Here is a 72089-nt window from a genome sequence, read left to right as displayed (position 1 = left end):
CAAGGACTATCCTGACAAGCAGTTTCCAGAGATGGAAATTAAATGTGAGCATGGAACTGGTTCATTAGGGTAACTGCACTAGGTGAAGGAACAGTGCACCTGTAAACCAGCAGGAAGAGCTGGGTTTAGACATGATGGGATGCTAGAATATCTATGAGAGTTGCTCTGATGGAGGGAGAGGGAGAAACCAAAACTGTAGAAAATGTCTAAAGGAAGGAGATGGCATCCAAGAGCAGTAAGGATTAGAAAGTGGGCAAAGACTGAATGCACACCCCTTGGCATGTACCATAACAAATTCAAGTTCTTGTAAAAGGTCTAAAGTTAAAAAAAATGTGGATGATGTGTATATATGATAGTATAATAATACTATGTGATGAGTACAGAATAGCATCATCCAAAGACAATGAGCAGCTTTGCCATATTATGTGCTCAAATATTACCAAACGCCAGAACTACAGTTACCACGCAGCCTTTTTTTTGGGTATGCATTATGACACTAATTATATGATCATGTGCTAATTTTCCACAATCCTCTTGTTTAAATAGAGCAGCTCTGGTGATAAACTAAGCTCTATAGCACAAATAGCTATTCTCCATTTCCCTTCTGCTTCATTTGTCACTGGAAATAGAAAACAGCATGTGGAACAGGAAGAGAAAGGAGTATCTGGCAATTAAGACACCTGAAGAATACCCTGGTAAACCCTATGCTTTTCCTCCTGCCCCACATATTCCCCGTAATTCCAGTTTCAGTTGGCTGTCATCTGTTTTGCTGACACACTGTGCATTCATTCCCGGTTTGGTGCAGCCAGTGGCACTTGGGCATTCAACTTATTGAAGTGCTATATATTAAGTACTCTAAATCTCAGACCTTTTGCACATTAAATTAGGTGCTTGCAATTAATGGGTAGTTTTAGCATTTTTACACCTCATTTTTTCTCCATAAAACCGTGTTAGTTCATTCACACATGGGAATCCTGCCCAGCAAGCGTCCCTGAAAAGCAACCTCCCTAACATCCTCTCTTACAAACTCCTATGCTCCATAACACTCAGGCGTGCTACGGATGCATACCTGTAAGGAAGGCCTCAGGCCACACACCGAACACATAAACAGGCAAAACATTTTTAAAACACTTAATAAGTCTCTGTAGCAAAAGGAGTAAGTGGCTGTATGACAGATGAGCACTTCCGTAACCCTGATGGATAGGTTCTGTAGCCAGGAAAGCGTGGCAGAGGGTTCAGTGCTGGATTGTACAAACCCTGTAGGGATGCTGGGCACACAGCTGCGCCGTGCCGTATCGGAACTGGAACACTACACCGCTGGCAGTGTTACCTGTACCTTCCAGGTTATAAACTTATATTTTGATGGACAGATTTATTTCTGCGTAACACTGTCCATTCTAGACAATGAGACAATTGGAGGGGAGGAGGGGAATACGGTGATATTCAAATTGCATACCACAATGAAAACACAAAACTGATAAAATTAATATAAGGTATTGATTATGATGCTCCTCAATTCTGTATACTTGACTTTGCAATCATAGTAGGGTTAATCCAACACAGTTGTGTGCGGATAGAGTATGGACAGACATAAAAATTCTCATACATGAGTGTCAATAGAAAATGTATGTTCAATGTACTTGTTTTTAAGAATGTTTTTCAATAATAAATTAATTTCATTAGTCAGTATCCTTACATCTTTATATTGCATTATGAGAAAAATACTTTTAGTTTGAATAACTGTTAGAATTGTTAATGATAATTTACTAAATATTGACCATTCTCAAAGCTGAAAATGATTCAGAAGCAACCGACTGTTTTATTTGTCAGCGAGACATATTAGGGCAAAAAAGCCTCCTTAAAACAGGCCATTAATCCTCATTAAGTTGAAGAACTGTCAGCAAGTATCACACAAAATACAGGGCTGTTGTTACTAGAATATTTAACAGGTTCAAGTTCTTGTTGTCCCAAATTTGGTCACAAGAGAAGGTACTCTGTTCAATTAGTGAAAGATGAAGACGTCTGGAAGCACGAGCATGTAATGATGCAAACACACTTAAAAGGATGCAGTTTTTTTGATATAACACATCAGAACAGCCATAAAAGATCTAAAAAGAAGTCAATTCAGCCCAGTATCCGATCTCCAACAGCAGCCACGAAGGGTGCAGAGGGTGAGTATCACTATCGACTTGCCATGTTCGTAAACTGTTTGTAGTTCAGGGATTTCCAAAAGTCACTGTTAAAGGCTTACTAGTTCTCAGTCTCCCGTCTTTCAATAATGTGCCCAGTAACTTTTATGTGCACACTAACCTTCCTGTCACACTTTCTGAAGAATACAGTGTGATAATGCAAAATAAGTTGTGCATAGTTTCATGCCAAGTTTCAAGATTAGCTGTGATGCAGAACAGATGAACTTTTGAAGCAAAATTAGATAAGCTACTTAATTAAATGAGTGAATTTAGATTCCTTAGAAAAGCTTAGGAGGTTGTTTAAAACCAAGTAACGAGTTCTGCAATAGGAGAAGTAGACATGCACAGTGTTGAGTCAATGCTAAAATTAGAAGGAAAGGTGAAAAAGAATGTCTCTTATGATAACAGAAAAAAAACATTTAGAATTAGTAAATTATGATTAATTTCAGTAAGATACAGAAAGGTCAACAACTTTTGATAAAAGCAACTAAAAAGTTTCAAAATCATTTCATACTTCTGAGAGCTACAGACATCCAATGCAAATACAACTGCTGTAATTTCCGTCCCCCGCCCCAATACAAATTACTTTTTAGACAACACAAGGAAGTTTCTATGATACACGACTCTACAATACCTGTGCAAAACCAGAAATGAGAACTATAGATCCTTTTTAATACATCAAGGCTGTTGCCTCCATTGTCTAGTAGCACGGACTGATAGGAACACATTAAATTAAAGATTTGGCACCGAGAATCTGACAGCTACATCACATACACTTCAGAATATTTTTTTACTTTCGACTAGCTGTTCTGGGAGCCTTGCAGAAGACACTGTACTCAAGGAGTAATTGACCTTGCGCTGTGTCTGCTCCTCTGGGCCTTGTACTTGAGGCTCGAGAGGCCTGTACATTAGCATGGAGTAGCCTCCGTAAGGATGGTGGGCTCCGGGCCAGCCTGTGCTGTGTGCTGGTGGATGTTATAACAGAGGTAACGTTTCCAGCCTGTCAGGAGAAGACATGTGATTGCTGGAACCATGATTTGAACAAAATGGTAGGCACTGTGACGCAGGTGGGAAGAGGAACCCCTCTACACAGACAGATCTGCTCAGCCTGCCATAGGAAAAATCCATCCAAGGTCCGTCCAGATGCACAAATGTGGGATGCCCAGCATCTGAAGGGACCTAAGATGTACTCACTATCTTATTAAAACAGGATTTCAGCACACTGTTTGTTGACAGGCCTTTCTTATTGCAATCCGGAAGGAACCCTGCACCAGCTCGCTCTCTCCCCTGCCAGTGCAGGACACGAGCTTCTATGGACCAAATGCCCATTAGTGTCTGGAGTACACTGAAGTCCCAGTGCACAGCTGGTTTCATTTCATCCCAGAGGAAGTGAGTTTGTACACTCCGAGTGCACCATGCATGACTTGAACAAAAAGCCCAGCAAGTGGGGGTGATCAGCGCATTCATGGTCTGAACAACACAAATATAAATGCAGCCCTGATTTAAGATCATCATGGAAATAGAATATCTATACTTTATGCACAAATATTGTGGAAAAAGTCATAAGGAAAAAATGGTAAACGAGACAGAATATGGGAAGTTAAAGGGAAAGTGCACTTTATTTTTCAAAGGGCACTTTACAAGGTTAGGTTAGCTTAAGACAAAACACAAAAGGGGAGTAAAAATATGATAAATAAGAACTAGAAAGTAACTTTATCAGAGAGCACCAATTGTTTTGTACAAGACTTGTATTATAAAAGCTGTAGGACAATTTTTGGTTCAGCTTGCACCTACATAAAATCATACGTAGGTGCAACTTCTCTGGCAACCTGTCTCCTCAGTCCTATCCCAATAATTTCCCTCCAGAGAAGTTATCTCACAAAACTACTGCTACTGTTAGCTGCTGGAGACTTCGAGCATGGAATACTCTTCTTTTGTTGATTAAGGAATCCTGTAGGAAACCCACTGTTGCTGAATCTAAATGTGTTTGAATGTTAGGTCATTCTAAGTTATAGATGCTAGATGATTTTAAGTTAAAGGACCACATGCACACTGCTCCAGCCATGTCAGGCCCTGCTACTGCACGTACGGGCTGACTCTGAGGCTGAGTGCTGCTGGCTTTAAAGAATGAATGCTTTTGAACTGGGAGACGCATACTAGTTTTATTACCCAATTAACTGAGCTCCACGAGTACACACTTGACTGTCTACAAACAGCACTGTGCTGTCACAATGCAGGGCTCAGAACTGTTAGGATGAAAATCAAGAGGGGATATCAGTTATTTTGTTTCTATAATCTGTCACTTAAGTAGTTTAGAGAATGGACCGTATCACATATATTCAAAACAAGAGTCACTGCCAATTGTAGTACTGTTTCGAGTAAATCTTTAAAGTTACATTCCTCGAGAAACATAAGAAAAGGAAATGTGTGGCCACAGGTAACTCTGGGGCAAGACAGAGCAGTGAAGATGATAAAAACAGTAGAATCTTTCAGACCAGATGAAAGTAATTTTCTGTGAAAAAAATTCCTTGGTAAGCAGCTGTAATGCAAGACAATGAAATCAAAAGGAAAGGAAAGACTGATTTCTCCAGAAAGCTGACTGTCAGTTCAGATGCATGAATTTATGGCATGTAGTGAGGCTGAGCAGTAACAAAAGCCACAAACTGCAGTGAGTTGTCAAGATGAGTCTGCGGGAAGGGACTTTTGTGATTTAATTCAATGAAAAGTGAGAGGGAAGGGAAGAAATTACACATGAAGCAAATTTAAAATGCCTGAACAAGTATTGAGTTTGTTAACAGAAAGAAAGAAGAATTTAAAGAACTGTCAGTAAAATAATTTCCATGTACTCAATCACAACCCAAATATTTTCTTCCTTCACCTAAATATTCAAGGGCCTTGAAAGAAATGTGGAAAGGCCTTGAAGAAGATAAAACTGAACCCTGAAATAATCAGTAATTAGTTGTCTTCATATACACTCCATTGCTTTAATTGTTGAAGGTTAATCAAACTGTAAAATAGAAATGAGTAGCTCAAACTCTGTAAAGATGATGTAAGAAGAGTTTATGAACAGGCTTTTGAAGGGAGGCGTTCCATCTGGTTTTGACTTTCTACCTCGATCAGGGAGTTAGGTGGCTGAGGAAAGGACAGGGGACAGGAAATTCTTCATTATATAATAACTTGTTAACATGGGTTTCAGTTACTTGTGAAGAGTGAGAAGTCCAGGGAGACCTTTTCACCCAGGAATTTTACAGACTGTCTTTAAAGTGAATTGAAATATAGATAGGAAAGAAATTAGAAGGAACAGCCAAACTTTATTGATTGAAGCTTTTAGCAATCCTGTGATAAATCTTGAAGAAATCTTGCTCTCCACGCTTACACCAGGCTGTCCTTGCTATGTGATGGTGTTAGGAAAGCAAAGTCAAGATTACTGCAAATCCAGGAGAATAAACCAGAGGAGACTGATTGATTAAACACATCATTGCCCCTTCAGGGAGGGCCAAACTGCAGTAAGATCACTGCAAGAGCAATGTGCTAACTTGAATACTTCTATGGGAGGACAGATTTCTCTGCTAAAAAATGAAGTTGCAATTCTGTGAATGCACCAGAATCGTATTAAAAAAAATAAAAAATCTAGCAGTCTTGTTCAGAAATCCTAGCCTGCCTTTTAATCAATCTTGTGCTCTCATGAGCTGTCTCTCTTACCTCTCACAAATAGCATGCACTTCACTGGTGTTCTCACTTTCTGCTTCTGAAGTACAGTCACTCACATCTGTCATTCAGTGCCTTAGACTCAACACCAGCAGTCAGCAACAGGTAAATCTCTCATCTCCTGTGCCGTCTTTTTTCCACAGGTCTTTGCCATGAGGACCATGCTACCACAGGTTGCAGCCTCTAGTATTTCAATCCTCATAATGCTAAAAGAAACTTGTTCCATAAGGTCAAGGAAAACATCGTTTTGCATGCCCAGTGATTTACCTACAACTGGCTGGGATTTCAGACACACTCCCTGGTGAGGTCCCCAAAAGCCGGTTCTGAGAGTGACTTATCCCCACAAGATAACATAAAACAATTCAACAACTGACTTGTAGAACTCATATACCTAATTTTTATCAGAACATTTTCACAATCCAAACCCAAGCAGATTTCCGCCATATCCAAGCCTCTCTACAGGTTCAACCCCCCCCCCCAGTTTTCTTTCAGCAGCTCGGGAGAGGGTATTTCTCATTCATTCCTAATGTGGACTGGCTAGACTAGAACACGAACATTTTGTTCTGATTCATTACTAGAAACTAAGTTTGCAAATCATACATTATTCTGCTATCATGGAAACTTTTAACTGCCCTAGAGACTAATTGTGATCTCCATGTTCCTCCTGCCAGGGGATGAGGATATTTCTAGTTCTGGAAAGCAAGAAGGAAATATGACAACCATGCTTTTATCAGCAGCTATACTTCACTGAACAGCCATTTCCCTGCTCTCCTACATGGAAAGATAACAAAGCACTCACAACGCTGTTTGCAGACACCACGAGCGTTATTTTGCTTACGCCCAGAGTTAATCACAGCAGCTCATCACACCCCTGATGTTCCCAGTCACACGATGGTATGTCCTGAGAGTTCCTGAATCCAGAGGACCCCACCACGGTGATGGCACCTCATCTCCTGCCTACTGACTTTCCTTCACACAGCTACAGCTGAAAACTGGCTGCTGTAAACTTCAGATAGTGCAACTAATTTCACCATGGAGAGTTCAGATCTCTCTTGTAGCAAGCTGGCAACATCGCTGTGTCCAATGTCAGCCTGTAAGTTGTACAAGTGGAGTCCAGGATCAAAAGGGCTCTGAAGCACGAGTGAGCTGAAAGAGCCACAAATTCCCTTTTCAGTGCTGAAAAATGTTAAATCATGCTGTTGACTCCTGGAATAGTTTCCCTTTTTCATCTAGCCTGTGCAGTCGTTTTGAAATATGGGTAAGCTTACAGATAAACCTTCTGTAATGGGAATGAAGCCCTTTAAAAAAGTCTGCAGACCTGTGAGTTTGGGGGGAGTTAGTTCTGCAGAATTTCAGACCTCTGCAACCCCTTTTCATCCAAGTGAATTCTTGTCGCGTTGGTTATGCGTAGGGTAGTTTCTCTCTTACAGAATAACTGCCATTTATTTTGTTTTCATTTCAGATTGGTAGCCTTCAGGTTATCCTAAATCATCATCTGTCAGAGTACTGATTCCTTTTCAGAGGTGTGCTGAGCACCAAGACATCTCCTAGCTGTAAAAAGGCTCCTTCCAAGTCTCTATGAACCTCTGAAGCATGGCCCAAGCCAAAAAACATTAATATTGCCACAGGCCATATCCTGCTGTGAAAGAATCTATTTCTTCATCCTTTAAAATGATTTGATCTTCAATGGTCCACAGAGAATCTAAGGCTGATAATTTTTCCCAAAGATGTGCAAGACTCCAGAAACGTCCGACAGCGCAGTTACATTATTCTGACAGATTTCCCCAGCGACCTGAAAAGCTTATACCCTCTTTGCAGCTGTGTAATTAGACAGCCCCTGCTCCACATACCCAGTTTGTGCAGGCCCTGCGTAACAACTCACATCTTTGTTGTGTTGGGGAAAAATCATTCTGATTCCCAAGCAGAGGGTCCTGGACCATTGTGTTGCACCTCACTTGAGCATTCAGCACGGTGCTGAAGTACGCTGAACAGGACCATGACTGTCCACAGATGAGCATTTTTCTGCCAGCTGGTACTAGCTCTGCTGGCTCACATTTCCTGAAGTCAGCCATCACAGTTACTTCTTGCAGGGCAGGGATATTCAGCAACTGAACACAATCCTGGTGCTGCTCAGACCTACACAAACTTCAGCAGGTGCAGTCCCTTGAGGAATTTTCCTCTTAAATCTTTTCTCACTATGAATCTGTTGTAACTTCTGAGCCTTGAGTTTTCACCCATCAGATCACCCACCCTAGCAATCAAAATCTCTACCATGGGCAGCCCTGTATATTTAAGAGTTCTCCTTCTCCCCTTCTTTCCTTCATCCTTCAGTTTTCAACATTTATTCTGCTTCACTTCATTTTTTCACATTACTGTACATTCTCATCTTTAAGAACAAATCCCTATCTGCACAATTTTCAAAACTAACAGGAATCAGATGAAAATCTGCTTCTGCCTTTCCCTACAACTGCACTTACAAGGTTTACAGCAGTCTAACTCCCTCCTCCCCAGCAGCAGCTCCTGCCTCAGCTGGTGCCAGCCCATGGTGAACTTGCCAGCCCCTGTGGACTGGCACAGTCCTCCTTTCATTGACCTCAGCCAAGCACAGCCCAAGGACCGTGTCCTTCAAGCTGTGTTCAGCAAAGCATTCCTTAACTCTCAGTCCCCTAAGTAAGAGTTGATACGCACTGAAGGAGATGTACTAGCTTTGGGTTCGATCCCAGGAGACACAGAGCTGATCATATAAATGCTTAGAACCACGGAGACTCTCAGTGTTTTGTTAAATTGGACCCAGAGTAGTAAAACATTTATTCCAAGTGCATTCTCATACACAAACACATGCTGCACTCCTCTGCTCTTTTAGAGACTTCTCTAATACCATGCTTTAGTTCTTGTGTTCTTAAATAGAGCTTTCCTTAATTTTAGCATAAAGATTTTGAGAATCCTTCTTCTGGCTTTAGAGAGGGCATTACATAATTTTTTTCAAGTTTAAAGAACGGCACTGTTCAGTAAATTCTGCTCTTCATACTCCAAAATTACAAGGATAAGTGAAGTTACATCATGTGAATTATGAAGTGATAATGTCTTTAGTTCTGCCCCAATCAGAAGTGTAACTGTTTAAGGCTTGTAATAATCATGTTCAAACATATTCAGATTATAATTACTTTTCTTCTGATAATGATAGCCCGTCTGATTGGATGATTACCTATTTGACTTTGATAAGTCTCGAAGGTCAAAGAAGATAATTACAGACATCTGTTTTCTAAGAAAAATAAACTCTTGGAAAATAATATTTAAAGTGACTTCTGCAAATAAGTGTTTTAGAAGCATGCTGCTCATGCAAAAGTCACAGGCAGGCAAATAAAACAACAAAAGCAAATTGTCAAGATACCAAGTTATCATACATCCTTTGTAAATACTGTGCAAGTTTTCTTTGGTTACTTATATAAGCATAAATAACTCGTCTGATCAGAATATATTTGAGCAGGCATTAAGAATAAAAATAAATGAAAGAAAAATAATGCATGTTCTATATATCTTTAAACCATTCTTGTAGGCATCATTTGTTTGAAAAATACAATTGTTAAACAAGAAAGCATCAGATTATGTATATTGCCTCTCATTATTTCTAAGGAAAGAAGAGGAATACTGTTCAGAAGAAATAAGCCAAAGTATTTTAATGTCCTAACATATGATTAGAATCAACTCACTTCTTTAATTTGAGCTGTCACGCTCTCCAGTGGCCAAAGATGTACTGATTACCTGTTAGTACCAAGGCTACTACTGCCTGCTGAAGCATTAATAATCGCTAAATGAGCAGATCTAGAGCAAATGTCGCATACATTTGTCTCCAGAAGAGGTGAGAAAAGAGCTGTAGGACCCAACACAAGTTTTCTAGAAAACAAATGCTCTTCGCTCAGAGAGGTGCTTTTCCTTTGCCTTGTATTGTCTACAGTAAGTTCCTCTCCTGTCACGTGATCGTAAAAATGCCATCAAACCAAAATTTTCTACTCAAACTAACAGTAAGTTTTTCATTGCCAATCTTCATCTGGTATTGTCTACATCAACAAAATCCTGCTTTTAAATAGCTTTCCTCCTCAGCAGGCACTCAAATAGACACTAACAAAAACTTCTGTACTGCTTTCCTTGCTTGGCTGGAAGCCTCTACAGAATGTGGATTTCAATTTTTTGTTTTTTATTTTGTAAATATAAACAACCTACTTAACTTTCTGGATGTTCTCCAGCCACGAAGTGCTGCTTTATGTTGTCCAACAAAAAAAAAAAAAAAGAAAAAACACCAAAACTTCCTAGAGCCAACTGTTGACATTAGACACCTCCTATTCTTCATAAGAAAGCCATAATAAGATCAGTTTCAGTAGTTATTGTAAAAAATCCAATAGATTGGTATACACCATCATCCATTTAAATTCATCTGTAACCCTTGTTGTTTTGTGAAATTTTGCCTTGAGGTGAAATTCCTAAATTCTTATGCTTAGAACACAAACAGTAGAAAGAAACCAAGATATCATAACTTATCTGCCAAACTAGTCTCCAGAGATAGGCTGAAATCAAGTTAGAATCACCGTATCTTGAACAATGCAGTCAGCTGGGTTAGATGATTGCATGGAGATAAGGATCTCATAGACTGAGAAACATCCATTTTAAAAGAGATCATACTGAGGAAGAAAAAAAAAAGACTATGCAACAGAATGAGGAAGAACACAAAACATTGCATGGTGAAAATGCACCGATGAGCATTCTGTCCTAGGAGGAAATGCAGAAGATAATGACGAAAGCTACTGGCAATATTAAACTGAGGATGCAGGCAGCTGGCTTCAGACGGCTTGCATCTTTGGAAAAGCAGCTAGATGGGTTTATATTTTGTATGTTGAAATAACAAAACAAAAGATCGATGGTCTAAACATTTACAATCTATTTCCAAAAGAATAACCACACAGTTGAATTTAGCTTTAAAGCACCAAAAATGCCATCATCTGAAGATAAACAAGTAGAAAACATGGGCAAGTAGGTGGCTTTTTTCTTTTTTTCTTTACTTTTTTTAAATTTCTTGAAAATCTGAAGGTCTAAAAATCCTGGCAGCCACACAACCATAGGATAAAGCCTTTTCAGCTAAAGTCTGATTTACAGTATTGTGCTATAGCCCTCCAAATTATAAGACACCTGTTTTTTAAAATAAAAGACTATCTGTTGTCAAGGAAATGAGATGCTGAAGAAAAGTGTACTCAAACTTTGTTAATATATGATAATCAAACAGATATTCTCTTGCAAGTGGGAAGATTTTTTAAACAAATGCAAATGAGTATTTGATAATGTTTAGATGCTTTTCCTGTTTCAGTACTTAAACGAGAACAAACACAGATGAATAATGGGATGGATTAACCCCAAATAAAATTGGTATTGTACAAATGTACAATAACAAACAGATCTACAGAGAGGTCTGAACAGATGCACCAGACACATGATAGGAGAAAGCATGTTCCCAAATTAGAGAAAGAGAAAAGAGGACAAGATCCATTAATGACCTTGCCCAAACTCACACAAAACGTAATTTTTATTATTATTATTTTTAATCAGGGAAGCAGTTTGAATTTGTCTTCTGATTTTCTAATCTCAATCTCTAAGAAGCATTCCCATTCTCCTGCTCCCAGAATAGCACTGATCAAAAGAAATAAATAACAAAGAATATTATTTTTGCCACCACAACTCTACCATGGCAAGACAACAATGACCTGTAATGCAGTCAGCAGCAGGCTAATACTACAGTTTACATCAGCAGAGGTATTAAAATTATACCAGACATCTTGGCGTGCAGTGGCGCTTCTCATTGTATCTGCCCATTTTCTGATCTCACCAGCTTTCATTTAACTAGATCATGACTTTGAGGTAGGTTTAAAAGAGCACCCAAGGGGCTGGCAGACAGCAGACTGAGGGGGGAAATCTTGTGCTGTTCCTCAGCTGCCAGGATGAAAGCAGGAGAGAGAAAGAGAACGAGAGAGAGAAGCTTAGGATGTCATACATCTTCCTCCCTGCCCAAAGCAAGTCTTAAAGCAAATCATTACCTTATTACATAATTAGTCATATTACTGTTATGCCAAACAGTGCAAGACACAAATAGAAAGCATTCATCTGGTATACCCATGTTTACAGAAGGTTACCAGCTGTGACAATGTCCCCAGGCACACATGTGCACTTTAAAAAATAAAATTAAAAAAAACAGCAACAAAAAAACCTCGAGGAGCATTTCAACAAACAAGCACACTGATGTTTTTGTTTCTTTGAACTAGTTCTCAAAATGTTCCATCTGGGCAAAGCACTCCAGCACTCCAGCCATGACATGGAAGTAATGGACACGAGATACATCCAGAGATCCATACTGAGTGTATCTACCTAAAGTCGTACCCAAACCATCATTTTGTCACTGTTGGTGTTACTCTGTCCTATGACTGTATTGAAAAAAATAAAAACCAACAAAAAAAAACACACACAGAACTACTGATGCACCTCTTCAAATCACAGATCAATACTGACCATAAAAAAGTCACCTTCTAATGGGTTAAACGTCACTCAGGGCGAAAGGCCTGCTCACGTCTTCAAGCAGACTTTGAGCTGGCTTTTCAACTCAGGGAGGGGAAAAGAGTTATTTTACAACCAAACTGTATTGAGCATAATCCAGGCAGTGGAAGGGAGACTCCTGAACCTGTTTTCACACTTCCTGTGCAAAAGAAGCAAATACTGCAGAAACGAGCAAGAAAATTTAGTTCAAACCAGATTTGCAGAAGCGCTCAACACTGGTCCACTTTATGTTCTGATACACAGACATAACTATATAGTCAGTAAAAATGATCACATTTTTATACTATCTATCTGTAGGCAAACAATTGTGCTTCAACAATATAAACAACGTATTTTAGCTGGCAATAAAACAACACACTTAAAATATACATATGGGAAAGTTTTGAATCGCCTTTGGTCAAAGAGGAATGGCTCTCTGGTAATGAGTAACAAATGGCAAATCCTTGGTCCTGAGGCAGATGTCCATGGCAGTAACTTCACAGAGAAAAAAGTGTAATTCATGTACACTTGGACATTGCTATTCCTATTATGATTTTTATTGAAATATGAAAACCAGGTATAAAATAACTCCAACGTAACTCAAGAGTCAAATGTTAGTGAAGTCTCTCAATTAATGTTGGAACTATGGGTGAAATGCGCCACTCAAGAACCAATGATTTATTTTAACTAACCAAACATTATTTCACCTCATGAATGATTGTTTTTTTCCATGAGCTGTCTAAGCAACGTATAGGAACCTGAGATCCTTGGAAATATTTGAGAACAGCACGTTAGTCTATTGTAACACATCTGACAGGGAAGGAATTGCTCCTTCTCTAGTGATTGCAGGAGACCTCGTCTGATTCCTTGGATTGCAAAAACTTAATCAGGTAACAGAAAAGAGGTTATCATTTAATCTGTAACCTTGCTTGGCAGGTTAGATGATTTTTGAACATCCAAATGAGAGCAAAAGTTACAAAGCTCTGAGCAGGACACATGTTATTGCAGTACGTATACACTGCAAGAGCCAAGAAGTGTTCTGCAGACAGTGACTGGGTAGGGCAGGTCCTCCAGGGCAAAGTCTTTCCTCACTTGAAGTCATGTGTGTCCTGGCTTTCCTGACTGCCATGAACAACAGGAAAATGGACACGATGCAAAAGGCTGTTTGTTCTACAGTTGCTGGGAATGAGGGAATTAAATGCCATGATTTTACTCCGCTTAGCCTAAATGACAAAGGTGCTTCCGTCAATCTCTTTTAAAAATTATTCATCTACATTTGGGGAGCAGTGTGTATATACAGGGCTCCTCATAAAGGCAGCACTACAGGCAGAAAATTTTCATGAGGCAGTCACAGGCATTTATTGAAGCTAGTTTTCAAGACCTGTATCTTTACTTCCCTGAGCTAATTTGTTTTAGCAACAGATGCTGGACACGATAACAGTCAGCAAAGTCAAACCTTCCCTGAGAAATGGGAAATTTCCTACAAAAAGACACAGGACTGCTAGTCTCAGTGATACTTCCCGCTGTTAAACTATTTCCTGAAGACAGGACCGTGAGAGACCAGGTGTGACGCAGAGCGCCACAGAAGACAGAAACAACACCGCTGGGACAACATCGCAGCTGTGCTGCAGTGGCTGACCCAGAGAGAAGTAACTCAGCCAAACACAACTGGCATCACTGCCTTCCACCCCTAACTGCTCTGCGTCCCACAGAGCATCTCCCTGTCTGCTCCTCCTTCTGCTTACATCACGCAGTGCTCTTCAAGAACAGAGTGAGCCACGCTTTTAAGCTAGCCGTTTTATTGTAAAAAGATCTTTCAAAGAGCAGCTGCTTCTCTGCTACAAACGCAACCTGCCCATTTCGATTCCTGAGGTTTCCCAGCTCTCTTCCTGCCTCCTCTTCTCGTGCCTCACCAAGGTGCTCCGTTCTGGTCACACTGCGATGCAAGACTGCCTGCCTAGTCATTAAATTCCTGAGCTTGCTTCCCCTGGTGACTAGGAGATCTCCAAAGGTAGCTGCAACATACCAGCAATATCACCCCACTACCTTTCTCCACAATTCCCTTCAAGAAGGCTCTCCCCCTTGGTGACCAGAAGAAAAGCTTTGACAATGGTCAGACTATCAGCGTGCTGCAAATACCCCCTGGCATGTTGTCAGCATTATCCCACTGCTTCCTCACGCACCCTCCTCTTTTTAGTTTGCCTTACCTGCACCCTGTTTGGAGCCGTGACCTTTTTGTTCCGTATTTGTACGGCAGCAAACACTGAAATCCCTATCTGCAGCTAAGGATCAGGTACACAACATAAATATCAACAATAACAAATCCACAAAGGTTGAGAGGTTCTTTGAGAAACTACTGTAGGGGAGAGCCTGAGGAGCTGCCAGCAAGCTCAAGTCATATCTGTAAGGTGGGCTACATTTACGTAAATGGTGCTAGCGCACTCCGTCATTTCTAAAGGACATCAAAATACTTCTAGGTACCATTTCAGGAAAAATGTTAGAGACATTTTGGCAAAAACTAGATATATTTTAGAGTTAAAAATGAGGAAAAAAATCCCCCAACACATTCTCAAGACTGTTGGCAGAGTTGTAAGAAAGAACCTCACAAATTACTGCACTCTAGCTCAAATCCAGAGGTAAATTTTACTCTGAAGGCAAATATGGTAGTGGGAAACTTTTAGAAAAAAAAAGTTTTTAACGTTGTCCCATGAGCTGAAGTATTTGAGATAAAGAGCTCACCTGTCCATCTGCAGAACTCTTTATTCTTTGTTCCACATGACTTAATTTAATAGATCCAATTATGCAACCCAGTCTAATGCTCACCAACAACACATTTCCTAGCATTTCATTGTCTGGGTTCTGTGAGTTTCTAGTGATGTAGCAGATTTACATACTTGTTAAAACCTGACTACAGTTGTTCTGTTGTCAAAACAGCCTGATCTGAATTAAATTTTACTCCTTTAAATTTCCTCCCTTTACTTCCAGCATACCACTCCACATAACTCTCCTCCATCCTTGCTACTTACCTAGTACAAATACCCAGAAGGTAGAGCTGTAAAATCCCTCTAATCACTGCTCATAAATAACATTTCTTCTGAAAATGTATTTCTTATCATACATAGTACTGAATAGAACATGGGAAAATGTTCTAGTTGTGAAGCACTTTCCATTCTACTCCAGACTTCAGCTTCAGAAGTTATTCTCTGCGTCCCTTTCTGTCAAATGCTGACAACAGTATCAGTTTGTTTTGTAAAGCACCTTGTACTGAATGATGGCATTTGAAGAAAACCTGTAGTCTGAGGTATGGGAAAATATGACTGAAATTAATACTGCTTCTCTTTTCTATAATCTTTAACTCTAGTTTGGGCACATTATTAGAAAAATATTGAAATAGAAGAAAATAAATAAAATCTCTGAAACTATTTTTTTTAAAACATTCCTGTTGAATTTGCTTCTCATTATTACTTCCATAATTCCACTCAAAAGCCCAGCCTGGAAAGGACCATTTTGTACAAAGAAGTAATGATCATCTCTATTTATGCTTGAAAGAAAGCATGCTGAACAACTACAATTTCTTGCATGTTTCTAGTTTCTTTAAATTTTAAACAACTTTAAAGTATCCTAAGTGTTCTTTATTCATTTGTTTGACCTTTTTCTACAAGAATAAACTAGTTAGTTACTAAGCATATCCCTTTGCCATGAATTTAAATCTTATCTACTAAGGCATATTAGCTCAGAAAACAATTCAAAGTCAACTGAATGTATCTCTCAAGAAGCTTTGGAAGACACAGAAATCAGAGAAAGCATTCAAAAATTCTATAAATCCAAATATCTTCCTTCCAAATCCCTTGCTAATTTCAGCAGTTTTCTTTCTTATATGCAATACTGTGGGGCTTTCCACGATGTATCATGGCTCTTCTCCTTACCTCTCACTAGTCTGCATTCCTATTTCCCCACACACACACCTTGTCACTGCCTGTTTTCATGCAACAGAACAAATGTAAATACCCAAAATTCTTTAGAATGCCTTTCTCTGACTGAGCTACCGTGCTGAGTTAGAAAGTGTGGCTCTCTAACAAGAGCAGCTCATCAGCCAGGTTACTGAGCTCTGTTCTCATCCCACTCTTAACAGGTGCAATGTTAACTTCTTCATACTGCTGTTTTTTTTTCAGGAAAGGAAGAAAATTGTGAAAATCACCCTTTTAATTATACTGTCCCAAATAACTTACGACTCCAAACACCACTAAAATTGTTTCCAAAACATAAATTAAGTCCTATTGCCACATTACATGCAATACTTAGCTAGTGAAGCTGCATACAATACAACTTCCAACATATAGAGAAGAAAGCGCATGCCCTCCTAAAAAGAGCTCATGGGAAAACTATGTTAAAGACATGGCATTTATGAGATTTTTGCATTAGTTATCCCCATATTTAATGAATGCCCACATGCTTGAGCTACTGGAAAATAACTGCAAGGATTGCCTCAGGTCTGCAATACACTAAGAGCCCTGAACATGGTGACCCCATATGACTGAACAGCGACTGACCTATCTCCAAATACAACAATCTTATGCTGAATATGGATATAAAGACAATGAACCGTCGGATGTTGATGGTTTTGCCTCAATATACATACTGAGACACAAGGAGGGAGAAAGTGAGCGTGTGCATCTGAGACCGCTTGTGAATAATCCATGCTTTTGGTGGGACTCAATGACATTAGTTGCACTACAGCAAGTGAATTATCACAGCTTTGCAAAGAAACTCAGCTTCCTGTGTTCTACCATCTTTATATTAATACCTTCTTAATGCCATGCTCTTGCTTAGCCACCACAACAGATCAAATTTCTATTATTTATTCATCTATCCCAAGGCCTAACTTTTCAAATCTGGTGTACAGATGACAAATGCATTGCTTACTTGAGCCTCATCGCCAAAATTGATTTAAATTAGAGATGCATGCTATAGATATTAAGTTCATAAGATAAAAATGCTAAAATTAAATAGGGGTAAACAACAACAAAAAGCAGAGCTAGAAATGCTGAGGTTTGCCTTTCTTGACTCTGCATAAGTAAGAATTCATTGCTGAGTCTTATTACTCTGGCACTCCTGGAACCAACCAAACATTCCCTCCAAAATCAGGAACTTTTATCAATTTCTTTAGTTCCACTTTCTATTCTGCTCAGAAATACATTCTCTTAAAACAAAACAAACAAACAAACAAAGTGGTTTAATAATACCTACAAAAACTTTATATAAATATTAGGTGTGTTACCAGGACGAAAAGCAACTGAACTACACTTGACCTTCGCTGACTCATCTGCAGTAACTGATCATAGAATGGCTCAGGTTGGAAGGGACCTTAAAGCCCACCCAGTTCCAACCCCCTGCCATGGGCAGGGACACCTCCCACCAGACCAGGTTGCTCAAAGCCCCATCCAGCCTGGCCTTGAACACCTCCAGGGATGGGGCATCCACTGTGCCTCTGGGAAACCCAGTCCAGTGCCTCACCACCCTCATAGTAAAAAATTTCTTTTTAATATCTAATATAAATCTACCTTCTTTTAGTTTAATACCGTTAACCTTTGCCCTATCACTACATTCCCTGATAAAGAGTCCCTCATCATCTTTCCTGGAGGCCCCCCTTAAGTACTGGGTGCTGACAGATGCACTCCTAGTGTGCCATGACTACACCGCAGAACGCGTTCGCTTAACTCACCTTTGTGAACTACCCTCTGAACGTATGGAAATACTCATTGCCTCATTCATAATTTAAAATCAATGACATAATATCAGGGCAACAGATTAGTAAAACATACTTCTCCATTTACTGCTGGTAATTGGAGCTAACCATGCTCTCTGATGACCCAAGCAAGAACTGTCACAGCACCTTCAATTTACAAAAAAAAAAAAAAACCAAACAAACAAACAAAAAAAAAAAACAAAAAAAAGGAGTAGAACAGTCTCTCAATCAGACTTCTTTTCCAAACGAACTGCTAGAAACACTTTGCTTTTTAAAAAAATGAAAACACTGCCCTCCTTTGGACCAGACATCAACACTCTTCAGCTAGCTCAGAATATAACAGCAAAATCTGCTTCTGGAGGGTCAAAGTCTGACAGCAAGGCATCGCATCCTTTAGCTGATTCCTATATAAGGTCCATCTTGCAAATGCCTTACAAACTATGCACCATGCTTTGGTTTAATATACCAGAGTACAACTGTAGTGTTAATCACAAGGTGAAAGAGCTTGCTGGTTTGCTTCTGTAAGATACAGAGAACCATTTTAATAACCCTCACAAAGCTGCAGAGATACTGAAAGAAAAAAACAATAAGTAGCTTTACAAAACAGTATAAAAGTTTTGCCTACTATTTCTAGATGTATATAAACACAGCTTATGTAAGGTGTAAAAATAGGTGAAAGCTGGAAGCTAGATAAACCATAATTAATCAAATGAGAAGTCAGAGCACCATCGGTGACCAAAATTTAGCAAAAAAAACACAATGGTTTAAAATCTAATCTAAAAGATAACACCCTCTATAAAATAAAATAATCTCATGCAAAGTTTGCCATTGGACCTGTAGACAGAATTATTTATTGAATTCAACACTATGCAGTAGTCTTTGGAACCAGCCCCAAACTGAAAGAATGGGCACACTTCTAGACTTGGGAATTACAAAAAAAAAGCTTGGCTACGTCTTCCCTACTTGAAATAGAAAGGATAATTTGCAATGGACTTTAGAAAACACGTAGGTATCCCTCTCAGCTAACAAAACAAAATAGCTGTAGAGATCTGGTTTCCATACACATGTGAAGTATACAACACACAGAGCATGAATAATTAGCATAAATGAATGTCAAACTCATCACTGAGGACAGGCTGTTGATTTGGAACGCTGCTGGAGGAGCGTGGGAGTCACTCCGCCGGGAACCAATACATGGAAAGGGACTGAAGTCTAGTGGGAAAGTCAAAGATGAAGGGGACCTTCTGTGAAAAAAAGTATTAAGAGAAAAAATATGTTTCTTTTTCCCTTTGTCAGGCAAAGACACCCTCTGACAGTTTGATCTGACTAATGAGGAAAAAGTGCTGTTAGAGTCACATTCTGAGAAACTGCTTCATTTTTGCACAGTTCTTCCTCAGAGTTTGTCAAAGGCAAAATTGAGTAGGCACCTCAAGATCTGGCTCTTCATCCAGGGGCTGGATGTAGAGAACTAACAAACCCTCCTTATAAACAATCCACAGAGCTTAGGGAACTTGCTTATCCATTAATTTCTTACAAAGGCAAGCTCAATCTTCACTTTCTGTCTGAAATTGTTTTGCTGGATGCCATCTCTAAAGTTACTGCATTTCATTACCAAAGGACAGAACTCCTAATATAATTATAAAGCAATTCTTTATCTTCCACTACAAGGGCAGCATTTCACGTTAAGTTGTTCGGTATAATTTCCCTAAATATACAGCCAAATTCTCCTTTCTCTCCCCCAGGAGCAAGTACCAGACTCCTGCCTTGTATTTATGATCAAAGAGTAGGGAGCTGCGAACCACGGCACAAAGGTGAGCTACTGCCCATCGAATGATAATAATTTGCCCCCATGGGAAGCAGACTACTACACTGTGCCTGCCAGAACTCGGCAGGAGTCAGGACTTGCACTAAGTGACTGATGACAGAAACAGGGTCAGGTAAAGAGGGCTGAGAGGGAAAGAAAAGGTAAAGGTACTCAGAAAGAGAGATCGAGCAGAAGCACAGGTGGGGGTAAGCATGGAACTGGGATACAGAGAAGTGAGTGTGCAATATAACGAGGCAAGGAGGGGAGAAACCGATGTCACAGCTCTGCTTTAGTCTACAGAAATATTCTTCCCTAAGACACACAAAACCAGGGGTGTTTAGGGCTGCTCTGTATTCGGCTAGGTAAAAAGTTCTGTGACTAATCCTGTGAAACTGCATTAAAGGTCTGATCCCCCTCAGCGGCTAAAACTGCATCTCCTCAAGTGAAACAGAGCAGACCCAACTCCGCAGGAACAGCTGTATTATTGCCATGTTCCCTGGCTCTTTACTGTGAGAGAACAGCTTTCAGGTCCATCCCACGTTACAGAGAAGCTTCAGCTGGGGCACAGAACAAGCAAGACTTTTTGCTGCTGCTGCTTCACCCGGTAAACTTTTTGGTCCATAATTCCACCCCTAGATGTGCAACGTCTGAAAACAACTATTCCATCTCTTGGCTTTTGGTGAATGTTTTGATAACAAGACGTTTGCATAGAGCATGTAGTTACTATTGCACAGGCCTTGCAGCTAGCTCTCAGTAAATGACACATTACAATTTCATCTTGGACCGCGTTAATACAATGGGGCATTTCTTCCAGTACCCAGTCTTGATCTGGTATGCTTTCATAATATCTTTGCTTTGACTCTCTATAAAAAAGGATTTGCTCGGGTCTGAAGAGATCTTAGAAGCATTAATGCTCATAGTTGAAGAATGCAAAGGCTAATAAAACAATCCCAATATTTATTATTTTTTGAAGCTAAATCATTTACAGAATAGCATTTTTGAATCTTTGGGTTTGGCAATACTGTCACAGCTTCATTCTTTCCTCCTTAAATAATTTACTTGGCATGGAAATTGAGTTTGTTCATACACACTGTTTTCTCCTTCCCCCTTCTACTTCCAGCTTTCCCAAATCAAAACTGGAAACCTTAACTCCACTGTGACAGGCTCCCCACCCAGGAAAGCTCACAAAGGAACCCCCCGAAACATACATATAAAAGTCACTACCTCATAACAACCTCTTCCACAGTCTCAAAAGAATTAACTTTCAAATAAAAGAAAGAACCTTAATAAAGTAGTTTTCAAACACTGAGATACAGGAACGAAGTAAGCCCGCAGCCATTTAAGTGTTATGACTCATGAAATATGGCTTAAAATAACAGATTTTTTCCTTAATACTTCCTGATATTTCTCAGTTGTGTTCAGATTCTGCCAGGGTTTACAGTTTTAAAGTTTTTTATCACAAGTCTTGCATTTTTTAAAATGAAATATAAGATTCTTATAATTTCAGGAGCTGAACTTTTAAGAAAACACCAACTATTGCAAGACTTGCAATAAAACTAAGATCTGGCAATAATGCTGAATGACACTGAGCACAACTCTATTAAAGTCACTGGGATATAGCCCATTTTATAGGGGCTAAAATGTATCAAAAGACCTCTTCTAGAAACTGTGTTTTTTCTCCCATGCATGAGGTCTCTCTCTGCTGTGATTTCTCTGCTATTGTATTATTATAAGCATTATTGATCATCAAGTCCATTAAAAGCATTTGTCACTTTAAATAATTCATCTCTCTAGCCTAGCTTCTGCTACAGATGCCATCAGCAATAACCTTCCAGGAGGCTTGTACTAAAGAAAAACCAGCATAGCTGCAGCTTAAATAGACAACATTCAGGAACAAGCAAGACAAAAATGGTTGAGCAACCGTGTCACATGATTGCAGTATACTGGAGATTTCTGTGAAGAGCATTAAATAATCTCAGAGTTTTGAAGACCAGATATGCAACAACAGGAAATGAGAGACCTTCAAATGAGGCATCAGTATGAGAATGTCAATAACATTGGTAAAATATGTGACTTTGCAAAACAACAACAACAAAAAAGATATACACATGAAAGAATTTGTCCTTCTCATTGTCTCTCTTAGTATCTGATTGCTGAATGACCAAATCTGACTGCTGAATGACTGACACCTCACTCTGCAGTGCTCCGCTGGCAGCTCTGCAGGCAAAGTGTGGCAGCCTATTTACTTGCCTCGGCAAGTGTTTCAGGTATGTGACAGGCCAGGAAGCAGACAGCAGCAGAAAAACTGACAAATGACAAAATTCCCTTGGTGCACAAAGTCAGCAAGGCCAGCATATGCTGTTCCACATGACCCTCTCTTTAAAAGCCTGCAGCAACAGCAGGCATCCCAGTTAGAGTACTTGCAGCGCAGCTGATCAAGCCCCAGGCAGACAGAATTTAGGCCACAGACCACAGCTGGATTTTTCAAAGTAAGTTTGAAATGGAAAAATACTTCAAACTCCCTTATTTTTCCCCCCTAAGTGCTAAGATTCAAGGAGGAGATACAGAGGACCCTATGATGTGCTGACACCCTGTTGGAATGCAAACTGGTATGTCTTGCCACTGCAGCACAGGGCTTAGTAAAAGCCAACTTCTTGTGCTCCTGAAGCTAGCAGTACTTCTGAAGCCAGGACTGAAATGTGTTGCTAGAGCTTCTGTATCGAGATCCACCCAATTTTGTAATTCTCTTGCATAGGAAAATCTATTATTAGTTTGTTGTTTAACCAACAATTAAATTCATGAACTGATTAGGTCTCCCTCACCCATTTAATGATGACAATTTTAATGGCTACACATTTAAAATCTGAAGTATTTTCCATTTAACTGCACTGTGGAACAGAGGAAGTGCACAGGTTACCTGGTTACAGACCTGGAGGACTCCAGGAAGGACTGAGAAGAGGGAAAAGTTCCTACGTTCTGACTGGCCACATTCGCTTCAGAAGGATTGTAAGGGTCAACCACATCAGAGAAAAGCATAAGGAACCACCAAAAGCATAAGGAACAGATACCCTGGAACAGCGTTATGTGCTGCCCAATTTTCTGCATCAATGTATTTCAAGGTGGTAGAGGAAACATTTAGCATGACTGTAGAGTGATGAAAGAAAAAAAAATGCTTATTGTCAGTTTCTAAACTGGTACTCTCCAGTGAGCTAACTAATAATTTCCTAGTATCTTTAACGAACACAATGAAACAATTATTACATATGGAGAATTTACCTGAGCCAGCTCTGTTCCTGAATTAGTTCTATCTCCAGAACTGCAGACCAATGGAGTGAAGCAGAATGGGCCTTCGTTCAGAGAAGAGCAGAATGATGATCCCTAGTTGTTCCCAAAGTCCAATGAAAAGTCCTGTTCTGCTGCATGTTGCACGTGCCGAGTCACCTAGTTAAGAATTATGAAAAGATGTATCAAATGAAAGAGAAAGGAGAGGGAAATGGAACACACAACTATAATTCACACACCAGCAAAATATAGATCGGCTCAATAATTGCCCATTCACTGTCTAGTTTTACAGGAATTGTAATAGATTAAAACTTCAAGGAGTATTTGAAGTACTCTGGAGCAGTACATTTTTTTATTTTTATTTTTAATTTAGTGGGCAAATGTTCTCCAAGTCTAGACAGACGCATGACAGGAAATCTGAGAGTAGAATGGACAAGTGTGAAGGAAAGTGGGTCTATTTTAAGACACACATACCAGATGTTATGAACAAGTCACTCATTTTCAGACAGCAGAGGTTCAGTTCCAACTTTAAAAAAAACTACTCAGGCAGAAAACATCATGTACGCGTTTATCAAAGTTAAATGTAATAAGTGAGTGGGTCTGAATGCAAGTGGGCAGTTGCCATGGACGGTTTCCAGGTAGCCAACTGTCAGTGCAGCTTCAGAAGCAGCATTTGCAAATGCTAATACTCGCTTGCATAGCATGCCCTCAGAGTGCATCTCTAAATTTGCAAGACTCTGACACAACATAGCTCGTAAGTATCTTAAACTGGGGTAAGTGCTGAGGCAGGAGGGAAAGGGGGGAAGAGCATGCACAACTAGGAGACTTGCCGACAACTATTAATACACCTCAGCTTACTGGTTAAATCTGCAAATGACACATTTAATACACTTCTGTCACCACCCTAGTAAACTGTTGTTCTGCAAGTAGGTTACTGTCACACAGTGTCAGTCAGACTAGCTTGGAACATGCTGTGAATTTACTAGCACTGCTTTATTAGCATGCACTAAACACGTGCCACGGTTCCTTTCTAAGTTCATCAAGACAGAAACACACTGGCAGCTGTCATTTCCTAACAAGGCACATATTTTTAAAAATGTAGTGTTTTATATAGTGTAACTGATAAAGTGGATGCATTTTTAGAATGTTTTGTGTAAGAAAAACAACTCCAAACACTTTGTTGTATGCTAGAAAATACTGGCAAATTTATACAAACGTGTATTACACATAATAAAATCAGAGCTGGGTTCTACTCTCCTTTACTCACAAATTCGTAACAGAAACAAATACAATGTTTTTAAACATGCCAGCTAAAAGCAGGATACTCTATCTCCTAAGGATACAAAAATCAGTCTTCCTACTTCAGAATCCCCTACTAGCTTACTCCATACACTGTGCTGCTTACATCAGACACATCCACGTTTGCAAAACTTATTTTTATATTGGACTCTTGATCAAATCAGCACAGCCCGACAGAACATCAGCCACAAGCTGCGTTACAACACGAATCTCCCCTGCCCAGAGGTTACGTCCCACTGTTCTCTGAAATTAACATAAACCCATTCCTTCAGTGTTCCTGCAACTTCACAAAAAAAAATCTTTTCTACTACTGACAGTGAAAAAGCATTAGAGCAACGCCAGGCATCTCTATACAATTACACCTTTGGAACAAGGGGTTGGGGAGGTCTTGCTGAGTGGTACAGACAGCAAAAATGTCTCTCGGCTGACTAACCTCCTGTCTCTGACCCCACTCTTTCCTCTTGCCTTTCCAAGCTAGAAAAATATTTGAAATAGAAGCCCTGAGAAGTGTTTCCGAAAGGTACCCCAGCTGTGGACTCCCAGCGATAACAAACCAGCACTGTAACAGGAAACAACTGATGGAGGCGGAGGGGTTTTTTGAAAGTTGCAATGTTATAGCTCAGTTCATAAGAGCAAATTAGTGCTGGGCCCTACATAAAGTAAGCTCTATTGAAATCTACCTCAACCGAGATATAAGCACTGTTACACTCTTAGTAGAAATAGGGGACACGGCACATGCTGCGTTTCAGCTCAACGTTCACACATCTGTACTTAACTCTGAGCCAGCTTCCTTTTCAGGTCACCATTAAATGATTTTAATTAGCAAATTAGTTACATGCCACTTACAGAATTAAAAATGTGAACAAGCTACGACCAGGCACATTTAGCCGCAGGTTTTACAAGGAAGGACCAGAACCCTCCTGTAATTTTACACAGGGGGCCTTACCGACTGCACAATCCTGAGCTCGGAGAATCATTGCAGTGCCAAACCCGAAGGCGTCCTTGGGCATTGATCTGTTGCTTTCACAACCACCCTACCCAGACAGCAACCTGCTCATGTGCTTGCTATCGATACTCACCATGACAGACCCAGCACGGAGCTGTGCCGGCGCTGATGCCGTTGCTGCTACGTCACACCAAAGGCTCGGAGGACTGGCTGTCCCTGTCCCGCTCCAGCCCTCAGCTTCCTCTGACAGAAGGCAGCCACACAGCTGCCAGGTACTCCCCGGCCTCTGTTCAACATGGTAATGACACCCCCAGAAAGAGGAACTGATATTTTATAACCAAAGTAACTTTCACATTAACGTCCATCACTCCAGTGAAGGTGGAAATGGCCAAACTCATGGTGCTGACAGCGAACCCCACCACAGAGCTCTAAGTTGGTCAGCCCCTCTGCCTGCAGCTGCTCCTTTCTGCTGCTCCTCGTGAAACAAGCATGAGGACAGCAAGGAAGGGGTACTTCTACCTCACGTTTGCATGGCTTCTCCTATCCAAAGACCTTATTTCACTAAACAGCAGGCCCCCACCAAAGAAAGTGTTCCTGACCACAGCACTCACGGAACCGAACAAGCCATAGCTGTAACTGTGCAGTGCCTTTAAAGTCACAGAACAGGCAGGTGTATGTGTGAAACATGAAAAACCTTGTGGGCAAGACAGAAACTAGACAAAATCTGAGGAGCCCTTCGCCAAACCCCACCGCTCCCTGTCAGTAAACACGTCTCCACTACCAGAACAAGCTGTGGCAGTCCCTCCCAGCCCCAGCTGATGGCCCAGGTCCTCGTGAAAGGCCTTCTGCAGAACGACACAGCTCTACAAACAGCACCAGAGCCTTTGGTACACACACACGTGTGCAACTACACTCATGCAGCCAAGCACACATACTTTCTGCACTCTCCTCCTCCTGCAGAGGCACCAGTGGAGGAAAGGAAGCGAGAAATCATCGAAAGGCCTTTCAAAGAGAGCTTTAAAGAGCTCCAAGATGCTTGCAGAGCAGCCTGGTTTCCAAACCTTGGGGCCAAGAGCCCGTAGGCGTGGAAGACTCCTGAGGCAAGCTGCTCTTCGGTGCCACACGGAGCAGGATGCCCAAGAGCAAGAGCCTGGCTCCAGAAGCTGCAGGGATCAGAGTAGCCCACACGAGGCAGCCAAACCGCTCCATGAATCATACCCACCTTCACCCTGAGGAGCCTTTCTTACTCGCTCCTGTTAAAATACAGCTCTTACTCTGCATCACTGTTACTAATGACTTTGATCTAGGCACAAATAACAGCTGCACAACATCCATATTCACTGTGTCCAAAACCAGCTAATGATTTACCTGGAAATTGCACCTACCAGAGGGAGGCCGTATGGCCAATACAATAGAACAATATTGACACAGGCAAGAGAAGTTAATTAAACATTTTAGATGAGAGCTACACAGTTCAGACAAGATACAACACGTTTAGTTCCACAGGCGTATGATTTTACAAAATTCAGAGGTACAGATAGTATAATTGCTGGAGCTTTTAGGACATGCCCTTCCAAGCTGAGTTGTTGAAATGCTTCAACCATACATAACATGTCTGAGAAGAATAAAGGACAAAGACAAAAGATGAAAATGCTTCCTAGTTTTAATGGGAGGGCTCTGAAGCATGCTATTGCATCACAGAGAAGGAGAAAAAATGATATGGAATCCTTTCCACCAGAGCAAAAACAATCAAATTTCAACGTGACAGCAAATAAGGATTAAAGCAGCTACAACCAGCAGTGGCCAAGAGAAGAACAGCGAACAACAGCTGAACCTCCACTGGACCTGTGGAAGATTGCATTAACTGACCATTTTCTCCTTTCTCCCCTTCTTCTCTTCTTTTGTCATTCAGGATTTACAAGTTAATTTAAAACTGTATACAAGATCATACAGGGAAGGACCACTCACTCCATCTTTTACCAACGGAACAGATTGAGCACACAACATGCAGACTGTTCAAGACCAGTAAGGCAAATTTTCAGCTTCACTTGGATAAGAACTAAGTTAGAATAACACTCAACACTATTCTGAAAATGCAAGACTCATTCCATTTTCAGTAATCTCTGAAATCAGTTGTCAGTGCCTTCACTGACAGCAACAGAAAATCTTTATCAAAACTAAAACCACACACACAAGCAGTTAAAGGATCAGAAGAAAAACCAAATAGCATTACATTTACCATTTCTGTAAGTTGGGCAATGCTTCCCAAAACTAAGTTCAATTTTCAGCAAGACTTCAGAGATGTTCCTAATTAAGAAAAATTTGTCAACATCCTAAACTTGGTCTTTTTCTGAATACAAATTTTGATTAAAAAAGATCCAAGTCAGGTGGACTCTGAACATGCAACCCCCTGAGCAGGAAGTGGTTCCACCGTTCACTACACTCTTTAATCAAGACCAGGGCCATTTATAGTTTTAAATTAATTGCAAACAAATATTCTATTCCATGAGTGCAAAAGAAAGCTATTTATATGTATATGTATTTCTCCTTTTTTTTTTTTTTTAAATACATGTTCAAACCATGTTCAGTTTTCTTTAAGAAGCGAAAACAAACTGCCCTCAGAAGCGGGGTTTTCTTTGGTCTCATTTTCTCTTCCTTCCTCCCACCTACTATCACAGAACACCACATGCTCACATATATCTTACTTGTTTTAGCCAATTGGTTTTGATGTGACTGTTCAAGTAAAATTACTCACATTCCTAAGTATTTGAAGATTATATTTTAAAATTGTGGCTCCAAAATCTGTTCATTGCATTTGCTTGGGCTATGAGTAACATTTTTGAACATTTAACGTTAAGACTTTCTGTTTTTTCCTATCAAAGGATAAAAAAAAAAAAAAAAAAAAAAGCAAACCACCACACGCAGCCCTAGGAAAAGAAAAAAAAAAAAAAACAACAAAAACCCGATTCAGGTGAACGCACAGTTCTTTCACAGAAAGAGTGTGCAATAATAGCGTTTGCTCAGCACATATCTGACGAAGCTGCTACAGCTCTTCAACCTTCTAGCTTAACAGTTTCCGGAAAGGAGCTCAAGGTTCAGCCGAGATATCACACAGCACGACGTGTGTAGTTGCCAACAGCATCGGGTAACACCTCTGTGGTGGACTCATTAAGGATTTAACAGGAGAAGTCACGCGCACACTGAAAAATGGCTGCAAACGGCCATGCTTAATGCACTTCCCAGAAAATTTCGAAAGAAGGAAGCAAAATGGATTTACCCTTAGACGAGGAGGACGGCACTTTCACCAACATTTCTTTGGCAGATGATTCAGGTAAGAAACTCTGGTTACCTACTGATACAATATAAATTCCATGGTCCAAATAATAATACTGTGTGAGCACACGAACCTGTAGATCCCAGTTATGAGGTACAACGTATCTTTAGAAAATACTCTCATGTAAACTTCTCTAATTCTGCCGTTGAATAAGCCTTGTGATTAATTAAGATTTGAGATTTCGGGGGAGGTGGGGCCTACCAGAGTTTTGCTATAATAACGTATGGTAATATACACTCACCATCTGACAATATATAGCCTTTCATGGTTTATAAAGAAAGTTCCAGAAATGTTAACTCAGTAGTTACCTCTTTCAAAGAAAATACAGATAATGCTGGCCCTTCCGCCTGAACATGGAGTGATGATCTCTGACATACTCTAGAGAGAGTTCACAAGAAGTGATGCAAATTAAGTGGTAACTGAAATGAGCAGATCCACTTAAATCCCAAATATTAAGCAGTAACCATTTTAAAAGAAACTACGAAAAGCAAAGATTGCCTCCCCTTGTCCTTCCAGTTTGTGGAACAGAAATGATTTGGAATGGGAAGTAGGATAGTTCTACATCCTAGAAAAATTGAGTTAATTGACAATAATTTACTTAGAAAGGTGTGGCCAGAGTATCAACTTGATCATATCAGCTTGGCCGTCATACAGCTGTGCTAATTTACACCAGCTAGAAATTTGGATTGCTGATTAATGAATGCTAAAAGTCCTTTACTTTATTTTTTTTTTAAACAGAAGACTGTTTTGCTTTGTCTTGTCATTTTAGCTTAAAGAATTCAGTGTACTTGCTGCCTTTAGCACGTATTTTAAAAAACCTCGGAGTTGATCTTTTAAATGCAATAAGCTTATACAGTACATAGCCGTGTGCTGATGTCATGAGGCTAGCCATTCACAATCAGACAAGTCTGCAGACGCAGGCACAAGCTGTGCTGTCGGGAGACCCCTCTGTTACTGCAGGTCTGACTCTTTCTCTGTGAGAAGGAGCAGAACGGTAAGGGAAAGCTGTCCTATGACACGGCTTCATGACTCGCGGCACAGCCGGTAACGTGGCAGGAAGAGATGAGGGGCAGCACACGAGTTTGTCTAGTCTTTGCGTGGCAGCCACAACACTGCATGAGCTTGAATCTGCCTGGTCTCAGCTGGGTCTTTTTGCAGTGTTGCTTGCTTGGTCTCTCACCCGAGCCTCCTCTCTTCTCTAACCTCAGCACCCTTGCAGGTTGGAAAATGTTAACACGCATGAGAAAACAGGCAGAAAGTTAAAACCTCTCTCGTTAGGACACAAACAAAGCTTCTTTATGCAAGGTCTGATACCAAAACCAGAGCTTCCACCACCCCCAAGAGTAAAGACGTGGGGAGAGTCACTCACAAGTACAGAAAGAAATTCAGGGTAATTGAGAATAAGTGGCATTTTCAGGCAAGCTTTTAACGTGATGGCATATAGAGAGAATACAGTAAGATAGGGGCTGAATATGATAGCCCTGGTCCATTTTTTCTGCCAGAGGGCAACACCTAGAGGCCAGAAAGACAGGTGTAAGAAAATTTTCAATCAATATCAGGAAGAGACTGTTATATGCTTTGCAGCAAACAGTCTTCCTTTCCTCTCCCAGCTGAAGTCACAACCAATTACCATGACCAGAGCACAGAAGCTAACAAACAGGATGGGTCTCACTGCTGTAACTGTCAGCCTGGAGAAGGACATCGATTCCACAAGAGCAGGGAGGACAACAAAAAGTTTTACACAGTGAGAGAAAATGATTCCTTAAGATGGACAACAGAATCTCAAACAAGGAATAAAGAAATGGGGCTAACAATATGTAGACCTTGAACCAAATCATAAGCAAGTGGACTTTGCCTGAGGATGACCTGAGGTTTTAGAAGCAAGTGTTCCATAATTAAATCTTAACTAGGATCACAAAGATGCACTGGTTTTAATGAACTTCGTATGTCTGTAATTACATAAGGCTTTCCCCCATCTCTTGGAGTGTACTGACAAAAATACGAAACAAGGACAAGTAGAGCAACACACTATGTATGTACAGTCCGATAACCTAATCGGAAAAGAGCCTTAATATCAAAGATTCTTTAGTACACTGAAAAGCTATTGTGGAAAAGCAACAGGGGTTACTGAGCCTGATTAACTGAGTGCAATCCATGAATGTTTAATAGCTATTGTTCTTCCAAAACAGCAGCATTTTTCTAGTTGTTAAGTACGCAGGTATTTAAAAAAAAAAAGAAATCATTCTCATGTAAATCAAGATGAACATAAAATGGTAGTAAGACAGAAACTTCTCAATCAATATTTGAATAGCAATATCAAAAGCACTTGAAACAAGGGAAAGCATTCATTAACAGCATTTGTTAAAAGGTGAAAATATTTCAATCTTTAGTGAAAGTAATACCTTTTCAGTAAGAAACTCAGCACTTGATAAAGTTCCCTCAAAAAAAAAACGTACAGCAACAGAGGAAATTAAACCAGAAATAAAACAAAACAGGGAGATGACACCCACAGCTGCAAAGGTTTCTGCATTGCTCTTCTCACCAATGCTCAGTAAGTCAAGTTTCTGTTCATTGCAAAGAATCCAAAAATTATCTTACTTTTTTCTTCTTTTTTCCCCTCCAAATACAGTTTCCAGAAAGCCAGCATTAATGACCGCATTTCTTACACATAACCCTCTTCTTAAAAAGCAGAAACAACCCCCTAAACATTTAGGCCTAACTTAAAGAAATGCAAAATAGTTTTTCATCTCCAAGTTACCAGTAAAGCTTTGTGGGACCTCACTAAAAAGTCCTTCCACAAACATTTGTGACAAACCTGCAGCTGATGATTACAAGGAAGATCAACCAGTTAACAGGCCAACATTATGTCATGTATGTTGGTATTCGCAGCCTAACACTGCAAGGAGTTCAGTTCTCCATTCTGTTTAGAAATGCATTTTGGTGGAGTTAGCGTAAAAATGGAAACATCTGCACTCCTGCACAACCATGAAGAAGTCAGGATGCAGTTTCATTGGAAGGAGGACCCCTTCAGCATTAAAGAGAAAATAAGGCTTTCTAAGGCTTCCTTTCTGTAGGCTTTCTAAAGAAAACAGATTTTTCCCCCCAACTGAATGCACACAGGTTACCTCACCTGGTGAGGAACCATTCTCATAAGGGGCCTAAAGAACTCCTGAAACCTGGCCAATAAGTAAGGACAGAGATGATACTTAGACCAATGTAAGTCAAAATAGCTGTTCTTTTTTTATAATTTGATTTGGTTGGAAAAAGCGCAAACTAAGAACTACTCAGATTCTGCATCTGACAGAAGTCTTTCTTCAAGCTGTAAATGTAAATTTGTACAAGGATCTTCTGTACTACAAAAGCCTTTTGAGGGTGCAGGGAAAAAGTAACAATAACTGCACAGAATTCTAGCATAGAGCAAGACGAAAAAAATCCTCAGAGGCTGTCATTTCTGCAGAGAAACAAAATGAAGATTTGATGCAAAGGGTGCGGCAGGGAAAAAGTATGAAGCCAATTGTCATCCTTTTCATCTTTTTCTTTGTGGAAATATTAAAGGAGAAAAAAGTACAGCTCAAATAGAAAACATCTTAGAAATATGTACAATAACTTCTTCTGTTAATGAAAAGGAGAATATGTTTCTATTCTAATGGTGAACAGTGAAGCCTCTGTCATCAGCCAGTTTACGCAGGCGCCTTTGGTGCATGTAACGGTGCCAAAAAGGAAGTGAAAGGCTTGTTGGTTTGCACTGTGTACCATGGAAAAACAGGACATACACAAGACTTTTAGAAACGAAACATCTGAAAAACATTTGTCATTAGCAGCAAGGACTATTAGAACTGGAGTCCAGGGCAATGAGACTGACGGTGTGAATGAAATCTCCTGTAGTTTTGTAACTGTGCAGATATATGCGTTCAGGCTAACGATTAATGATGCCTTATATCCTAGGGAGACTGTTGCTATTTTAAACAAAAAAAAGGTCTTACAGTGAAATTGAGTAAATTAATTCCTTTTGCCAGCAATGTCAACTAGTTTTTGGAAATCTTAATTGGAATTTAGGATATGTATAAGTATAGATAATTGCATTTGTAAAGTGAGAGGTGCTGTTCTTCTAAATTGAATATAATATAAGCAACAATATCGTGAATGCCCCCTGGCTTTGACAAAATGCCTTAGAGAATATGAAATGAATTAGTAAGACAGAAAGGGATTAGCACTGGCTCTTGGTTCAGATTTGACTTCAAGAGCTCTGACACACTGGTAAAAATTACAAGCTTTCTTTTTAACTCTTCAGTCAGCAACCCACTTACCTGAAGCAAGTGATCTAGTGTGTAAGTGTACAAACAGTTTAATAAACTGAACAGCAGAACATTACTTAGGGCAGTGTTCAGATGTTCCACCAATAAAGAGAATCCTCTTATTTCTCCTTTAAACCGCACACTGGATGTTACTATCGAATTACGTTGCTCCACAAGAGAAAACAATTAATTTCCAGAATATATTAATATCATTTCATTTTCTTTAGACCATATATTTCCTCTGAAGTAGAAAGCAGTAAGTTCATAAACAAAAACAAAGCAGAAAAGCTCTGTGAACACAGGTTATGCCAAATCAGTTTGCCAAGCAAAGTGAACCGATTTGCACAAACCTGCACGTAATTAGTATTTACCCCATTACTGCTGCCCTTCCTAGTGAGTGGGGAAACCATAGAGAAGCAAACCCTGACGGATCCCTGCCAAGGTGGTTTTTAGAAAAAACAAACCTGATTGTTTCTGGAGGCAGTAAATGACTTCCTGTGCGTTTGCGAGCTCTGACACTAATGGCACATCTGAATTGCTACAACTGCTCATGAGCAAAACTACCTAGCTATTCCGCTGTAGCTTGACTTACACGTAACACCCAGCAGAACGCCATCCTAGTGTTTAAGATCGTGTTTTATGTGAGGGCATAGACAAGAGCCAGGGTCAGCCCTGCTTTTCTGGCAAATTAATCAACAGAAGGGGTAAATACAGTTCTCCTACAAAGTGTATGAAGTCTCTAGGCAAGGCTTGCCATGCTGACAGCTTCAAGAACAAGTAAGTTGTTCTTTGTAATGCAAAAAGGGTTAACAATCTACTAGAGGCTGATAAAGGCAGCATGGTTATACAGGGGCTTGAACCAGCCTCCTGCCGCTAAGGGGGACACGGAGCACACCCTAACGTGTAAGATACTATCAGGTTACTCCGTGTGCGTTCGGGACTTGGGAGCTGTAGGATTTAGAGCATGCCCTGAGCAACCACCTCAAAGGGCAGGATGTTTGGTGGCAATCCGCTACCGAGCAGCGTGCGAGGCAGGCAGACAAGCCTGGCGGCAGGCTGCTTTACTTGGCCGCTCATCAAAGCGCCTCTGGCTGCGGGCTTTTCTTCGCTTGGCTTCGCACCTGGTACCTCAAAACGCGGGGTCTTTGTGCTGGAAAACAGGCAGGGGCTGGGAGGAGGGGAACCTTCCCGGTGAGGGCCGGGACGGGCAGGACACGGAGCCACCTGCTGCCGGGCCCGGCTCCGCCGTCACCCTACCCACAGCCCGCCCCCGGCCCCGCTGAGGCGGCTCGCCCCGCCCCGCCCCGCCCCGCCGCCGGGCCGTGCGCAGGCGCGTTGCGGAGCTCGGCGCAGGGCTGCGGCCGGGCCGGGCCAGGGGCTGTGGGCGCGGGGCGGCCCGCGGGGAGCCGGCGGCGGCGGCCTGAGGTGGGGCGCGGCCGTTGGGCGGCGGGGGGAGGCTGCGGGGCCCCGGGGGGCTGCGGCCGCCGAGCCCGGAGGGGGGGAGAAGGGGTCGAAGCGGGCCCGGGGGGCCGTGATTAAAAGGGGGGCCCCCGGTGCCCGCGGGAGGCGCTTCCAGAAGGATCCGTGGGGAGCCCGCGGCCGGAGCGAGGCCTCGCTGCGCGGGCTCAACCCGGAGTGGGGTCCCCAAGCCCAAGCGTGGCTCCTCGGGGAGCCGCTTTTGTGACACGGAGCGACGCGGGGCCTAAGGCAGAACAGCGTTTGTCGAGGGCTTTTTAACGCCAGTTAGCGAAACGCACCTGGAAGCCAGGTGCTCGCCGCTGTGATGCTTACCTCAGTTGTCTGTTTCTCCCTTACGCAGACCGTCTCTCAGGACTACGCCGTTCAAAAGCGGGAAGAGCCCGTTCTCCGATGATGAATGCTGACATGGATGGTATAAGTTCTCTATGTGCTTGTTCTTCGTTGTTACTTTTTCTGCTTAGTGTAATTTCCAGCTGTTTCAGAGGTTGCATTAAAGCTCGTATGATTTGTTGCAGCTGTTGAGGCTGAGAATCAGGTGGAATTAGAAGAGAAAACACGGCTTATTAATCAAGTTTTGGAACTGCAGCACACACTTGAAGGTTAGCAGTTTGACACCTCAGATTTTTCATAAGCACGATATTAAGCAAAAGAGGAGAACCTTACTGTTCTTCCCTGTCTTAGGCTGAAAGTGCTGCTGTCTGGATATGTGTCATTTGTGTATTTGGAGGTACATAAAAAAGGTCTCAGAAATTTTAGTGATGCCAGCCACTTTTTCCCCCCGTCTTTCTGCAATGTATTACTTGCTTGATTCTCTTAATACGCACTGTCTTTGTGTCTGCTCGTCACTGGACGTAGGTTTCCAGATAGTTTAGTTTGCAATAACTTAATTCAAAAAGTCAAGAAAAGAACACAGATTAACAATTAGTTTGTGTGACACACTTGTCATAAAATACTATACTACAACATAATTTAGGGAAAATGGGTTTTAGATAAAACCTGGGAGTAACACAGTGGGAATACCTTAAGGTAGTCCAGGTAATACCTTAAAGCAGTGTTTCACATATGTGAAACAGAGATGTGAATGGTTTGATGTAGGGACATAAAATATATTTGTTATTATATGCAATACTTTCTAATTTTTTTCTTATAATATCACCTTTGCAGATCTCTCAGCACGAGTAGATGCTGTTAAGGAAGAAAACTTGAAACTGAAATCAGAAAACCAAGTTCTTGGACAGTATATAGAAAATCTGATGTCAGCATCTAGTGTTTTCCAAACCACTGACACAAAAAGCAAAAGGAAGTAAGGGTTGACTCACAAATGATGTCATTGTATTGCTGCTGTCTTTTTTTGTTTTAATTGGCATAGACTTCGTGAGCTAAAGTACCTTATTTTGTGGCTTTACTGGATACCTGAAAACTATAAACTTCAGTGATAAGCAGAATTAAGAACATTATCATGAACAGGAGACATAAGTTTGTATATTGTTAAGATTAAGCAATGTGCAAATATAGTATAGAGACTTACTAGATTTTCATATTTGTTTTAAATGAACATATCTTGTTAAAAACTGGATTCAGTTTGTCAGGTTAAACGTGTATGTTGGCTCTCTTTGAGGTCTTAGGGTAGTGTTCTTGACTAGCAAAATAATAGTTATAAAATGGTGTTGAAAACTTACTTGATAAAACTATTCCAAGTCTAATGGCATCACCTTTTTCACCTCGAGTATAGTTAGATTACTGTATAGTACTGTCCGTATCTCTGCAAAGCAACTTCAAACAGAAGCCTATAAACCAGTTAGGAATTTTCGTGAAGTAGAAACAATATGACATTATTTGCAGGGTTTGTATACAGAATTACAGGATATTTTTGGAAGGAGGAGGGTAAGGGAAGGCGAACAAGGATAAGCAATGAGCATCAGGGAAATACCAAATTGATGCAATATTAATGTCTCATTTGCAAGATCTACCCTTCAAACCATTTTTACTTCCTTGTTTCATCAAAGAATGATCATCTGCATCATAATGTACGATCCTCCTGAAGTTTTTCAGTTGTGTAGTTAACAGTTACAAAAAAAAAATACTAAGTAATAAGCTTGACAGAAATAGAAAGCCAGCAGTGTTCTTCCTCGTGCTCATTGTGAGCAATGTGCAGAGAGGTAGTAAGAACAAGTCTTTCCTTGCCACCTTTTTACTTTGTTCCTGAAGTGCCAAACTTGTCCTCGCTTCAGGCCTTAAAGCAGCTGTTTACCTGACGCAGAGGTGGAGCTTGTGAAGCGCCTCTTGAGGCACAGCACGAAAACATCCAAGGCAGAAGAGGCAGCAGTGGCTGTTGCCTCAAATCTGTGCTGCTCTGAGCAATGCCTAGCATCCAGGTATCCTGTTTTTCACTGGCTTGGTTTTGCTAGAAGGTTTTGGAAAGGAGCTCAGCCCAGATTCTGGGCACCAGCACTTCCCATAGAGGGGTATGTCTAGCATAATCAGTATTAAGGAAGAGCAGAAGCTGAAATACAAAACGTAAGTTTTAGGTCAGTACTCAGTTGCATGTTTCACCTTGCCATATAGCACCACAGCAGACCTGTTTACGGATGTTACCTAAAGCTGAGGTCTGTCTCGTAACGAAGCTGTTTTACTTTACCTTTTAACAAGAGGAAACCATTCAACTTTGTTGTGATGGATTCTGTAAAATAAAGCTGCAGGAAGTGAATCAGTGGATGTCACGGCAGAATAGATCCATCTCAAAACACACTTCTTGGCAGCTAAGTGCTGCTATTTCTCAACTGTAAGCTGATAGTGTGAGGTTTCCCCCTCCCAAAGGGGGGAAAAAGTCCTCCCATACAGGTCGGTATAGCACTCATTGGAGTGTCAGCAGAGTCAAATGACTGCAAACAAAGCACTAACAGTTTGTCTCAAAAGCTGCTTATGAGTCTATGTCAAGAAATCAGATTATGAAGAAAGTTTTACCTGCCAAGGCACAAGTGGCTGATACTGTTTTTGTCACAGGGTCCTATAACCATCTAACCTTACTTGTTACTTGTAAATGTCTCTGGACTGCTTTGTCACTTTATTGCCTATCTGAAAATCTGAATACATCCAAGAATTCCTAGCAGGTAGAATAAATTGCATGGCTAGTCCAGGCTTCGAGCATTAAAAAAATAAAAAAACACCCAAGCACTTGACTTCTAAAAATTATATTTCATTATAGCCATCCTAGCTTTAAAGCTGTGTCACTTCCACATCTCCATCTGCACTGTAAGGAGATACCCACAAACACCAAGTGGCGACAGAGCATGCACTTTGTTAGACTTCAGCAATTCTCCCAAGATCACGTAATCTTAAAATCACAGTTGTGTATTGTAAGATTGGATAGTGATATTTTATCTATCGGTCTGTATATAGTAGTCATTTCATCTATATACCATTTTACATCCCACTGCTGTGGCCTTCATTTAACTTATGAGCATTTTAAAGATGTTGTATTTCTGACTTTACACTAAATAAAAACTTGATTTGTCTCACTTTGGCTTAATATTTATAAACCCTAAAACTTCCTGCAACTATCTGTAGTCAAAAGGTGGAAAAGTAGTAGGTTTGCTGTTATCTTAATTGTTTCTACACAGTTGAAGTGTCTGAAAGACTAGATGTAATTATCAAGACTTGAGATTAAAACTGGGTTAATTACCATTTCCAGTAAGCTTCCAGTTCCTGACTCACTTGCTATTTCCACCTGTGAATCTTAGTATATTTTGCTGTTCAAGCTAAAAGAAAACAAACAAAAAGGCTTGGCAGACAGCATCCACTGTTTTCAAAGCTAAAACTTGCCCATCTATGTGGGTTAACTTTAAGTTGGAAGATTTTCCCTTTTCCTATACGGCTAGCTAGCTCTAACATGAGACAGAAACTGGAATTCTTATTTTACCATATCTTTATGACAGTGGAAGCTAACAGGAGGAAATCAAGTTGGAATAAACCAACCTCACATGTTCCCCCAGTCCTACATAGCCTCCCCTGAATGTAGAAGATTCTCCATCTGGGCCTTGCTGTTGTCAGTAAGGCCGCCTTACTCAGCTGCAACATAGCTGCTGGGAATGCAGGCTGTGGAGGTCGGCTACTCATGTGGTACAAAGATGACTGACAGCTTTAATAGCAAGGCACCCTGTAAGAGGGTTATCATTAGTTGACTAATTTCAAAGCACTTTCAAGCAACCAGGATCAACTATTTTTCTTGAAATGTGTTTGGTGATAAATGAACTACACACACGAACTACAGGATGAAATCTCAGTGTTAAAAGAATCAACAGAGGGGTTCCCCTTTTGCCTTTTTTCTCATCTAGAGCCTCAAGTACCCTAAGCTCTGATATTTCTCCCTTAATTATTAGCGTAAGACTAGATCCAAGTAAACTGATATGCATGAGGATGTCTTTTATCTGCAGGTTCCAGGTAATGGAAGTCATTAAGCCAGTATTAAAGAGCGAGATAGGCCTTACAAAGCCAGTACTATTGCAAACAGCACTCTTGAGTCATGACCTCCTAAAACAATTTTACCTGCAATAAAGGAGTCTGTCCTTACTGAAATAAGATACAAAGATGCTGATACTACATTAATGAAGACAAATCCAAGTTCAAGAACTTAAGGGAAGACTAGCATCCCCTATAAGGTGACCGATCCCTGAAGTAACTATATCATTACTAAGAAATCAATGTGCAGTGATTTAAAAACAAAAACAACCCAACCAACCCCAAAGCCCAAACCCAAATGCTGTAACAATGCCACAGGCCTTTTACCAGGCTCAGACAGGATTCAATCAAATTCAGTGCTGAAATGCTCCCTGACAGGTCACAGTAATCAGCAGTCCATACTCATACTCACTGCTCAGGGTCCTTTTGTTGCCAACAGGACACCTCACTGGTAACAGCTTCTATTTATTATTGAAAAGTCACAGGTAGAAGGGGGAATCTGGAGTCACTACGTACCTTTTGCATGTAGACCATAAATGAAGGAGATGAAAGTGTTGCACTTTGCCATGTCCCTCCATGTATTTCTCCACACAAAACAGAATCCAATATTCCTGGCTTTTGAACGCTTCAACACAAGTACTTGTGTTGGCTGGCTTCTTCATTTGGGTTAGTTAAAAAGCATTCATTTGTTAAAGATATCTTATAAAGTAATATCAGAGTAAACAAAACTGTGAAATTGTCGTTGACTTCATATGCTGAGAAAATATTTCTTTTATAAGTGAACGGACTTCTTGCCAGTCACAAGAAAATTTGTCAGGTTGTATATAAACTAATGTATTTCTCCGGTTTTAGCATATGACTGCTTTTGCTAGCAGTTTACATACCACCACTATAGGCAGCTGCCAAGCAGCAAGAGGATTCCAGTAACTGGTTTTATTGTTTGTTTGTTTTAATATACAGTTGAACTATTTCAATGTACAGTTGAACACGGTAACAAAACAAAATTTCTCTTACGCAGTTTATTTAAACTATATTAAGAGAATGCCCAGGTACTCACATCTATAAAAAAAACAAAAACTTAATCCATCAAAAATTTGTATCTATGTTAATAAATTTCATGTTAAGCAAGAATTATTAAATATTTTCAGGATGTAATGTACACTTAGCAAGTATTCTATAAACAAAGCCTATACCGTTCTGGCTTGGAACATGAGAGCTATAAAAGTTTGAAAAAAATCATTTGTATTTCACTTCTGTAGATTTGATATCTGCATTCAAAAAAGCAAAACAAGTCATCAATTAACCACTTGTTCTATGAGTATTCTGTTTTGAAATAGCTCTTAAAATATTGTAACCAATGTTTAAAGTGAACAGATGACTATCCATGTAACAGTATCAACGGAAATAAATAATGTACAATAAAAATTGTTACTAGCACTAAATCATCATACAAAAACAATTATTGCATTTAGCTCTGCACAAGAAAAAAAACACCTTTTCTCTTAACAGTGTGAACTGCTGTAGATGCTACATCTATACCACAATCCTCTTTTAGCTGAAATGTGTCAACAGCTAAAATGTGTGCTAGAGCTGCAAAAATATTATAATTTATTCATGTTTTTAAAAATATTTAGAGTAAAAGTTTATCTCCAACTAATACTAATCTCTAAGAATCCTCAAATCTTAAGAATCTTCATTTTTAAATCAGTTGGCCAACTTGCAATTTCACTTTTATTCTAGATTTGAAGCATCAGCTAACTCATCACAGATGGTATTTCTTCTTAAAAAAGGGAATCGACGTTTGGGAAGGTCAAAAGAGATTAGGGCTTTAAAAGAGGTTAAGTCGCAATGAGTCTCACTTCTCCCTTCAAATCTCAGGAACCTGCACGCTGTCAGGCCCACTGCAGTGACATGCCAAAAGTTACTAACTGGAAATAACTCAGTCCTTCCGTACTCTTCTTTTGCGCACTGATTTCAGTGGACCATCTCCAGAACTTGTGCTTTCATCATCTTCTTTCATCTGAAGAAAAAAAAAAAGAGAGACCATTTCAGCACTAACATTTTAAAGCAATTTGAATTTAATTATTGAAACTGGCATATTACTTTATTCCTCCCTTCCCCCCCCAAATCATAGTATCACCCGCTACTACACTTAAATGATGGATTTTTTTTCCCGCAATATTACTCTAATGATAAATAAAGTGGGTAAAAGGCTTTTCCTTGCTATATTCAGAATGAAGAGAATAGCGCATCTAAACTGACATCAGAAATTTGGTTTTGTCCATTTACTCAACAGTTTAAAAGCACAGACTTTTTAATGACTATAGCAATTTCCTTGAAGCGCTAATCTTATGCTAATTTTAATTTTCACTTCTTAAGCAAGAAGCATTTAAAACATTCTAACTGCCTGCCTTGGAAGGTACAAATAGAACAAACTGTTCTTGAGAACAGACACCTGATTTAGGAGTGACTGGCTTACAAAGGTCCACAAAAAGCCCTTCCTACAGGAGCTCCATTCAGAGACAATGCATTGATTCCTCACTTTCCTGCATCTCCTGAGGGCAAGCGCCTCATTCAGAAGGCAGCACTTCCCGAGTGACAACATGGCACACATGACATCTCCAAAGTAGGTCACTAGCTAAGTGATAGAAACTTGTACACCCTGCAAATGCCCAGATAAGAGCAAGCCATAAGCTCACCGTGACTGATACTGTGTAATGGAATATACATGTTCAGATTGTGTTACTACTTTCATAAAGAATCACACGCATCTTAATGGGTTCATCAGACACTGTATTCCTAGGTAATGTACAAGAAAAAGGAGTTTCCTATGGGAACAAGAGGAAGTACTGAGTAATGGCTAATTAATGAAGAATTTCAGTGCTGAAGCAATGCCATCTCATACAAGGTACACTCTCAGAGAAGTTTTATATGAAAAAAGAGTTAACATTACATTAAGCAGCTCCCCTCATCCGGGAAGAGAATCATCTAGGGAGTGAAAAGCACAAGATGACCAACAGAAATACTGTGGGTGGATATAAAGTGTTTTAGACATACTATAGTTTCTAAATTCTAAATGGAAGGACGATGAGTGTCTGATTAGCAAAAAAAAATAAAAATAAAAAAAAATTACATTCTGTAATTTTATTTTCTGAAAAAAAAGTCATAGACTATCTGGTCACTGAATTAACCTGCACAAGAAAAATGAAACTGCAGGTGCTGAATTCAAAACCACTTAGCTTTTTTAGCTTAAAACCTTTTTTTGGAATAATAATGATGATTAAAAAAAGAAACTGAAGGCTTATGGCTTTTCTAGATCTCACAGAAGGGCTATTCTGTTGGAAGCAAATGTTCAAGCAATTAACTAGCGTGATAAAAAAGACCGGACACTTACCCTGGCATCTGATTTTTCAAACTTTACAATTCAGTTACTAACCTCTTAAAAACCACAATCTTGTAAAAACTACATGCTTGTAGCAATAGTTCAAGTTTAGAGACCTGCAAGATCACTCCTATACTATACCTGTATTTGAGAATAAATACCACCTCCTGGCCAAAATGACATGGAAAGAGACTTACTTCACAAGCCTATACAAACAGAGTACAGGAGGTGTGAAATTCAAGTAAGAACACATTCCCATCTCAATATCTTATATGGCTCAACAGACAAAAAACTTCTTGTAGGTTAACTGTGCTTTGTTAGAATTGTGATGATGGAAAGAGGCAAGAAGAAAATAGGGGAAAAGAACTCACCTCATCTTCTGAACCAGATTTATTTGACTTATCAGCTTCTTCTTGACTTCCATCTGCAACTTTATTTTCTTCCTCTTCATAAATATCTTCACCACCTTCACCCTCATCTTCTGCAGGAGAAATTAATTTTACTTTGTAAACAGAACTATATAAAAATGCACTGCAGACACGCTAGTAAGAAAAAGAATCATGGAATCATAGAATGATCACTGCAGACACACTAGTAAGAAAAAGACAGTTTCAGTCTCAGAATGAACTGCTTGTTTGCAATAAGGCATAAAAACATGAGTGATACAGAGAATAGAATTCTTATGAATTGGTATAAATTGATCACTGTCAAATTTAATCTCTAAATCTAAAATTTTCAGCCTAGTCTCTTTTCACAATAGTATATACTCTGCTCGTACAGTTGATTTCCTTTAGGGAAGTCCTTCTAAGTGTCACATTAGACAGTCCTAAGAGCAGACAGGACCAGATGAAATAGGACAACATGAATATCCCAGATCTGACTTAATTCTGACTCAAATAGCCAAGTACATACTACAGCCATCAGTCACCCACCTCAAGGCATACCCACATCCTAAGGGATCTTCCTTGTCAGCATGGAGTTCCTTTGGCATACTGTTTTGTACAGCTGTTGAGGGCTAAGCAGCCTAGTGCTTACTCCAAATTTATGCATTATTCCAAAGCAAAAACTAGCCAGAAAAGCACCGTACTCCCCCTTAGCTCAAGTATGTCCAGCTTGTACTACTAGGACAAAACCATTGACAAAAAGCTGTCAGCTTCCTGCGAGACCTGCGGTCAAGTAGATCTACGAATTGAAGAGGACTGGGGTGGGAGGAGGGGAGTAGCTTTCTACTCTCCAACAATTCCCTGGATAAACTATAGGCTAAAACAAAGCAAAACTGCCTTCTACTTTCTTACTGAACCTGCGTCACTACACTGAACTAAAGGGAGCAATGAATGCACCACACAGTGCAAATTCTAAGCCGCTCTCTGATCAACACAGGTTACTCTTCTGGGGTATCTATATTCCATACATTTTGAGAAGGCAACCAGGCACCCAACTGTTCTGATTTCCGCTTTGGGCCTCAGTACTTACAAGCTGACACTCCCACGCCTGCATTTTATCTATCTATGTTTGTTACAAGAACTGGAACTCAGCAACCACAGCACGATTCAAAGAAACGTTACGTGGGTTTGGCATTTCTCTTCCTTTACTTCAAACTGAGAATTCAAAGTGAGAATTTCCAGAAACTGAGACTCGTTTGCAATACGTTCTATCAAAGAGTAAACAAGAAATCACAGCTACACCTGACAACAAGGATATGAAATGGCATATTACAATGGAACAGGCTCAATTAAAAACAGTAATAAAACAGCTGTAAAGGACGACTACCCCAAACATTGCTCAATTCTACCTTTCTCATGTCATGCCCCATCTCATAAAGACTACACTTCAATGTAAAAAAAAAAAATATATATCTGAACTGTTTAGCTCAGTAATGACCAAACAAAAGCGTACAGATACCAAAAACCTTTGCTCACAGCATACTAGTAAATTGAGCCAAACAGTTGAGCACAATTAGTTAAGGTCTAAGAGTTTTTCCACCTTTAAGAATACCTGATACATGTCTACACTAATCTGTCTCTACTATTGGCATGAAAAGTAGAAATATGACCAAAAAACGGAGTCCACAGTCTAAGAGAAATGTAGACAAAGATTTCTGTTCTAAAAATAAATTCTTAAGGGAAAAAAATCACAAAACCTTTGCTCATATTCTGGTCAAGCAGTTAGAAATTTCAAGTGATACAAATCTAGAACCTCCTGTAAGCATTCATTTCAGTAGAGTAGAAAAAGAAAAAAAGTTCAGACATCAAAAGTACTAAAAGCCCAAATGGGATAACTATAGTATTTACAATTATATATTCTAATTTATTCTAATTTAATTGGTATTTTATATAAATTCATGCCTGTAACTTAATAAATAAGGTTCAGACTATGCCCCTGAAATTCCTTTTCCTGGCAAGATTCTTTTACTCCCTGGGATGTTTTTCTAGAGAGTAAGGAATGCCAGGAGAATAATACGGATGACTGGACAAGTCAAGAGCAGATCATCTTTTAGCTATGCCACGAAAATTAACATAGAACACAATAAAGAATTCAGTCCCATGGACAGTGCCCTTCAAGAAGCACTCTGCCAGCAATTCATTCTCACTGGAGCCAAAGAAATCTACAAGTGTTTCTGAAATTTCCAATTGTGCCATGCTGTTAAAGTCCCTGTGATAAAATGTGTCTCTCAAATCATCCAGTGTTTCACGGCTCAAAGCCAGTTACCTTCGACCACAGAAAACAAAGCAGCAGATGACTACAAAGGAACTGCAAAAGTGATTAGGATCCAAACGTAGAAACTAGTACAAAAATATTGATGACTACAGATACCATGTTAAGAGATCTCACAGGAAACTCACATCCACATCTGATAAAGACTGGCATCCACCAGCTTGAAGTTCTACCATCAGCAATGAAGCAGAGAAAAAAGAGAACGGACAGACCATTCTCAAGTCCTGGCCCAAACTACTTCCCTTTCCCAGTACCTGAAGGAGAAGCCTCCCTTTCCATCTTCTGTGTATCCTTTACCAACTCTCCTTTTGTCTCCTCTGGTTCTCTTCTCTCTGTAGCAAAAAGAATCATAGGAAGACAGAAGACAAATACTCTATGCTTTGAGATATGAGGAGGCAAAAGAGTGATGGAAAGAAAAAAAGGAAGATTTCAACCTGCAAATGTAAAAGGAGGCAGAAAGCTAAGGGAAGCTAAGCAATTCTTTTTGAAGACACAAAAACCCAGAAAGTCACCTGACAGCAAGGTAGAACCCTTTCCTCTTTGAAGCCTGGAATTTATTTGAAAACCTTGGAAGAGTCATACAAAAGCTAGCTATGCTAGTTTTGCTCTGTATTCAGGTTAGTAACCAGAAGTAAAGCTCTAAAATGGAACCTACTTCTGAAATAACATGAACACTGTTCCAGGTGGAATTTTAAAAATGTGGGAGCTGAAGTTTTCCTCTCCGATTGCCTAGACCTTATATCTAACTTTCAAATGTACCCTTTAACACACTACATGACGTGCACTGATTTTACTCAAATAGGTAAGTGGAGATATAAGAACTAAGTCTCCACTCCCCCCCCCAACAACTTGAAGTTCCCCTCCTTCTCAAGTCAAACTCTATATTAAAAACTAATGGAAAAAATGGTAATCTAGTCGTCTTCTTGCGTAAAGAAATTTTGTCTGTAGCTTGAGGAATGTATGATGCTCTCAGATGACTTGGACTGCTAGAGCTTGAGACCAGTCATTTCTACAGGTTACAACGGAAACCGGCTATTCTAACATGAATACTACTGCAGGTGACATTTTGAGGGGATAACTGATGTATAAAACTTCCTTCTGCTCTCACTTTACACCAGAACACTGGTTAAGAATGAAGACTATGATGTTAGAGGCCTGTAAGTTTGCGGCCATATTTTGACATAAGAATGATCCTTTCTCCTATCCTTCCATTAATGCAAAAGCAAAAGTTAGCTTGAAGAAAAATCAAGGAAATGAGGAACAGTTAGGAAATACACAGCACAGAATAAGATGCATATGTACCCGCATTTAAAAAAAAAAAAACTCAGCACAAATAATAACAATAATAAAAAACCACATCTAACTGGAAGTTCTTAAAAGCTTAAAAAAGCTTAAAAAAGGCAGGCAAATACTTAATGCAATAAAAGTGAGTGTCAAATACCCAGCAGGACACAGGATAAAGGATGCAGAAAGGGCTACGATGAGATGGGATGAGAGCCAACAGCATCTTCTGAAGTGGACTGACAGAATAATTTTGGAATACAGCTATCTCATACAGCCTTGCTGACAGTAGTACATTAAGCACAAAAAGTACCTATCAAGCCATCAAGACTGGGCAAAAGAAAAGAGATTCTTTAATTCACAGGCAAAGAGCATGTAAAGTAGAACAAGATCAAAAGGAAAATGTAGGAAGATAACAATGCTGGAGTGCTGTACCTGCAATTCGTGATTCATGTAAAAAATAAATTTAGCATAACTATAACAGTTAATGCTTAGGTAAGGCACTCTAATGGTAAGGCAGATGAGCTAAATTTGTTGTGGTAAAGCATTATGCCAAAGCACTCAATTCCTTAAGTAAAGGAACATTTGATGCTAAGTTAAATATTAAGTCATACAGGCAAAAGCCATCAATACTCATGACACACAGTGCAGAGATGGACAAAGATCGCCAAGTTCCAATCAGTAATACAAAATGAGGTCTCTACGAACAAAAAAGCAAGAATGTCTGCCAGGTTACTAACTTTTGATGCCAGTCACTTACAACTTTTTTTGTTTTTACCAAAGAAGAGTGAGATAAGAGGCTGAACCTTGCAGAGGTCTGAGGCTAAGGATTTTCTCATAGAAGTCAAAATAATACACTATAAGTTACGTGATTCACTTTCCATTCATTAACTAGAGACTTTGGGAAATGCTAACACAACATCAAAGCCATAGCTGAATAGTACCAGTTGTATTTGATACAGCAATGAAAGATGATTTTGTCAATCTTTGAATGCCAAAGTGCATCTTAACCTACTAATCATTCATTTCTCCTGTGGAACAGCAGGACAGGCCTCTGCAGGCTAGCAATGCATTCCTAGATAGCAATACAAAACAAGCAGCAGACATTAGTATTTCACATCCACTGTATTTTCAGACTTTAACAAGGGTTACTAAAAACAGTGGCCAACAAAATAGTTCAGGGTACAACACCCCCACAGAGGAGTAAGTGAAAAGACTTATGTTAAAACTATTCTAGACACGTTATAAAAACAACAGTGATTTTAACCACTTCAGGTACAGGTATCTGAACTGCTCAAAAAGTGATCAATGTATGAAATATTTAGAAGGCAGAAATCATACATCTTTGTTTACAAACAGGAAAAGACTGCCAAAAGCACTATAACTTCTTGAGAGTGAAGAAATACTGAGGAGAACCTTACTTTCTGCTTGTATTTACCAAAACACTATTACCACGGAATGCCAATTGCTAAAGAGAAGACGACAGATTTTGCATACTCTTAAGATAACTTGTTGCAATTATTGCAATACAATCCATGACCTACTCCTATTCACATCTTGATATTTATTGAACTGCAAATTGGCTTGCTCATCTTACCATCTTCAACAATATCTTCATTTTCTTTTTCTTCTTCTAAATCTATTTCATCATCTTCTAACTCTTCTCTCTCTTGTTTTATTTCTCCTTTTGTAATTGCCTTAGATATAGCAGTTTTTTTGAACTCAATATCTTCATCTGTTTTCTACAAGAAATTAAGAATCAATTTACACTGAAACTCAGATTAAGAATTAAACACAATAGCCGCTGTAAGCTAGCTAATATCAATCGCACAGTAAAAGAGCATACTGTTGCCCAAGTATTAGGGGTTTTAAATAAAGTATAAGAATGAAAATGAATAAAAATGCGCTGCGTTTCTCTAACCTTTGCTGGCCAGCAGAACAACACACCTAGACCAATGGGGAGTGCTAAAGTCAAGATGTAAAGAACCCAGAGCCATGGGTGGTCTTCTGCAGCTGTCACCAGTTGACTAAACATTCCAGGCTACATTAAAAAAAAAAAAAAAAAAAAGGCATTTACATCCCTCTGAACACCTTGGTAAGCTTATAAAGTATATATTTTAAATTTTATGTTGTCTAAAGAAAAACATTTTTTCCTTTTGTTTTTTTAATTACAAAGTATTGGATTCCAACATAAGAAAGCAACCACTTGTCAGATTGCCCATATGCACTTAATAGCAAGTGCTAGCAAACAGCATACAGTAAGAAAGAACGAACAAAGCTCGTACGCCAAAACTACTAGACTGCCCCCTACTCAATTCTGTGAAGTAACACTTGGAGTCTCCACAACCTCACACTTTCCACCCTCCCCAGCTATTCTGCTCTTTCCCCATGCTGTGCTAACTCAGCTGAAATCTCCCAAAACATCAAGAACCTCACAGGAGCTGCACGCAACCTGAAAAGCAATGCCTTGCTCCGTGTGTACTACCACATTGTCTCCTCCAACAGCCAATTATTCAGGGAGTAAAGTGTCTTCCCAAACAAGTTCTGACTTATGTAGTAGAAGAAGTTAGGGAGGTAGAGTGTCTAGTCCAGTTAGACTCTGAAAAGGGTACATCTATCTATATATTAGTATAGCTTCTTATATTTATATATAAGATATATATTTATATTTAAGCCTTATATATATATAAGGCTATAGAGGCACAGTTGAGTGAGGGGTCTCAACGATTATCTTTTGCTATTGCGAGTACAGGTATAGGTGCAACTCCAGACCTAAAAATAAGGATTTCAAAAGGGCAAGGCTGTGGAATATGGTGGCTTTTCTAAATCGCATTGGCAAATAGGCTACTGCTGCTTTCTCATCCTTTCCATGAGGAACAGCTGCTGCCAGGGACTGGCCATATTTGCAACCAGCCCATCATTTCTTACCCACACACAGATGCCTGCTCTTGCCCCTCAATCAAAGTAAATATAGGACTGTTAGAAGAAACCACCTGTGAGGGTGGTCAAACACTGGAACAGGCTTCCTAGACAGGTGGTTCATGCCCCTTGACTGTCTGAGTTCGAGAGATATTTGGACAATGCCCTCACTGATAGGCTTTAACTTTTAGTGGCTGTGGTCAGACAGTTGGACTAGATGATCTCTCTAGGTCCCTTCCAACTGAACTACTCTCTCTAAACTGCAGTCAGTGAAGGCAGCCACTAGAGGGGCTCATGATCCCATATGTTAGGACAAATTCATCCTACAACACAGGGAAGAGATCTAGAAAAGCTGGTGGCTGGCTAACTGCAGTATACAAAAAAAAAAGTGGATACACACATAGAAACGAAAGAACACATGCAGCTCCATAAACATATGCATATTACTGTCATAGCTGCATAATATACATCTGAGCAGCCAAGATCCTAAGAGTATTAAACACAAAAAACATGACTATCATCCATTCCTGATAATAGGGAAACACATCTAAAGAACATATATAAAGGAGTTGTCCAAAAGTGAAAAGTTAAAAAATAAAAATAAAAGGTCTTTTAGTGCAAATAATTCAGCTTTCATTTGCTGACATACTGAATTCTAGCACCACCATTAACAGTGGAAAACTCATTAAGATCAAGTTACAGACACTTGCTAGATGCTTGAGGAAAACATTGTACCCTTTTAACTTCAGGAGAATATAGATCTGTGAAAGCTAAACCAGCCAAACTAGAAAAAAAAACATCATGGCTATTCAGTAAGATTACTAATTGCCAATAAATTCTATTGTGTCAGCATTAACTGATAGAAAATTCTTCCAACAGCACTCCTTGGTAGGCATAAGTAGTGACGAACGTACTGAAGTTTATACCTCATTAGCACTTGCTACTAATTTCTTCAAGCCCCAGCCATCTGCTGCCCAACGATCAGCTACTTCTTTTTCTGAACATATAATGAAGTTATCGAAGTAGATATCAGATGTCATAGACCAGAGTTCTAAACCAATAGCACTGACAGCTGTCATCTCAAATGGGTGAGGATCTTCAAAATAGTCTGGGTTAGGTATTTTCCGAGGACTCCAGATTCCCTTTTAAGAAAAAAAGTACAATCACATTATCTATACCCCAAAAACATTAAAAAAAACAACAACACCAACACCGTGAAATACATTTTAAAGTAATTAAGGCTTTCTGGTTCTTTTAAATGCATGATTTTAAAAAGAGATGGGGTAGTCTCTGACCTTCAGGAAAACTGAACTGAAAACAGCCTATAGGATTTTGGCGGATAGGTCTCTGATTTCTGGCTTAGGGCAGACTGATTACTTCTTAAATTCAAAACTTTTTATCCGTATGCGGTTACAGTAGTTAACTGACTGCACAAAGCACCTCTGTTCTACCTTGCACTGGAAATGCCAAGCATAGTCTTTGTGAACTCCCAAGAATAAATCTATTAATTTCCTAATACTGCAGGACAATAAGACACTGGTATTACTTCTTCCTCTAGCATCTCCTCGTGTAATATAATTTTGGCTTTTGTTCATCAATACAGCATATACATTTTTCTAAGTGCACTCACTGGTCAACATTTTGTGGCCAGAAAAGGGCTCTTCTGAACTAAGTCTCTATTGTCTGGTTACCTAAGAGTGCAGAGGAACTATATCCTGTGATCCACACAGTCCCTTCAGGTATGTATAAATAAATAAGTTTATTGCACTAGTATACTCATATAAATATAAATTGACAACTACTGTAACCAGAAGCATTAGGGAAAAATTTTAGGGAAGAAAAACTCAGCCTTATGATACCTGTGCAAATTAGTTAAAGCCCTATGCTTTTTGGTTTACAAACCTGCTTAAGATCTTAAGCTAAAATAAATCAGATTCAAGTTCTCCCCAGCTGTAATTAATACAAAGTAACTCTTTCTAATACCCAGCTTTGCTCTTATATCTGGAGGGGATAATTTAATTACCCAAAATTGATGCTTCCACTAAAACAGAACTAATAAGTTAATCTGCTTACTGCAGGGTTTCATTTTTATTTTATCAAATAAAATGTATTAATTTATAATTTTCACACTTAAAACCCAGCAAAAAATAAACTAGTCCATTACATGACAACTTTATTCTAAATGAAATGCTATAGAGCATACTAAATGTGTGGTATCTGTGATACCAACTTTTAAAAGAGATTGTATTAATACAGGAAGTATTTCTGTCTAACAGTATACTTAAACAAAAAAAAATATTATAAGTAAATACATTAAAAGCTGAAAATGTTTAGTGAGGGTGTTCAGACACACCGTAAAAAATAAATACACTGTATGAAATACCAAATAAATACACTACTTTGATTTGCCTGCTTGGTTGAAGTCTGTACCTCCTTAGCAATAACCTACAATATTGCTAGTACCTGATAATTAGGATTATCTATCATAGGTGCTTTCCATTTTCCTTTATACTTTGGGTTATTCTTCATGGGACGCACCCAGATTCCGCAACCAGGTGCGGTCTCACACTTTGGATTAGGGATCTGAGGGGCTTCCCACTCCCCATCCATTTCTTCATCCCTACAGAAAGAAAGTTACAAACAACTGATTTCAGACTGATCTGAACACTAACTTTCAGTCTAAAGTTAGGTTCCATACATTTTGCTCTAACAACCTCTGAATTTATTAGATCTGCCCATAGAACTTTACCCAACAGCACAACATTTCTATAAAAAAAATAAAAATTTTTCCAGAGCACTGAAAATAAAATGTGCTAAAGCCACACGTTCATAAATACAGCATGACTGTATGTAATTATACTCCTGCAGGTGCAAACAGCTTGCAACACTTCACTGCAACATGCTTTCAGACTACAATACAACTTCATGTATCAACTTACAATGATAGGCCATGAAACAGTTTCAGTCCTTTCATCAGGTTCCTTAATATTTTGTTTTTGTTTACAGATCTTCAGAATGCAAGGCAATTATTGACATCTGTGTATTTTTCTAAAAGCAGCTCCCCAGAACAACAAATATTTGGCCATACCTTGTATGTTCCAACTTACTACATTAAAATACAATGACATTTGAGTTAAGCTCTAATCAACTCATAATTTGCCAGAGAATAGGTGGGCTTATCTACAAAATACATTAACAGACCTGCACTTATCGAATCAAGTTCTTACCAGTCCTTTGGTTTTTTTGCATTAGGGTCTGGAACATATTGTGGTTCATCATCAAGCCATCCCTCAGGCTTAACAGCATCAAGATCTTCTATTCTGGAAGGCTCATCTTCATCCCTTCAATTACAGATTAATGTTAGAAAATATATCAGCTTGACTTTAAAACAGTATTCTGTTCAGAGGACTGCAACTGGCATGAAAGGGATGATATTCAATGGCACAACAGAATTAGACACACCTATGATGAGAATTAGGCATTGATTATTTGTTTATAAATTTTGAAACTATATTTAATTTGTTTCAAGGCATTAGCCCAGAAATTGCTACCATCAACTAGCAGGTGTCAATCAGGTCTCCCCCTTTAAATTTTTCCCTTCTCTGAGATGCTATATGAACACTACTTGACACAGGAGGAAGTACGTATATAACAGTGGAAAAAAAACACAAACACAACTCTTTCTAATCTTTCAAGTATTGTAATCTTTGTTATTAACTACAACAACAGAGGGTACAAATCAGCAAAAAGCATAGTTTTTATTTCTTTCCTTAAAAGAAGACCAGATCCTTGTACCCCCACCTCAATTACATTTTTTGAATTATTATTACTTTTAGCAGTGAAACATATCCCAATTGCCATTAACAAAAACAGCCAGTCAAGTCTTTCAAAACAATAACCTGCTGTACAGATAAAATTTTGTCTCTACCAGTCATCTGGTTTGACAGCGTTGGGATCAGGTATTTTTGGTCTTTCATCCCAGTCATCAGGCTTCTTGTCAGCAGGATCCTCTATTTCTCTGGGAGGGTTTACTGGAGGAACCATATCCTCAAGGAGACTTCCTTTACTGACAACTGTTTGGTCGATTAACATTTCAAATGTATCATCTGGTTTTAGCACTAAATTAAAAAAAAAATGTATTTAAGAAAAAGTGAAACATTAATTTAACAAATTCATTTACCTTTAACCAATACCTATATAATATGCATAGACAAATAAGAGCAGACAGATCCTCACTAGCAGAGCAGGAGACAGACTCCTCACTCCATTCAGGCACTGGATCTGGACACAAAGTTCCCACTGTAGCGATGTCATGACCAGCATAAGGACTAGAAAAATGATACCTTCTGCAAATCAATTGTTGAAGCACCTCAAAACACACGCTAACAGTTTTTCAAACACCTACCACTTAGTCAAAATTCTGCTTTTTTTTTTCTTCCCCCCAAGGACAATAAAAGACAAACCTTCAACCTCAAAAGCATCTCTGCTAACAAATTACAAGTCCACACTTGAAAGCGTGAAAACACCAGAACTGTGTAAATATCACAGCTAAAGGATCATGAAAACAGTATTTTCTTTTAGATTCAAATCTCTGACAGCCAGTTCCCTCAATTTCCAGACGGTGAATAGAGAAATTTCTCTTCGAATTTTTAAAAATTTTAGCAAGTACCTGATAAATAAGGGTCATAGAATTGAGCAGTGTCAGACTCAATAACAGAAATTGGATCCAGATCCATTCTCTAATAACTGGTGAGCACATTATTAGCGCTTAACAAGAATATTTAAATGCCCATTCAACACAAGCAAGATTACTGATTTGAAGTAAATACTATTCCAGTTTTATGAAGATGGGCGACGAAAACCAGAGTAACAGACCTATAATGACGGTTTGTTAATACCTAATTAAGCTCTTGCAGCTTAAAATTTTTAATTGTATTAAAACATCAACAAACGCAAAAATTAACCCCCCGTATGATTTTAGATACAATAAAATTAATTGATTTTTCTACTTATGTTATCAGTCACAAATGCATTAGATGGTACAAAGCTGTACGGAGGTCTAGCTGAGCAATTATAATAGAATAAATGCAATTTAAGTATCTTTAATCATCATCTCTAATGAACAGCCCAAATACAGGAACACATTCGCTCCTTTACTGGAAGGACAGGATGGTGGGAAGGATTTTTGTGTTTTCTTTGGTTCTATTGCTTTGTTTCACTTATTCTTATGATCTAAAAGTGACGGTTTGTTGTAGCACACTACTGTAAGTTATTTTAAGAACAATACATTTTTCCATGGCACAGCAGTTGAGCACATCTTCCATTATTATTCCATTACTATTATTCAATGGAAGTTCTAAAGTATAGTCAATTTGGCTGGATTTGCAGTATGCCACAGATTAGCCCGTTTTCTCTGACTGCTTGTTCTTTTTCAGAAATTAGAACAAGGCAAAAAAAGGACTGAGAAATTAAACTTTCATTGCTGCTATACTGTTCATTAGAACAGAAACAGATGTCACATGGATTAAAACCAGACCAAATTTCATCTCCAGTGAAAGCAGCAACCTATCTGTTCACGCACACCTCTGCTGATGCAGGCATTAGTGGGAACTCAATGCGCAGAGGAGAGTGGTGTTCAATATGCTGTAGATCTCATTGAACTCCAGTAAACTCTTGATCCCTTCCTAGAATACTGGACTTATATATATATATAATATGTGTATATATATATATATATACACATATACATATATATATATATATATATGCACACACACATACACCTTTCTTAAGAGATTTTTTTTTATCATAGTATGTACCGAAAGTATTAATCAGTTCTTCACGTTAAAGGCTAGCCAAGGCTGGTAATGCTTTTTCCCGTGACTGAATATTACACGGCAGCATTTCAAAGCCACTTATGCCCTGCAGTTAAGCTCAGTCATTAAATCATTTAAGCCCAAATCATTAAGCAACCATCCCCCGGAATTAACAGACTATTACAAACAAAAAGCAGAGTCAAATACAAAGCTTCAGTGAACTAAGTTCAGAAACTAATTTTTAATCTGTTTTCTAATTTAAACTTGTAAGAATTAAACAATACCAAGTGTGTACAGATGAGTCTTCTTGTCCAAATAGAACTTTTTTAGGTCTACATCAGGGCGTTTTGCATGTTTTTCATCATACTCTCCAGTTTTAGGATTCTTATGTCTGAAGATAAAGTGTAGTTTGTAATCTTCTCCACATTTATCTGGTCCAAACATAATAGTATAAGGTGTTTTGTCAAAAAAGTATTCCTGTAGAAGCAAAAAAGCTGAGCATGCGTTATACCGTACATTTTACACAGTCATATTAGGTACTACTTTTCCTCCATACTGTGGCATATACACAGCATAATTCCCCTTTTCTAAAAGGTGTTTCATGAAGTATCGGCTCTAACACTGAAAACTGGTAGGGTAAATCATGAAAGAAAATGAACAGTCCCCGCGTGTTGTTGGATGCTTTCCATTCTCAGGGAGCAGTCTAACCACAGAGATCACCTAAGCTTCTTCAGGGAAGAAGAATATGCTTACTTAGACCTTATTCTTACACATTATGTGGAAATTCCTCCACAAATCAAGGCATCCAAATATCTATACCCTTCTGCACACACTACACTAAAAGATGGAAGGGAACTAGTTACTGCGCTTCATAGCAATTTAAATTTCAATAAAGACTGTAAACAGGGTATTATCCAGCATTTCAGCACTGTCTTCTTGCTCCATACTAACAATAAACAACCCTGAAAACACCAGATACAGTTTCCTTCAGAGTATGATGCATTAAGCTGTTCAGATCTTTTTTTTTTAACTAGATGATTTTTGTAGTTGGTATACGCAGCATCATGCTATATTCTTACTCAACTGCTTGAAGAAAGATCACTTGATTTCTGAAACTTTTCGTCTTTCAAGAAATATTCTAACAGAGATGTACTGTTTGATATGAGTCTGTATTTCCAAGTATGCAGCAGTTTTTGAATACAAAGTAAAACATTTTCAGTTTAGATTTAAGCACTACAGAAATGAATGCATTTTAAGTTTGGTCCTTATAACTTTAATCCTCATTTGAAAATGTCACTGTTACGAATTAACAAGAATTAATTGATTATTCCAATATGTTCAATTTTAAAGTTAAAAGGATACAAAAGAGAAAATGTTGACTCAAACCTACCAAAACAAAAAATAATAAAAAAAAATGTATAGGATGAACAATGAGCCAGGTCATAAAAAGATAAAATTTGCATTTGCAGTCTTTTGGTTCACTTTCTAGAATAAGACAACAGATGTCGGAGAATTTCAGTTTCATGTGTAACTGAGCAGAGTATCTTGGTCTCACAACTTCTTTTACAAAGTAAGATTTTTCAGTTTTAGTATCATTTACATATCTTTCCATCATGAAAGATGCCATACCTTTACTAGTTTTCCTACCATCTGTATTTTTAATACAGATCTATTAGTACTTAAGTTTGAGTACAACACACGCTGGCATACAAATTTGAGGAAAAAGGAAAAGCATTTGGAGGTTGCATTAAAGCTTTTACTTAGATATTTAATGAATGCTTACAAGAAACTTCTTACACATGCCACCATCTCTTAGACTCTTGCAGGCATACATATTATCCCTTAAAAATCACAAAAAATCTGTGTTAAGAGGTTCCTTCTGACTGCTGATTGCAGGTGAGGACAAGCAATGCCTTGAGCCTGTCCGAGCAACCTTCCCTTCCTTTTGCACATAAACAAGGCATCACACTTCACTGCAATACAGTATTGGGTAATCCGGCATCCAAACAGGTCGCTGATGATGCCACCTCCCCTCAAGCTAGCAATTCTATCATTTTAAGTTTGCTCAATAAACAACTACAATGCTGTTCTGCTCAGTACTTACAATGTTGTAGCTTCATGGGTCAAGGCAGCGATGGTAGATATGTTCAGACATCTCAGGAATAAAAGCACAGATGGAAAATCTCACCCAGGGAGAAAATTATGAGTTCTCCCCACACTTGTGTTTCCAAGTTTTTTTTTTAAGACTAGTCTCTATTGCTTTTCCTGTTAACTTGCCTTTCCACCTTACCAAATCTTATTGAGCAAACAGGATAGCTTGATGCATCTCAAAACCAACAATTTCTAAAGCCAATACTAGCTGTAACTGCGATTGCCTCATCAACTTCTGTCTGAATGTTGTCTAGTACCGAATGTTGGGTCAACACCACCAACTAGCTTCAAAACCGTAGCGTAGGAGCTACGGTAGTCAGCTTTTGAATGGCCAGAGCAATCTGCTTCATGATTGGAAGTACCCTTACCATTTTTGAATCCTGACAATATTTTGAATCCAGACTGGTCATTCCAAGTCTATCCAAATACGTAAAACTATTCTGTAACTGCTACTATGTACGTAAAGCATCAACTTTACACCTGATTATTGAGAGCGTCCCTGGTAAGAGAAATTCTTCCCCACATGGAGACACTTCATTACTTGCAGTTCCTAAATCCACATTCTATCCCTCTCTGAGGTGACATGCTGTATGCCATGCAGTAAAAAAAATTGTTTCACAAGTTATGAGTTGAAATTCTATGGCTTGTGTTATTGCAAAAAGGCAGACTAAACAGATACAAAACTCCATTGTCCTAGATATAAGACTAATAGTTAACATAATATCACTCGTACAGAACTAGGAGTATGTTAATCCATACACTGCTCGCTCTGACCTATGGAAATTCACATTTTGAGATTTGTATGAACATAGATTTTAACAGTGTACTTTAAGTTTCAGACTACCTGCATTTTTCATTAAAATAAATGGTAATTTTAACAAGAATAATGTTATCAAATATTCCAGTAAAATGCACAACTATGAAGGCTTTGTATATATACAAACTATAATATATATACGATTATCTTGCCTAATCTTCTGATTAAACATTCAGGAAGCTTTTTAGAACTTAGAATACACTAAGAATTAATCTCCTAATGACACTGCACAAGAACAATTATGCATTCCTCAAATGAGCAACCAACAGTAAACATTACGTAAGAGGACATACCAGATTCAAGTCATTACTACTGGAGAGAAGTTTAATATATGCACCACCACAGTCAATGCCTTCTTGAAAATTCACTTCATATCTGAGCAAAGAGCAAGTTAAAAAAACATTCCATATCAGACAAATACAAATTCAATTCTGACCTCCAGAATGAGAAGAATACATTAATATCATCAATTAGTCACTACTTTTTTTATTAGTCATTACTGTCAAAACGTTTCTACGTGACCAAACAGGTTTTAGTTGCCACACAAACTAATACAGCAATGACATCAGCCAAAAAAAGCCACAGTAACATTTGATACTGTTGGTATCACCAGTAAGAAAAGTTTCAAAGCGGTATTGATCAACATGCAAAACACCAAAGAGAAGCAGAAATCAGGAATAGTTCTAAAATGTTTGTGCTGTCTTTGAAATGGCCCATATAACACGCTGAATTTAGCTGGAGGAGTTACCTGGATGTGTCTGTAAGTACAACAAATCAAGTCTGTTATCAGAAAAAAAAAGTCCTATTGCCATGACACTCATCATCACGAATACTGGTATAATACTTGCAAGATTCAGGTTTTACTGATCTACACAGAAATACTCTGCAAATGTAAAAACACTGTACTCAAATTACATGATTTAGATCTTTTAGATCTAAGACCGAAAATTGATTAGCTTTTTAAGAAATTTTATAAAGTATTAATTTCTGTCCAAAATATTTTACAAGAGTTTAAATACCACTTCTTAACACCTGTATTACAATTTTTCTTGATTATTATATCATTCATACTTACAGTTCTGGTAGCTCTGGATATGAAGCCAATGCTACATGAAAGACAGTATTTTTTACAAAGATTTACATTTTCTTGACTTAATGAATAATAAAAATTAAGTAAAAAATCTGAGAGAATACTTACTGAACAATCAAAGGTTTATTATCAAAAATAAATGCCTTTGTTAGCATAGTTGATATTGCATGATGCTTTGCCACCGATTTTAACACTAATCCTCTGTCTCCAGGTACTGTGTTTTCTTTCAGCTCTTCTACTTCCCATCTTCCTAAAACAAACAAACATAAAATCTTTGAAAACAAAATTAGGCAGAAGTCAAGAAACTGTACGCTTGTAGAAAGTAAAGAGTTAACAGTATATTATAATTGCCAAAGTAGAGAAGTCACCTTGACATTTGATGTCAAAGTTAGAAGTTAAATAATAATCATCCAATTCAATACCAATAATTCTACTCTGGATACAATTATACATGCTCAGCCTACCCTTCTCCATACTTTAACTGCTCTAAACATTAACAGCACTAAATAAAAAAAGAATGTTCATGGCACACAAATCTGATGCTCACACCTTTCTATTGATACACTGATCCAGTGTTTTAGGCAGTACTTTTCAAGAATTAGAAACCATTAGGATTCCAATTCACAGTTAAGACCGTAAAATAAAATCCATCTAATGTAATGGTTTGGCTCAGCCAGCAAGGAAGGAAGAAAGCTTAGGGAAAAAGACTGTAAGGAATATGGCAAGTAGAACAAGCAACAAGAAATGACAAGGTTCTGCTTTCAAGTAGACGTTTCTAGCACAGAGAACAAAACACCCTTCCATAACTGTTATAACCAAATGAAAGAAAGTTATCAAAACCTCAACTTCACGCATAATAAAAAAATTTTGATTAAAAAAAGCTGGCCATGTACCCCTAAGTAGGAAAGAACCATGTCCTTACCGTAATCCACCATGTAACAATGAAATTAATTAGAATAACTTATACATTTAACATAGGATATTTTTACATCCCAATTTTTTTCTTTATTATACAATCCTGTAGCACGCGTGAATATCCACTGAATTTCTGATTAATTGCAATACTGTACAAAGGAATCAAGAATACAGTTTAGATAGAGAGGGACCTATATTTTGAATATGCATAGCTCTACACAGAAAAGCCCACTCTCTCATTTCACCAGAAAGGTATTGGTTCTAGCCAGTTAAGATAATGCCCGCTTTCAGTATTTTAAAGATAGCAAATGTGTAGCACACACATTCCTTGCTACTTCCAGCCTAGGAATGTATGAGTCAAATACAAGCCCAAATGACAAAAATCATCCAAACAACTTTTTCATTTTCACTTTCCAATTATTTTTTATTTTCTTTAGAAAACTATACGAATAAATTGTACAAGAACCACTGGAGAATCCTACACTCAAGCACAGACAATCTGACAAAAGTATTCAAAAAAACCAACACTCATTCAGTTTCAATTTTTTTTTTGTTTCAGAGGCTAAGCTTTGAGATCAACAGCTGCATCAGTAGGAGATGCAAAGACATAGAACAGGCTGCTTTAGAAATGTGCTTAACAACTGAAATTGAAGTGGTAAATATCTGACAATTTCAGGAAAATGTAGTTCTCAAGAGGCACTGTTCATAAACAATTAATACTGAATATTCAGATGTCAGAATGTATTTTAGTACATCAGAATAAAATTACTGCGATGACAGAAATATTTATCTCCATGGTAAGTAACCAAACAAGCAACCTTTCATATCTCAGTTTCAGGGTAACAGTCATTATACAAAGTAAGATACTGTTGATCTATGTCATCTAGGTTTTCAAAGGTAAGTTCAGTGCAAGGGATAGTTATTTCTCAAAAAGCAACAGAACATCAGAAACTATAGTGAAAGTAAACACCAAAAAGGCTTACCATCATATTTAGCAATGTTATCATCCGTGTCTTCTTTCTTGGTTTTAGACAATATCCACCTAAAACAAAAAGTGTACTAGTCATTCAACTACACATGCAAAGCTGTATTATTTAGCAAGCACAGGAAAAACAGATTTAGCTGCTAGGATGTCAATCTGTGACACTGATTTTGACAGTCAGCATCACGGAACTTTGTGTAATTTAAGGAATGTGAAACAAAAAATTGAAGTGTTAGTCTAATACAACATTGATTTTGAAATATTTCCTAAGAATCTAAATGAATATACAATTATAACTCTAAAGTAATTCACATTTACTCTGAATAATCTTCAGTTTTATCTACAAGCTGAGGCTGACAATGTAACGCTATTACGTGAGCATGTAACTTGAAATAATACTTGAAGTAATACTTGAAAATAGCAAAGTTCACGTGTAAAGCCTTCAATGTGATAAAGAAGAGCAAAAAATCACTCAAACAAACCTTAACTCTATCTGATATTAAGAGTATCAGTGCACAGCAGAGGAGGGAGGGAACAAACAAAAGTATCCAAATGACAAGTGCAATTATGCACTAAGCAGATTCGAATTTTATCGCACACGGGGATTATAACAGAGCAAACAAACTCCTGATCTCCTTGACAGATCTCCTGGAACAAGGCGGATGCAGCTTACCAAAATCAGCTCACCAAAAATGAAGATATGCGCACACCCTGTACAAAATGCTCATTTGGAGAAAAAAGAAAAGGCAATCCAGCCTCATCCGGTCATACAGTGGTTCTATCCCGAGCCATGCACAGGAATGTCTTAAGCCAACAGTGTTGCTGAACTCTTCCTTGTATCAACTACAATGCTATATTCTCATAATGACTTCTGTAAAGAACTAATTTCATTCATTCTGAACGACTCTCTGCATGGAGTATGTCAGGGAAGAATACTTTTTCTTTCCTGCTTGAATTTCAGACAGATCTGTGTTAACAGAGATGCTGGAAAAGCACCACAGTATAAATAGCAAACTAGATCCCTGGTCTTCCTCTGGAAAGCCCAATGCTAAAATAACTAACACTAATCAAAGTTTCCAGTTGTTTGGTTTTTTTTAAACCACCATTTTCACCTTTTCTTTTTAATCGTTTTTCCTACCATCACTGGTACTGCTTTTGTATTGCACTTCTTAACATTTAGAAGTGACATGCTGAAGGTGAGAATTTTATAAAAAATTATTTTCTTTCTACATGTGGTCTAAATATGTAACAAAAATGAAAAAAAAAATCTAAGAACATAATGTGAGAAATGACAAATCCATGTTCAGTGGCCTGAAGTTCCCTGTAACCCTGCAGAAAAGAACAGTAGAAACAATTGGGAAAAGGGAGTAAGATTCAGTCTTATGAAAGTTACTGGTGCCTGCTACCATGCTATTTGGTTTCAAGTTTATGTTGTGCATCCTCAGCAGACAGGTGTCTTATGATAGTTTACCTCACACCTACAGTTGTTGCATCATCCTGTCTTTTCACAGGAAGACAAAAATAGGCAGCTTTAAATTCTATGATAAAGATGTATCTTACTGCATCTCCTTTCACCTCTGGCTGCCTCTTCATGGGAGCTGGGTTTTGTTCTTTTAATAACATGCAAATATACCTTTTTTCATGATTCCTTGCAAAACAAGGTATTTTGTCCACCCACCCAGTAGCAGTTACACCTTACATTGCTGTAGTGGTGGAAGAAAACTTAAAAAATGCAGATGACAAATATTTCTGGCTTAAGAACTGTTGACCTAAACCTCAATATTTTTCTGAAATATCAGCGCAGTGTGGTCAAACTACCTAGGAACATTTCAGCAATCATATAAATATCTAATTCCTCTCGATAGTATAAAAGCACAACGGGAAGCAGTACAATAAATCAATTATCTACAGTCCTCCCCAACAGAGTTTTTAATCTATAATGCAGAGAAGTGCTGCCTCCTTCTTGCACATATCTAAGTGTACATGAAGAAGAAATAGTTTGCTAACAATTTCTGACTTTTTAAGCTACTGCAGTGTAATGCATCTCACCTTGTAGTTCACTTTTAATTCAACTGGCATTGCATTATTTTTTTTAACATCCATAAATCCAGAGTCTATTTCAGGTTTCGTTATATCACAAAATATAGCTACATGCCTGAAACATCAACTGTTTAGCTTAACCTTATGAAGAAATTGGAGCAAGTATGACCACCCTTCTCAATTCTAAACCCTGTACTTTTTTTTTTGAATGTACTAGCAGAAAAATGAATATAAAATAAGTCCTGCCACTGTAAGTTAAATTGCTGAAATTAGAAGTTTGTAAGTTTAAGATGCAGCTTACCCTGTCAATACTCCATCAAAGGTTTCTGTAAAATACACTTCCCCAGTTGGCTTTGGCGTCTGGTATACAATCTAAAAGACATTTACAGATATATCATAAACTACAATTTTTCAATTGAAATACACTATCATACCTCTGGAAGCAGTCCACCCAGCCAGACCACCAGAGTTACAACTAACAGAATAAAACACTCTTTCCCTGGGGCCCTCTCATTTCTACAGTTCAGGTGCATTCCTCTAACAGTGCGCAATTTCATATCCGTGAAGCTTCGTGCGACCAGGAGACAGCGATGAATAGCACAGAAACAAATCAAGACTCTGAGCAAGGACTCTTAAAAGGCAGGAGGGTCTCACGGTTTCATTTCTAGTGATATGTTTATGATGGTTAAAGAGGCTGCTAGGTTAGTTTTAGACTCACTCTCAGGTATCAGAAAAACACTTTTCCCCAGTTTTTGAAAACTAAATGGTGGTCCTCCTACTAAACACAGTACAGAGCTCAAATGCACACAGGGTTATCAGCAGTTGTTTCATCTCTGTTTTTGTGCCCTAGCAGCTTAACATCTTCGAAAGCACCTGCAGAAAGTTTCAGATACTATGATAAAAGCATAGACACAGCTTAAAAATTTGCTTTTTGTGGTCAAAGCTCATAACTGAAGTACCGTTACACACCTTGTGCATAACATAAAAACACAGAAAATTTACACAACTTGCTCCAGTTTTCTGCTTCCTATTTTTTAATTCACATGGTTCCATTTTTTTTTTTTTGGTTTTCCTATCTACTTGGCACATTACAGTTGGGCTATACAGTTAAAAAAAATAGAAAAAAAACAGCCTATGACTGTTGTGCAAACCTATTATGAAGTACAACACAACAAATGCAGAAAGATTTTTTAGGAACAAAGACCATCTTAAAAGGCAGATGTGACTGATGAAATTAAGAAACCAATCTAAATGAAAAATGTCAATAAGCCCAAGGTGCTTTCTTCTCTAGTAATGACACGTTAGGCTGCAGGGTATATTATCCATCAAGGAGGACTTCAGACACCAGGTTCCATACCTAGAGTGAAAGACCAGCAAGACCTTCTTCGTGACTATCGACCACAGGTGGGAGATCTGATTTTGCATTTGGCATAGTAGGATCCTTAAGGCATACACAACAAATGAAAAACTCAGTCTGGTGAGTTTGACACTCATCGAGTTGTCAACTGTATATTGACTTGCTCTTTTTAAAATAAATTTGTGCACTGATTCTTCTACTAGTTACAACTACGTAACTTAAAATTAAACAAGCTTTAGCTAAAGGCATCTATAATCTTACCCCTAAGGAAGATTCATCTTTGTCAACATCAGCTTCTTGAGATTGTTTGTCAAAATCCTCCACTTCAACATCTGCTCCCAAAATTTCTTCGTTTTCCATTTCTGCAGTTACTGAGCTAATTATCAGGAGACCCAAGCACAGCCAGTCCCACTGAAAATGCATCCTGGTTATCTGAAGAATTGAAAGTTTTAAATTACAAGTATTGTTGGGGGGATATTATCAATATTAGTTCAATTTTACCCAAGATTTTATCTAGAAGAGAAAAAAAACTAGGCAGGTAACTAACTCAACCTCTCAATCTGTACTGCTATGAAAAAGAGAAGATTGTTGTCCAGATGCGTTTGCTTCACATCCGTAAGCTAAAATACATGCAAATGCCGTTTTACATTGAAGTACGCAATGGTTTGGAGCAGTGCAATTCCAAGCATGTGCCTACGCAAGTTTTCTTAAAGGTCTTGCCAAAAGTGCTTCTTTCTGAACTTGCTTTTGTCTGCATTTGGAAACAGAAGGAAGACAGACTCCAGATACCATTGCGTAGGTGTTTATCCTTTGATTGTTAATTTCTATCCACAGAGAGCTTAAAAAGAAAGACAAATACTGACATTTAGTCAGTTACTGTAAGGCATTTTCAAACCTTGCATTATTTGGCCATCAGTGCTCACGCTAAATATTCTGCTACTCACATGCTTTCTGTGCCTTAAAAAGCAGTCACCCTTTTAAGCTGGATCATCGCTCTTCAGAGATTGCTTGTTTACTACTACAAACCCTAAGTACCACAGCAACTCCAGATACTGTCTTATATTCTGGAAATCTTAGTTCCTCTCTTTCTTCCTGGCTTTATCAGATTTGCTAAGCAATGCAAACATTAGAAGCGCCCTAGTAATTATTTATCTATTTACAACATCTGCTAGTTCTATCAAGCAATGCATATAGAGATCAAATAGTGTCAAGGCAAAAAAATCCACATCCCAACAGAGATGTCCAAAAAAGAAAACTAATTCTTTTTTCCTTATTCATTTTAAGATCTATTCATTTAATATTGACTGTACTGACTACATCTAAAGCTAAAAGTAAACTGTTTCAGGCACTAGTACTAGACACTATGTCAACATCACTTTGAACATAAAAAGCCTCACCTCTTGGGACAGACACCTATTTTCCACAAAACTGTATCAAATTATGTTACCTTTTTTTTTTTTTTTTTTCAACTAATCTGTGCCATTCTTTGCTTTGGATCCTTTCCATCTGTTTTGTTTAAGAATAGCAAGTCTATGGTTTGCATCATTATGTTAATAGCTGAGAAATCTTAAGTCTTCCGCAAATTTTACTATTTTTTAAAGAAAATCTTAGTTAAAAAACTACAGAGATTGTTGATTCATAGACCTCTCTCGCCAGTTCTAGAACTTGAAATATTCTTGCCCTATTCTTGACTTTAAGTCATTCAGCTTGTCACATGTGAACGTTCAACTTCACGGTGTGTTTTTGAAGACCTCTGTCTGGAGGCTATCGCACTCAGTTTTACCATGCCCATTTTATTGCTCTTAATCATCACAGTAAGACAAACAGTTAAGCAATGTCACATCACACGTTACTCCTTCGCTCCACTACAGCTGCATGTATTAATTAGGTATTAGAATCAACTTTTCGCATGAACTTGCCTACCTTAAGGTAGTTTGTCATGCAGTTCTGCTCCTTTTCTCCTAAAGCAGATGAAGATAAAAAGCAGACACACGTTCATCAACACAATTCAGTTGCGTTTTATGTATGATACAAAATGCCTACTTTCACTTCAATAGCTGTAATTTATTATAACTAGCCTCTATCCATTATTTTCATACACGGACAAGCAAGAGCATCCAAGAAATTGCCTTTCCACACAGTTCCCTTCCAAAACTCCTGATGCCTTCAACATGCTGTGCTTTTTCATGTCACTCAAGCCTAACTATATAGCAACTCACCGATCCTAGCCAAGGACATTCCTAATGTCATTCAGTCTTCAATCACATCTCTTAGTTTCCCTTCAACAAGGGAAAGTATACTTTTTTGACTCACCCCAAATTAAGATATTCCAGAAACACTGAAATCCAATACCATGAACAATTAAGTTATCACTTAATTGCCAGATAGGGACAAACCCAAACAAAACCATTAAATCTTTTAATTTTTGTGAATTTTTCATAACCACAGTCTTACAACGATAAATCTTTAAGCCAAAGAGCTTATGGACTCAAAATATTATACATTTAATAAGAAAGTCCACTAGATTTTAAAGATTAATTAGCATATGAACATCCATGAAAATCTTCAGACCTGTAATTTTAAGCTATTTTGTATAGCTTGGTTTCCTTACTATGGGAACACGGGTAACTACAGTGCTTCTACACATCATAAGAGACACTCGAGCCAAGGGTACTGCTGTAGAGCAGGCTCTTGGGACCAGCGGCAGTGCTGCAACACTGGCATATTATTGCCTCTGAAGTAATAAGCCACTGTCTGTGGGACGTGTGCTAGACAACAGTACAAGACAACAGGCATAAATTGAAGGAAGGAAAGTTCTGTTTGGGTATTAGCAATTTTTTCCCAATGATAGCAGCCAAGCAGTGGGTCAGGCTGCCTAGGGTGCAGCCTCAGCCCTTGGTACTCTCCAGCACAGAGGGGATAAAGCCCTAAGTGTTCAGCCTGAGGGTCCGGCCTCAGAGTTGGCCGTGCCGTGAGCAGTGGGCTGGAGCCCTTCCCACCTGGTTTGATTTCTACAGCAGGCTGTGGAGCACAAGTACGGCAATTCGGACCTCTGTGCCATGGCCTTTAGTGTACTCTACACGTGCCATGAAATTAATGGCATCACAGTTGTTATCCCACTCGATGCGGAACCAAACAAAAGTCAGGATCTTTAACGTGACTGGTAACTCGTACTTAGAAGAGGGTCAAGCCTTCCTGAAACCACCTCCTCAAGCAGAGGGCAGCAAGGCTGCCATTAACATTCTTCCTCGCCCAATAGCTTAAAGCTCCCGCAGCCACCAGCAGCACAGGGGGGCAAATACCAACTCCACCCAGGGCAATGGAAAGGGTGGGTTTGTGCGCCTGTAACCGTGTGCCGCCGCCTTATCCCTCCCCGATACAGTTACGTGGGCATCAGCCGGACCCAGTGGGAACTGCTCCACGAAAACCACTCAGGAGCTCTCCCCCAAAGTTCTATTTCCCCGTACGCTGGGGGCACATGGCACCTTCCTGTCTCTTGCGTTAGAGATGCCGCGTGAGAACAGCGACAGCGGGATTCAGTTCGGCTATTTACACGGGTGACCTTCCGCGCTATTTCACCGCTCCCGCTGGCTCGAGTAAAACCTCTAGGAAGAGGCTTTCGATTAAAAACGAATAAAAACAAGGAGGGAGCCACCCCGCTCCCCGCAGGCTGCGGGCACACGGCCGTCACAAGACCACGAAGGGCCGCCCGCACCCGGGGGGCGCCGACACCCCCCTCAGGACTCCCCTCAGGACGCCGCGGGGAGGGGGGGGGGGGGGAGCCCAACGGCCGCCAACGGCCGGCGCGTGAGGAGCCCCCCCCACTCGCCACGCGCGCGCCCTCCCCTAACGGCCGCCACAGCCCCCCCCCCCCCCGCCCCAGTTACAAAGCGCGTCCCCGCGCAGCGCGCGCGCCCCCCGCCGCCGGGCCCTGCCGGTGAGCTCGTGCCCGCGGCCCGCCGGTTACCGCATCCCCTCCGAGCCCGGCCGCTGTCCCCCAGCGCATCCCCGTCCGCGCATGCGCCCTCCTGGGCTCCCCTCGCGGGCGCCCGGCAGCAGGTGCCGCGGCTCGCGGCGCCGACGCCAAGCGGCGGCCGGGTCGCGGGGCGGGGCCACCGGCGGCGGGGGGGGTGGGGGGTGGCAGGTATAAAAGCCCGACAAGATGGTGGCACCGAGGGGAGAGCGAAACGTGCGCTAAATGCTCTGCCCTGGCTGGGGGAAAATTGTTAGGAGAAATGGCGCATTTTGTCAAATTGGCATTTAAAATTGTAAATGCGTGCTCCAGTGTGGACTTTTCAAGATCAACCACTGTCATAGTCACTGGGATTTTAAACGTACTCACTGTGGTAACCGTCATGCTCCACACACCTTTGATCATTTACCAGGCTATTCAAAGCCAAGGTCTTTTTTCATTGCTAATTGAAACGATTTAGGTCAAATTAACAAAACCCTTTACTGAAATGGAGATAGTCAAGCAATCTAACCTGGGTTCCAGGAACAGTAAAGCAGAGGGACCACCCTGTGATTCTATGATTCTGGACACTGTACAAGTTGAGAGAATTTAGAACATGACACATGGCAGCAATGTGTAAAATGTGGAGATGGCACAGGGAAAAGCAGTTCCTTGAAGGACCACTAGGAACTTCTTGGCACCAGAGCCGTGCAGCTAGTGACAAACCAGATCAGGGTTCGTAGTGTTTTCATGTAACATTGCGTCATTCAATTCACATCATCAAAGAAGGCCTCCTCTCCAAAAGCTGTACCGGTTCCGTTTTACATTATTTGATTCTTACCACGTCCAGGAAACAGTCTTATGGACGTAATGGCTATGTCCCATACAAAATACTTTATAACTTGAGGTAATTTTTATAGATGTCTCCATTTGGTTTTTCTACCACATACCAGTTTGCTAACTAGCCTAAATAACTCAAATAACTCAGAACTGTTTGGAATTAACATTAGAACATGTAATTTCAACTGTCAATCCAAATGCTTTTTTTGCCCTCCGCCCCCCCCCCCCCTTTGGTGATATTCCACCTTTCAAGCATTATAAGGTCAGTGTAAACTAATGCAGAAGCTTCAAACTTGGTTATATTTCTTGACAGCATCATCAAAACTTATGACTGCTACAGATCATTTCAATTATGAGCTCTAAAGATCAATGTAAATATCACAACTTAAACAGTGTATATTTATGTCATAGAAAAGCCACACCATCTCTTCTCTTATTAAGGTGTAGCTAATACTGATCAGAAGGATCTTTTAAGCCTTAATTCAAATCCTTATTAAATGTATTTTTCTGAAATGGTACCATACTCCTACAGAATCTTCAATCTTCAGACAACTCTAGCTAAAAAGGAAGGGGGGAATGTTCTTATGCATTCCATCATGAAAAAAGACAGATGAAAACTATCCTTGCAGCTTGAAATACACATATATCCTTTTAGAAGTAAATGGAGAATTCAAGAATTCTGCTCACTGCAGAATTCATTGTTAATATTCCTACTGTTCATTGTAAGGCATCTATGAAAGATACATCTGCAATCTTCCATTCATGAAAATAAATAATATTCGTTAAAAAAAAACAAGCTGAAACACAGGAATCTCAGAGAAGACAGTTTGTGTAACCAATAGGACAGCTAACAGATGTATGATAGAGCAATGCAAAAAGTAAATGTTGGGGAAAATTAAGATCTTTGTGTATGGGATGCTATCCCAAATATCCAATATCCAATGGGATGCAAATGGGAGAGAGAATTTCAAATTCAGTAAGCAAATCCATCTTCAACTTTAGATTAAATCTCTCCTAATTAATTTTAATAGATATTCCTTCTGAGTCTAGTCTCTTCCCAGTGTAAATCTATCCTCCATTTGCATTTAGAGGAGATGTGTACTTGTATTTAGCTGCACAAAGAGTCACAGTAACACTGATGAGATTAGGGCTCACATAATTAATGGAAATAAAAACATTTAAAAAAATCAGTAAAGCCAAGTTCATAATTGCCTTTTGTATCAGAAACAAATGTTACCAGTTCCCTTTCAAAAGTCCCTCAAAGGATTTAAGACAAGAATAGAGTCATACTGCTCAGAGAAACAAATAACTGCACTTCAGTGGAAATCAAAATGGGTACAATAAACCATCATTAGTATTGAATTAGCTTGCAAAATGGGCTTTCTTCCCACATATGCATTTAACCTGATTACGAACGTGTAAAATGAGGTAGCCAATATTTTGGAGACCGTGTATTAAACCACATGAAAATACTGAAGTAGAATATCCTAATGAAAGAGGTCAGTGATCTGGTATGGAACCTGAAATGCCTCTTAAGAGAGTTGTTTTTTTAACTTACTGTCTTTGTTTTGTAAGTTAATCACAATGTCTATGGTATAAAAACAGTCATATGCAAAGTTAAAGGATGTTCTGTATCCCCTAGGTCAGTTACCTGAACTGAAAATTCTCTTGAGGAGCCCTTAATCTGGCCTTAGGGACGTGGTGTGTGAAGGTGCGTGCAGGTTCAGTACAGCTTATTAAATGGAAAACCACAGGTAGGAACTTCCTTTCAGGATCAAAAGGCTACATAAATATACAAATATTCTGTAACCATTCCATGCATAACAGAGATTGTTATGAACACACAGCTAATTGTTGACATTAACATGCAAAAGAACATAAGTATACTTCTATTACACTGTTCTCTTAAACTTACTAGGGCTGTAGCACTCATAACTTAGTTATCAATTCTTCAGTGAAAATCCAGAGTTCATCTCACAAGGTTCCTTCGATTTTGTAGAGGAGCTGAGGTTCTACAGACTGGGCAAAAAACCTCTCCACTCCATAAAGCACAGGGAAGAATGGGGACTAAGCAAAATTTTACTCAACAGTGCACAAGCAAGCATTTGTTATTTACTCTTTCAACATCTGCAAATCTCATTTACATCAAAGCGTATTCGATGATTGCAATGGTTAGGTAAAATATGTAAAAACTGAAACAGCATAAATGAAGTACATAGCTGGATGTACAGAATGAAAAAAAAAATACGTATACAAAAGTCCAGTCACTTCCTAATATAATTTCAGGTACTCTGATAAGCTCTTTGGAATTACCCTTCAACAGTTAGAAATTTCATTTCACTGTGAAAATAAAAGGTTTGGTAACAAAATCTTTTACCTCTATACTTTGTGTTTTCTTGATTAATAATTGACCTGAAATTTCATCCTATACAATGTCTCTTACCTGTAATGACTGGCCGCTAGACAGTCCAAATGCAGACATTGCTCCCAGCCTATGACTGTTCCAGTGAAAGCAATAGCAAAAAAGATTGAAGTTTCTACTTAAGAACTTAAGTTCTTCCCCAAAAATGCTAAAGCATTTCAGGTTAAGACAAGAATGACTTCCAAAAAATCATTTTTCCCCCCCTTAGTGTAATGTAAGTTGTGTTTTACTCCCTAATATAACTTTTCATGATTATATGTCATTCTGACTCCTCTATCAGCAGAGAAAAAAAAAAAA

The 72089-nt window shown here is 39.1% G+C and overlaps 2 protein-coding genes across 7 annotated transcripts; one reads left to right on the top strand and one right to left on the bottom strand.

Moving 5' to 3' along the window:
* The first annotated feature begins 28529 nt into the window (after window positions 1-28529).
* Window positions 28530-38173, top strand: SCOC (short coiled-coil protein). Of its 4 annotated transcripts, none has more exons than XM_050710429.1 (4): window positions 28530-28878; window positions 34996-35067; window positions 35171-35254; window positions 35820-38173. In XM_050710429.1, exons 1-4 carry the CDS (start codon window positions 28815-28817, stop codon window positions 35960-35962), a joined length of 363 nt encoding a protein of 120 aa, XP_050566386.1. In that variant the 5' UTR covers window positions 28530-28814; the 3' UTR covers window positions 35963-38173. The 4 variants fall into 4 exon arrangements, with proteins under 4 accessions (XP_050566386.1, XP_050566387.1, XP_035406456.1 ...); XM_035550563.2 differs by lacking the exon at window positions 28530-28878 and adding an exon at window positions 34488-34601; XM_050710430.1 differs by lacking the exon at window positions 35171-35254 and having other exon boundaries at window positions 28638-28878.
* Window positions 38174-40027: 1854 nt separating this feature from the next.
* Window positions 40028-68668, bottom strand: CLGN (calmegin). Of its 3 annotated transcripts, XM_050710427.1 has the most exons (17): window positions 68546-68668; window positions 66502-66539; window positions 64840-65010; window positions 63523-63593; window positions 61183-61241; window positions 59393-59534; window positions 58488-58569; window positions 55511-55703; window positions 53339-53528; window positions 52638-52751; window positions 51874-52030; window positions 50337-50552; window positions 48413-48532; window positions 48089-48233; window positions 45465-45542; window positions 42867-42976; window positions 40028-41133 (listed from the first exon to the last, which is right to left on the bottom strand). In XM_050710427.1, exons 2-17 carry the CDS (start codon window positions 66517-66519, stop codon window positions 41053-41055), a joined length of 1947 nt encoding a protein of 648 aa, XP_050566384.1. In that variant the 5' UTR covers window positions 66520-66539; window positions 68546-68668; the 3' UTR covers window positions 40028-41052. The 3 variants fall into 3 exon arrangements, with proteins under 3 accessions (XP_050566384.1, XP_035406444.2, XP_050566385.1); XM_035550551.2 differs by lacking the exon at window positions 66502-66539 and having other exon boundaries at window positions 68546-68587; XM_050710428.1 differs by lacking the exon at window positions 45465-45542 and having other exon boundaries at window positions 40058-41133.
* Window positions 68669-72089: the final 3421 nt, after the last annotated feature.

This window comes from Cygnus atratus, chromosome 4 (assembly GCF_013377495.2).
Source record: "Cygnus atratus isolate AKBS03 ecotype Queensland, Australia chromosome 4, CAtr_DNAZoo_HiC_assembly, whole genome shotgun sequence".
NCBI lineage: Eukaryota > Metazoa > Chordata > Aves > Anseriformes > Anatidae > Cygnus > Cygnus atratus.
This window is presented reverse-complemented; position numbering and strand designations above follow the sequence as displayed.

Bases quoted from the DNA above. Each gene is read 5' to 3' on its own strand.
- CLGN (XM_035550551.2), bottom strand. From the start codon at position 68,584: ATGCGCTGGGGGACAGCGGCCGGGCTCGGAGGGGATGCG. The intron at 58,570-59,392 runs GTAAGTATTCTC...CTCTTTGCTCAG, and splicing joins AATAAACCTTTGATTGTTCA to ATATGAAGTGAATTTTCAAG. The intron at 50,553-51,873 runs GTACTAGCAATA...TTTTCTTAAAAG, and splicing joins TAGATAATCCTAATTATCAG to GGAATCTGGAGTCCTCGGAA.
- SCOC (XM_050710429.1), top strand. From the start codon at position 28,815: ATGGATTTACCCTTAGACGAGGAGGACGGCACTTTCACCAACATTTCT. The intron at 28,879-34,995 runs GTAAGAAACTCT...TCCCTTACGCAG, and splicing joins TTCTTTGGCAGATGATTCAG to ACCGTCTCTCAGGACTACGC. The intron at 35,255-35,819 runs GTTAGCAGTTTG...TCACCTTTGCAG, and splicing joins ACTGCAGCACACACTTGAAG to ATCTCTCAGCACGAGTAGAT.